At 34.5% G+C, this 71656-nt stretch overlaps 5 protein-coding genes across 14 annotated transcripts in view; 3 read left to right on the top strand and 2 right to left on the bottom strand.

The window, feature by feature from the left end:
* The first annotated feature begins 1988 nt into the window (after positions 1-1988).
* On the top strand, positions 1989-7201 carry LOC110097522 (tetratricopeptide repeat protein 33). The gene is made up of 5 exons (XM_020823935.2): positions 1989-2308; positions 2405-2543; positions 4709-4740; positions 6084-6170; positions 6708-7201. The coding sequence occupies exons 1-5, from the start codon at positions 2105-2107 to the stop codon at positions 6882-6884; spliced, it is 639 nt and encodes a 212-aa protein (XP_020679594.1). The 5' UTR covers positions 1989-2104; the 3' UTR covers positions 6885-7201.
* A 1273-nt stretch (positions 7202-8474) lies between these two features.
* LOC110097531 (tRNA uridine 5-carboxymethylaminomethyl modification enzyme MnmG) lies at positions 8475-27370 on the top strand. 3 transcript variants are annotated; one of them, XM_020823953.2, is made up of 13 exons: positions 8475-8728; positions 10882-11033; positions 12626-12717; positions 17601-17714; positions 20266-20596; positions 21625-21804; positions 22371-22451; positions 22892-23110; positions 23280-23422; positions 24902-25068; positions 25249-25466; positions 26382-26474; positions 26949-27370. In XM_020823953.2, exons 1-13 carry the CDS (start codon positions 8524-8526, stop codon positions 27147-27149), a joined length of 2196 nt encoding a protein of 731 aa, XP_020679612.1. In that variant the 5' UTR covers positions 8475-8523; the 3' UTR covers positions 27150-27370. The 3 variants fall into 3 exon arrangements, with proteins under 3 accessions (XP_020679612.1, XP_028549856.1, XP_020679613.1); XM_028694023.1 differs by lacking the exon at positions 17601-17714; XM_020823954.2 differs by lacking the exon at positions 8475-8728 and having other exon boundaries at positions 10892-11033; positions 12626-12721.
* Positions 27371-28470: 1100 nt separating this feature from the next.
* LOC110097517 (DNA topoisomerase 2-binding protein 1) lies at positions 28471-51479 on the bottom strand. Of its 7 annotated transcripts, XM_020823923.2 has the most exons (22): positions 51252-51308; positions 50836-50952; positions 50494-50748; positions 50356-50398; positions 47759-47880; positions 43512-43619; positions 40582-40726; positions 40187-40278; positions 37327-37420; positions 36665-37142; positions 36433-36575; positions 35957-36309; positions 34572-34742; positions 31037-31327; positions 30768-30942; positions 30496-30653; positions 30374-30418; positions 30212-30303; positions 29499-29592; positions 29333-29421; positions 29100-29178; positions 28471-28797 (listed from the first exon to the last, which is right to left on the bottom strand). In XM_020823923.2, the coding sequence occupies exons 3-21, from the start codon at positions 50674-50676 to the stop codon at positions 29175-29177; spliced, it is 2880 nt and encodes a 959-aa protein (XP_020679582.1). In that variant the 5' UTR covers positions 50677-50748; positions 50836-50952; positions 51252-51308; the 3' UTR covers positions 28471-28797; positions 29100-29174. The 7 variants fall into 7 exon arrangements, with proteins under 7 accessions (XP_020679582.1, XP_020679576.1, XP_028549857.1 ...); XM_020823917.2 differs by lacking the exons at positions 50836-50952; positions 51252-51308 and adding an exon at positions 51461-51479; XM_028694024.1 differs by lacking the exon at positions 50836-50952 and having other exon boundaries at positions 50494-50749; positions 51246-51366.
* Positions 51480-58085: 6606 nt separating this feature from the next.
* LOC110097597 lies at positions 58086-60407 on the bottom strand. Its single transcript, XM_020824078.2, has one exon. The coding sequence runs from the start codon at positions 60102-60104 to the stop codon at positions 58245-58247; it is 1860 nt and encodes a 619-aa protein (XP_020679737.1). The 5' UTR covers positions 60105-60407; the 3' UTR covers positions 58086-58244.
* Positions 60408-62787: 2380 nt separating this feature from the next.
* LOC110097580 (NAD-dependent protein deacylase SRT2) overlaps positions 62788-71656 on the top strand; it is a 10535-nt gene continuing 1666 nt past the window's right edge. Inside the window, exons 1-9 of one of the 2 annotated variants that reach the window (XM_020824050.2) lie at positions 62788-62829; positions 62936-62994; positions 63073-63158; positions 63411-63476; positions 63587-63632; positions 64250-64410; positions 64495-64624; positions 69948-70112; positions 70455-70582. In XM_020824050.2, coding sequence (XP_020679709.1) covers positions 62820-62829; positions 62936-62994; positions 63073-63158; positions 63411-63476; positions 63587-63632; positions 64250-64410; positions 64495-64624; positions 69948-70112; positions 70455-70582 — 851 coding nt within the window. In that variant the 5' untranslated portion in view covers positions 62788-62819. Of the gene's footprint in view, positions 62830-62935; positions 63159-63410; positions 63477-63586; positions 63633-64249; positions 64411-64494; positions 64625-69947; positions 70113-70454; positions 70583-71656 lie in introns of both variants that reach the window. The other variant, XM_020824049.2, reaches the window with a different exon arrangement.

The raw sequence follows: 71656 nt of genomic DNA on the forward strand, positions 1-71656 counted from the left end.
GAATAGAGCTGAGATGAGATTCTGGTCAATCAGTTTCCACAGCTTCTGATCACTCGAAGATGAAGGGTAGGCTAGTTCGCCTGTTATGTATCCTTCGAAGCCGTTAGCTGAGAAGGCTTGAAAGATCTGCAACCTCCATATTGGGTAGTTTTCTACCGTGAGTTGAGTGTGAACAAGTAGTTTGAGATTGGACATTAAAAACTTGAGTGGTGGAGGAACAGTAAAATCGGCCATCGAAGCAGACAGAGTTGTTGTGCTCATTGACTGAGATGCGGAGGTTTGAGAGGATGCTCCTTGTTCCATTTCTTAGGGACAATGATCAGAATCTCATCTCAGCTCTGATACCATGAAGAAAACTAGAGAAGAACATCAACATAATAGAAGAGAAAATGAGGAAGACGATGAACAGTGTTTCATGAGTCTAAAAGCCTGATTTCATTATACTCTCTCTAGGCTTTTATAAGCCAATGGAACATCATTAGAGTTCGTTAGATGTCAGATAAAGTGACATCCGTACGGTGTGAGAGAGAGGGAAGAAAAGGCAGAGTAGTGGAAATGGCCTTAGCCATGTGCAGTTTTGATATTATCTTTACAGTTCTAATTCAGTATCATTTGGTCGTCTACATGATGAATGCACAATCTTTTGATTGGCCTAAGTCAAATCTATCATATCTATTAGGCCATACCATACTATTGAACTCCCTAACTCCCATATTGTTCTATTTGTGCTTTTTCTATGCTAAGCTCCAAAAAGTAACCTCACCTCTTGAGATTCTCTTAATCAAGGGCGTAAGTAACATCATCAGGCATTTATGCTATATTTAAAGTTGTAAGTCTCATAGATTGGGTATTTTTAATATATAGACACAATCTTTTGGCCATCTATCAAAAAATAATAATAAAAAAAAATCTACCAATTTATTACATGTTTTGATCCTCTCTAAATCTATAGCTATAAGTCTCATCTCCTAGGATTCTTTCTTAAGTATAAGAACTACCCATTGTTGCTTAGCTTGGTTGGTGGGTGAGTATGATTGGGAAACCTCAACCCGTGCTCGATTCCCCTCGAGCGGCAATGCCTCTTAAGTGGGGCCCAATCAAGTGCGGGCCAGGAGATTTTTGGGGTATGTGCTTCTTCTATATCAGTCGATGATTAGTCACGGCGTCACGCTGCCAAGCGCCCTTTCGGGAATGGCAATGGGTGGATACTCCGTTCCAATATAAACTAATCTTGATCATTGGCATGTAAAATCTAGTCTCATAGGCTTACTTTGTCCCTCTTTAACGAGATCATAAGCCCCAAGCATTTGGATTTCTTAGTCATGTCCATAATTATAATTTTCATATAAATATATTAAGTTAGATGAGTCATGTCTATGTCCCAGATGCTGATGACTAAACTCATCGGGCGTTTAGGCTAATTTTTTTAAAAGGAACATGTTAATTATCATAATTAGCAAAAACAACATATTTATTTAAAATTTTAAAAAAGAGTTAATTAGCTAAAACAATTGGCGCATTCAGAATGCACTAAGCTTTTTGGCTCATTGTGAATGGGTCAATTGTTTTGGCATGTAAAAAAAATAGAGAGAAAAAGGTGAAGAGAGATAAGAGTGAGGGAAATGTGCCAGAAATTTTAGAAAGACACAGAGAAAAAGGTGGAGAGAGAATAGCATAAGAGAGATACGTCATTCTCTCTTGCCTGCTGCCATCTTCGCTGTCATCTCCCTCTCTCTCTCCTGCTGCCATCTCTCTCGCCTCTCTCTCTCTTTTATGTGAGTAATATGTCATTTTAAATGACATATCCCCCCTCTCTCTTATGTGTGAGTAATACTCTAAATTGAATAGCTTATTTTTAGTGCATATATAAAATATGTCATTTATTTTGAGGTATTTGCTCCAATCTAAATTTTAATTAATCAATACTCTTTTTATTAATTTTGATAATAATAATGCTCTTTAAAAAATTTGCCCTGGCGTTTATATGTAGAAGTCCGAACCGTCATCCTGCGCGGCGTGTGCCGTTGTATCATCTCAGGAGTCAGGGCATGAAATCAACCGGGAGCTGGTGGCGTCAGAAGGCTGAAGTGGAGAGGAGAGAGACATGAAGATCGTGTGGAAGAAGAAGGGCGATAATGAAAAGAAGAGGTCCCGAGCCAAATTGATCTCTTCAAAACAAGGCCTCCCGTTCGAATCCGCGGAGGAAGCCGAATCTCTGAATCATAGTCATGGCGATACCCTAGCTTCTGACCCCAATTCCAAGCAGCTTGCAGAGTCCTTCGAATCTCAGGGTATCCAGCTTGCCGAGGTTGGCCGGAAAGAAGGCAATTTTTTTGGTATTTTTTTGTTCAGTTGCTGTTTCCGTGGGAGCCAGTCATACATTACTCTTTTTATTTAACTGCAGAGTGGAAAATATAGTGAGGCTCTTGCAAAGTGGGAGACGGCAATTACTCTGACGCCTGGCAAAGCAAAGTTGCATGAACAAAAGGCACAAGTGTTGCTCGAGATTGGAGATACATGGAATGCTTTAAAGGCTGCAACTCGTATGCAAATTCTTACTTTGATTTATGTTGATAATTTTTCATTTTTTTTATGATGAGAGAATGCATGGACTTGAAGTTGGTTTTCATTATGTTGTTTAATTGAGGTTGAAGTGTGGTGCAAGTAAATTTTTTGTTGCTTAATTGGCATAATTTAGCATGAATTTCCTTAAACATCATAATCTTACCTAAAAAAATTTGAAGGAAAGATCACGAGTCCAAAATCATGTGAAACCTGTCAATATCATGAAAATAGTGAGTAAAATTTCTTCTAGCCTAGTTAGGAAACTCATGTAAACTTAAAACATTGCCGATGAGTGGATTGAACAAGAAACACAATTTAAGGCAAAACTCTTAAAAATACCTAACACCTAAAGAGAAAGTGCCAATGAAAAATTTGACCATTAGCACATGAAGAGTGAAATGAGAAGCAAATCTATGAAATTTGGGCTTGATCATAGCTCTCTTTTGCCCTTCCTTTAGTCGACAAAAACATTGCTGGTGAAACCTTCTATCCTTTTTATTATATTCTCTCTCCTTGCCCTCTCCGTTTTACTGCCAATTGAGCATTCCTAACTTACTTGAGACTTAAGCACCCTTTTTTAATATTACCTCAAATGACTATCTTCCTTTTTTATTTCATCATTTTAAGTTTTCTTAAGATGGCTAAGGACTACATGAGTTTGGACTTAAAAAATCTCCTCGTCGAGAATCGTAGGCGGGGGGTGCTATTTTTTGATCCATTCTTATATGCATCAATTTTCTTAAGATGTATCATTTTAACTTCCAAAACATTCCTTATAAAATCATGTCTAACAACAATCGGTTTCAAGCAACAGTAAAATGTAGAAATCTTATAGAGGTTATTCACACTTTGTTCATTGCAATAAATTATGTATTTCTTCTGCATCAATTTCAATTTCTATAAGAACCTTCTCATTCGCAACACTTATTTACAGACTTTTATGACAACTATGTATTCAACTTTTGCAATCGACTATCTTATACACTTTTGTAACAAATACCATCATGAAACAAACTTACCTATTTTATTATCTTGTCTTTCTAGACTCCCTCCCTATTTTGCTGCCAATTGAGCATTCGTATTTTGCTTGAGAGCAAGCACCCTTTTTTCATAGTACCTCAAATGACCGTATGCCTTTTATTTTCATTCTTCTAAGTTCTCTTAAGTTGGCAAAGACTCACATGAGTTTGGACTTCAAAAATCTCCCCCTCTAGAATCATACGAGGCATCTTCAAACTTGCAATCTATCTGCACATCCTAATCTATTCTCTTATGTCCTATCAATTTTATATACATGAATTTTCTCAAGAGACACCATTCTAACTTGCAAAACAGTCCTTATCAAATGATATCTTACATCAATACGTTTCTAGTGACAATAAAATATAGAATTTTTACAGCGATTAATCACATTTTATTTGTCACGATAAATTATGTTTTTCTCTTGCATCAATCTTAATTCCTATAAAAATCTTTTAATATGCAATACTTCTTTATAGGTTTTTGTGATAACTTTATATTCAAACTTTGTAGTTGACTATGTTATACACTTATGTATTATGCTATTATGAAACCAATTTAGTTGCCACAATCTTTGTCGTCGCAAACCTTGTAACAATTAGATATTTATGGTTGAAACCTTTGTCGTTGAGACAATCACAATAACGGAGATTTGTATGGTCAATGTATATAGTCTTAAAAAACATTCAAGGTTAAGGATGTTAACATTTTTTTCTTTTTTTTTTTCTTACAAAATTGATTAGGCTTTTTTAAAATAAAATTTCTGATTATTGCTGTTTATATTACTTATATTGCGTGAAAGTCTCCCTTTTTTCCGTTAGAAAGTTGCAATAATGAAACTTGATTACGATGGCATGGATACCCAAAGCTAATAATAATGAGAATCTATAAGGTTTGAACCATTACAAAGGAATACTGCGTTGCAAAGTACTCCTTTGGAAAAGGATGGTTTGTTTGTAGGGTGGTGTAGGGAAACAAAGAAAGATGAAATGGATTGAAAGGGAGGGAGAAAGCCCTTCGGAATTCGATATTATAGAGAGGTTGCTTCATTGAATTTGAAACTTACATTGGACTAATGAGTTGAAAACATTATGAATCCTTTTTTTTTAATTGTTTTTTGCAGGGGCTACAGAATTGGAGCCTGCTTGGTCTGAGGTTTGTTAATAAGCCACGTCTCTATGCAATTCAGTCATGCAATACATAAATCCTCTACTATGCCAATCATTTTACATTATTATAACAGAGCAAAATAATGAACTTTATCCTAGATTCTTGGAAATTCCATTTCATCCATTCTTAAATACCCTGAAGACATCGCTGGCCTATCAATGCATGTTATCACCATAATTGTTGTGTACAGATGACTTAATGCATCTGTTCTTTGCCAGCTTCATAAATGTGGGTTGATTTCCTATATTTTTTTTGGAGTACCCTTAATGAATCTTTCTCAAAATACCCGGCTTGCTTTAGATGCTCTTTGTATCTTCTAGCTGCTAGTCAATTCTAATTCGACTGCTTAAGGTTTTCTTTACTTGTGTGCTACATTCAACAGCCTGCTAAGATGAAGATTCTTCTTATTTTTAATATCTTTATTTAAATTCCCTTAGATCGCCTTTGCCTATGATTAGCATGATTGCCAGGCTAGCTCAGATTTAGGCTTCGTTTGTAACGGCTTTCTTTCTGCTTCTTAAAGCAGCGTTTTAGTACAAAATTATAAATCTTTGTATTTAAAAGCTGTTTTAAGAAGCAGAAAGAAAGCCATCCCAAGCAAAGCCTTAATCTAAGCTTTAATGGATTATTCATTTAAGTCCACTAAGGGCCTTTTTTAATGTGCTATACTTCTTCAATAAAAACTAGTGCAAAACTCACTCGATTTTTTAGTTGAAATAAAATCAACTCAAATCTTTTTGAGCTAAGGTTCAAGTGTCAATTGAGAATTCCAGCTTGGAAATCGCCACCTAAAAAATAGTTATATATATTTTTATTTAATTCATAATATAAAATTAAGTGGTTTCTTAGAAATTTTTTAATAATATTTATATGAAATTTTTATTAATATCATACTCAAATATTAATTCTATTTTAACTTTGTGTCGGTGGATGGCCAATGAGTTGCATTCCTTTTTTTTCTTTAATGATAAGTGAGCTCACACATTGGTCATTATCCTCAGCCAAGGGATTAATTACGCTGCCAAGCACCTCACATGCTGAGGTGGCAGTGGGTAGATACTCCCGTTCCAAAAAAAAAAAAGCTTTAGAGGGATTTATGGGTTGACCTGGCCCACTTGATTGCTCTAATCTTTGAGCTTCTTGTTTATTCTTAGTCACCACATTTCAGTTGGCATTTTGACTCTTCTAATTTGCCTTCAACCAGTAGTAACTAGTCTTTGAGAACCTCTTAATGCACCCATTTATCTCTCTTGCGAGAATCTGCTATTGATGGAAAATTATTTATTTATGATTTTATCCTCATTGGTTTACTTTTGCATTTTTCTCAGGCTTGGATCACGCTTGGTAGGGCACAGTTAAACTTTGGAGAACCTGCCATGGCAATTGAAAGCTTTGATAAAGCTCTGGTGATCCAGGTACACACATAAGTTCTTGCAAACATAAAAAGAATTATGTTTCTTGCAATCAGCAGTGCAGATTTCGAAACCCTATTATAACTTGGAATTTATTTGGGGCATCTTTGTTGTACTTCTACTTTTTAAAAAACTTCCGCACTTCTATTTGACTTAGGATTTATTTAAGGTAGCTACAATTTTCTATAAATATAGTTGTAGAACTGTTGGCATATGAACATATTTTTTGACTAAGGATTTATTTAAGGTAGCTTTCAAAAAGTATATTTTTGACACAAATTTTACAACTACTTACAAATGCAGCTACACCAAAATCTCTCAAAATGCGAAAATTATTGCGTGCGGTGTCTGGATTCGTCCGGAGGCGAATTTAGACGCTCCACGTCACCCGGGGCCCAATGCATCCGGGTGACGTGGCGTGTCCGGATTCGCCTCTGGACGGTCCGAACACCGCACGTAATAATCTCTCCACCAAATGAATCTTCAACCAAGCTTTTCATTTCAATAATCCAATGTCAAAATTTTCATGAATTTATGTAGCCTCATAACGAGGAAGCTCAGAGCGACCGCCGAACTGCATCTCGTCTGATAAAGAGGCAGAAACAGTTACATTCATCAGGCTTGTCGATTACAGATAGTCGGTACAGGGTTGGAGATAAGGATGAATCTACTATGCCTCATAAGCCCTTGGCTCCAGAACCATATGCAGAACAATAAGAGTATCAGAAAGTTGAGGATATCACATAAAATCCTAACTTATTTAAGTTTTCAGCCCTTTAATATCAATTTCTTAGCATTCAAACACAACCTTCTGATCAGAGAAGCAAATATGGCCAGTCAAGGAGAGGTGGTAGAAGATATGGGTTCTTTTTTAACATTTTTTTTTCTTTGCCTCCAATGTGCTAAAGATGGTTCTGAATTGCTTTAAGATTATTTGTTGGATGAATAGGCTGTTCTTCAAAGAATTGTAACAGAAAGATATATTTTGTACATGGTCTACTTTTTCTGTTAAGATCTATTTAGGCTTCGTTTGAGATAGCTTTCTTATTGCTTTTTAAAATAGCTTTATAGTACAAAAAATTTAATATTTGTACTAAAAATTTGCTTTAAGAAGAAGTAAAAAACCATCCCAAATGAAATCGTGCTAAACATGAGTTGAGACATGAATATGAAGCATAATAGAAGGATCTCTCTCCCTCTCTAATTTTTAAATAACTCATGAAAATACTGTTGAGGTGCTTTAAGTGTTTCAAAATATAATCGTCATCACCAACTACTGTCAATACAAAATTTATCATGCAAGTGTTGACCTCCTTGAAGGATTTGTTGGATTGGAATCCAAATTTTATCATGTCATATGGACCATGTTGATGGAATATTAGAAAGGAGACATGAAAGCCACCAGCATGCTCCAAAACCCAATCACATATTGGTCAACCCAACCTAATTGTGGTTCAGGTCGCCTGATCAGGTTGATTTGCTACTCCCATTCAAAATTATAAATATGAATCTTATGGAGCTTATGAAGCATATAAAATTATGGAGTTCCAAGTAGTTTTAAAGCCTCCAAATGTCCACTCAAATGCTCCTAGATCAAATAGATGTTCATACTAACAGTATCCGATCTCTATAGTCAAACAACATCCACGAACAACATATCTATTGCTTGCTAACCTTTGATATTTGATGGCTACTAATTATGCCACCCAATTTTCAGTCCTATAAAGAGTGTCTAAGTGGACAACTTTATAGTACCTTTTCGTAGTTCTAGACTTTTTCAAGTCCTTGATGTTATTTAAGGTTTCGTTTGGGACGACTTTCTTACTGCTTCTTAAAGTAGTTTTTTAGTACAAAAATTATTATTATTATTTATTAAAAAACTGTTTTAAGAAACAGAAAGAAAGTCGTCCCAAATGAAGTCTATGTTGACTTATTGTTTGGCTTACCTCACATATTAGAGAAATTATTATGTTTGGAGTTCAAACGTTGCATCCAAATATGTGAGTGTATGCACAAAAATAAAAATACACAGTCTGTATGCACACTTTGTACGCTCACAGTCCGAACACAACTCTACATCCAAATTCCACACAGAACAATTTATTCACATATTGGCCATATTGTATTTTCTCATTATCTACCACCATGGAGGATTTATTATCTGATTCACCCAATCTAATAAACTAAATAAAAAAAAAACCAGGCCTTAGTCACTTAACTGGCCCAGTTAGTCTCACGACCCGAGAGTGAGCCCAATAAGCCAGCTGAGCGGTCGTTTGTGTCGAGCTTTAAAACTCGTGCTTCTGCCCCTTTGCCGATATTCTTCACCGATTGGATTTCCTTAACGCTTGCTGTGATGCTCCTACGCCTTCGGCCAATGGGAGCGACTACAGTCGCCTTCCCCCGCTTCACTTCTCTTCTCGCTGGTTCCTACCCCTCTTATCGCAGAATCCTCGCCCCGTCTCCAAAAACAAAGCATTGGCCTACCCTTGTAAGCTTCGCATTGAGATGGATGCCTCGCCGGAAATTCGCCACAGCGATGGCATCTTCCGGTAGAATAGGTATATAATTTTTGTGTTTGCTTATAGGTTAGGGGCGTTGAGCTTTTAGCTAACAAAATAAGTGGTCGATTTATATGCTAAAGGTTAAAAGGAAACTGATGGCGGCTTGAAATGTAGCCAGGGGTAACTTGAACGTGGGGGCTTGTGTAGTCTATATCTTCAGGTTCATAAGAAGAAGCTTGTGAGCTATAGATACGAAAGGCATCAGATGCGTTGGTATTTTTAGCTGTGGTGCATCTCAATTTTTGGTTTATTTTTGTGTTTGAGGATCTTAATTTAGGGTTTAGGGGTGAAAAAACTATCAAAGCTTTGCAAGATAAAAATTGGAATGGTTGGATAACGTAGAAAATGATGCAAATTTATAAGCTTGACACCGATGATTCAGTAGTTAACTGATCTTAGAGAGTTTTGTGAGAAATAGATTTGATATCTCTGATGGTCTGCTACACATATTGGAAGATGTTTATGTTTCTTGTTTTCCAAATCCTTAATTTTTTATTTTTCTAAGTGAAAATGCCCCATGAAAATATCATTATTGGCAAAACAGGCCCGTGGATTTTATTCTTTGAGTTGTTTTTAATAAATGACTTTCTTAGTTGCTGAAATATGTATTTAATGTTTTGGAGTTCAGATCCTCATTTATACAACAACAACAAAACATGAAGCCTCTATCCCACTACATGGAATCGGCTACATGAATCATTTTTCTACATTGTGTTATGTTAAGAGTTAAATTCTCATTTAAATCTAATAAAAAAATGTCATTTCTAATATTTTCTAACTAAGTCTTTTTAGGTTTATCTCTACCTCTCTTAATATAGCCCAAATCTAAAACATCTACTCTCCTAACAGGGTCATCAAAAGGTCGACGTTTTATGTGACCAAACCATCTAAGGCGACTCTCTCTAATCTTATCTACCATTAGAGCTAAGCCAGCCTTTTCAAGTATATGCTTGTTTCGCATTCTATCTCTAAGAGTAAGGCCACTCATCTGCTGAGCATCCTCATCTCGACAACACTTAACTTAATTGTATGCTTTTCTTTTAATGGCCAACATTCTGCACCATAAAGCATTCCAAGTCTCACCACTGTCTTATAGAATTTTCCCTTAAGTTTGAGGGGTACTTTTCTATCACACAACAGGCCAGATGCATTCCTCAACTTCAACCATCATACTTGAATTCTACTAATAATATCACCATCTATTTCATCATCACTATGGACAATAGATCCAAGATATCTAAAACTAGTACTCTTATTAATGACTTGATCGCCCAAAGCCACAATCCCCTTCACTAGATCTATTACTACTAAAATTACACTTCATGTATTTGATTTTAGATCTACTCAAACGAGCACCTTTAGATTCTAAGTTTGACCTCCATAATTCAAGTTTACCTTTAATTTCCTCTCTAGTCTTATCAACAAGAAGAATACCATCAACACTAAGATTTAGCTTAATTTCATATGGACAGAATTTGGAGACTTCAAATCCCAAGATTTTGATAAAATATGTTTCAGTGTCATTATTTGTGAAATCTAGGGTTTATTAAATCCCACAATTCATATAATTTAATGGATTTAAGTATTTCCTCTTCTCACAAATTTTAGTCATAAGATCAATAGCCAAATAATTTATTAGGATTTAATAAGATTTAACGGTTGTTATGTGAAATAGTTTTCAGGTTTTAGTCCTGTCAAGCTTTACTAAATCTGGATTTATAAGATTTATCAAATCTTATATATAGCTAAATAGCACATTAATGCCTTTATTCTGTGAAGGTTTCAACATCTGGTACACTTTATTCTGCTAAGAGCAGTTCAAAGCTCAATAATTTTTATGGATTCTTTTATTTTTCCAATGAAATTGGGCAAAACTCAAAATTTCATTAATTAACTAACATATCTTTCTTTTTTTTTTTTCTCAGTTGTATCTGGAAATGCTGATTACAGTTGTATATATATTAATTTTATCCTATATCGCTATGTTTTGTCTTTATTTGTTTTTTAGTGTTTTGTGTTAAGATAGAAATTGCATTTATACTTATTAGAAAATAAGTAACATTGGCTTGCTTCCTTTCATTCCTCAGGAAAACTTGGTTCTTTTTTAAAATATTGGTTTCTGATTAAACTTAAATTTTTTATGAACGCAGACTCAAAAGTTCATGTTGAAGCTTCCGAAGAGAGATATGATGTTATTGTTGTTGGAGGGGGCCATGCAGGCTGTGAAGCTGCACTTGCATCTGCTCGTCTTGGTGCACGAACGCTTCTTTTGACACTTAACATTGATCGGATTGCATGGCAGGTCACTTTTTGTCTTTTCATCTTTTATTAGCCACTAGACAGAATGGTTCTTCTATTATGTAAGCCCCTCAGTGATTGTATGATTGAGGAATGGTTGATGTAAGCAAATTTACTCCTTCTAAGGGAATTTGTTTTAGGATTTTATATCTATTTCTCCTTGTCACAGTAGCCACATGCTAACCATTACATTCAAGACCGTGCTCCTTGGCTATTCGCGCCACTCGATTCATTATAAGCCTGATATATAGAAAATGCTTTCTTTTTGTTTTGTCTTCTGGCATTTTTTGACAGTTTCTTTGATGGATCTATGGTTAATTCGTAAGAAAAAAAATGCATAATAAAGAGCTGCAAAGTAAAGAAGAAATGACTCTCATAAGCTTTATGCTTTATACTTGTACAAAAATGAACCAATACATCATACTAGGGAATACTATAATGGTGGGAAAATTAAAAGTAATTTGAAACAAAGAAGATAAAAATTCATATTATTGAGGAAATGTGATTAAAAAAATAAAATACTCAATATAATAGTGAAACAAATAAACCATCAGATAAACTATGTTTTTATTCATAAAATGGAATAGCCAAAGTACTTCTACCAAAGATTGTTACATAAAGAAGAAGAAAGGAGGCGACAGTGGAGAAGAGGACAAGCTGAAGGATGAATATGTAGAGGATTAGTAAAAGTAAGTATAATGAGGATACTAAGAATTAAACTTTATTCCTTATTAAATTTTTTTTTCTTTGAATATCCCTACTTCATAAAAAATGATTATAATTGGGTTCATTTGATAAAAAAAAACAGATATGGGATTTTAATTATGCCTTTTGAAGTGAGCTGATTCTAATTTCATAGAGAACCAAAAAAAAAAAAAAAAATCTGTGCTATGTTATCTCAATCTGAAGGAAGGAAGAGGGAAACTATGTTGTGACACAATCACACAACTCTGCCAATGACTGCCCATTTTGGATAGAAAAAATGTTTTACTTATTTTCATGTTGAAGTACATTGTTTTTTATTTTTTTCATTTTTTTTTATTTTGATACTTTGATTCTAGGGGGACTATAATTTTGCTTTAAGGCTAGATGGAAGCTAGCAATTAAATTTTTTTGATAGATGGTTATTAAAAAGAAGCTAAAAATTGCTCTTACTAAAATAGTAGTTATATAGAGCTGCATCGCACCATCATGCTATAAGAGCAGCGACATGGAAACTATATTTTTTTAGCACCCGTAGATGTTTTCCATCATAAACCGTATTGTTCGTTTAAGGTAAATAACATTTTTTTCTTTAGTTTTCTCATTATTTACTCCTCTTTCAACTTTGAAATGCACTTCTGCCACCGGACAATTCGGATTGGTCTTCATTGACCCTATTTCTTTTGCACCTTTGATCACCAATTTTTAGCTTATCATTTACTGCTATTTTTTATTTGAATTGTCTCTTTAGACTGTAAACATCAGTTCAGAAATTAGAAGCTTTTTTTTTCACGACTATAGTGCATATATTTGATTTTCATAATTATGTTGTCTGATTTCAAGAATAATTATGTGGAAAAATGATAGCATTTTTAGTGTTTTCGTTGTAAACAGCCTTGCAATCCAGCAGTTGGGGGCCCTGCCAAATCTCAGCTGGTACATGAAGTTGACGCCCTTGGTGGGGAGATTGGGAAAATTGCTGATAAGTAGGTGAAAAACTTGAAATAACTCGTACTGATATTATCCATGTGCTTCTAACGTCTGGTTAAAGCATTTATAAAATGTTACGTTGATAACATTTTATGTGCGTTGTGATGCTTCAGGTTCTGATTTTGTTTGCCTCTCATTCTTCTTGTTTTTGAGGTTGTTGGTGTTGCTTAAATTTGTTAAATATTCCTTTTTTTGTGAATTATTGTTTGCATACTTGATTATCTGAACACATTATTAGTAGTTGATTTATTTGCATGTATTCGAAAGCATTTTTCGAAAATTGGGCTGCCTTCTTTCCCCAAGAAATTGTGTGGAGAGGAATTACCTTCACTCTCAATTTTTTAAAATTTTCTTTCTATTCTTTTTTCTGCAACGTAACATAGCTTGTTATGAGAATTTGTTATTGGTAATCACATTGTGGTTTAAAATTCTGAGATCCACAGTTCCACACTATATGTATATCAAAATGAAAGCCACTAAATGAAAAAAAAAAAAACATTTTTTACTAAAACCATAATAAGCGGTTTGGGGGAGGACGTCAAAGCGGGAAGACTCATCTTGATGCAAAGGTTTTGTGATGACTTGAGGATATTGATAGATCCTTGTATGAATGTTGCTTGAGTGATAAGAGAAGATATGATTGCATTAGAGGACCTATAAGATGGGTAGGAGAAGAGGAATCATTCAAACTTCAAAGGAAGAGATAGAGAGAGCAATTATCCTCTATGTATGAAGATGATTTCTACACCAAAGAAAATATTAATAAGTAAATCGAAAGCAAATAAAATGAATCATGATGGATCTTTCAAAAAAGATTTTTTTTTGAAGAATCTTAAAGTATTATGTTGATTCCATCAATACGACTATTATTAATTCAAAGGAGATAGATGAAGACATCATTAAATAAGATAGGTGATGATGCGTCCAAATATGCTAATTGATGGGATGTCGGCTCTAAAAATTAGTCATATAATTTGGTATTGCATCAACTCCTTTGTGGTGCGAAAAACTTATCCTCAATGAGTTGGATGATTTGGTACCACAAAGACAAATATGGTGGAGCAATCTCATTTAACTCTTTCAATGAACCAAAAAGCAAACAAGCACTATAATTTATGAATGTTCTTAGGTCAATAACTATCATAAAGGACCTATATAATTAGAGAGAACCTGCAACGAATGGATGATATTGCAACTTTGGAGCAAGATGTCTCCATTCATCGTGCCATTGTGTATGATCACCCAACTGATCAAAAAATATATGATTGTCTTGTGGTGACTGCAGTGATATGGTGAAGCCAACTTGTGTAAATAGTGATGATGTAGGCAATTATATATAAAATTGTGAAATAACTCATATCTAGTGGCATTATTGAGATTGCATAAATGCTATTGCATTATGAATGTGTTTTGATTAATGGAAAGAACTGAATTTTTATTTCTTGGAAAATAGTTTGAAATTCTTGCACCACTGACCGACATTTGAGCATGCATACCCAAGTGGCCCTAGAATAATCATCATCGAATATGACATGCCAGAATCCTAGGTGAGCAAGAATAAGGCTAGGATCAAATATTCGAGTGGACAAGCTCAAAAAGAATATTTTGATGACTACTAGAATAAGGAAATGATATGTGACGGTGTTTACCTAAGTCACAAGTAAGTTATAGTCAAACCGGAGAGAGGAGAGTAGAGAAAAATTTAAACTTGAAGTTTGCTTGGAAGAGGATGGCCCAATTGCCACTATCATTACTACGACGTAGCGCTTGAAGAGAAAGTTGAAGGATCATCAAGAAGTAGACTTTACTTGCTTTAACACCTCCACCAATTGCCTTCTTTGAGTCTGTATACCGAAATATGATGAGAAGGATAAAAAAATTTGCTGAACAAGTATGAGTCTTCATAAAGCAGTGAATAGATAATAGGTTGGTAAGAAATTGTTGGAAATAGAAAATATTTTAAAGATATAATATTTCAAGGTAATATAGTGCCATTTTTAGAAAAGGGGGAGTAGTAACCATCAATGATAATGAAAGGTAGAGAGAGAGAGAGAGAGAGAGAGAGAGATTACACATTCTTCAAGGAAAGATGCATACCAGTGATATGTTTGACACTCATTTTTCTTAAAACAAACAATTTGGTTAGTAGTGAATGGGTGGTACTAAAATAACTCGTCTCATTTATATCTTAAAGTGTTGTAATATTTTAGATCTATGTACGAGAAAAAATCTCAAAGTAAAGAGTGTACAAAGTACAAACGATAAATATCACTTTTCTATAAGTATGTGAAGTGAAGGAAGTTCAACATCTTCTTGTCTAAACCTTTAAACATTGAAGTTAAGGCAATTGAAGATTTAAGACTATTGAGCAACTAGATAAGAACAATGTAGTTAGACACTTGCCATTTGAAAACTTATTAGTGTCACTACTATGTGAGAGAGACAGTAAGATGATGGAATCTGTTGTGAGAACCAAAAAGGATGTGAAAGACACTTAATCATATGAGATGATTAGACAATAGAATTTGATTGTTCTACTGATAGTGGAGGAGGTTTCTGAGTCATTGATAAGAGATTAAGAAGTGATAAGATTGTGTAAAAGAGACTCATAGAATTTTGAGGGTTAAATTAAATATTTTAATAGAGGAGATACATGAAGTGGTCACTTTCTAAGCAGGGGTTGAGCGTCAGTGAGGGTAGTAGATGCTTGTATCAAAGGGCATCATGCACATGGTAGATGCTGGGGATTGATTTTACGTTGGTGAGCATGAATACAAGCATGAGGGGATTCACATTATAGATCTAGAGAGTGAGAGTACAATAGTGAGCGTGAATGAATGCATGGGGTGGGTTGCAAGTATAGAGTAGGTTGTAGGCGTGGGACGAGTCTCCAAAGTGGGGTGGGTCATGGGTGAGCGGGAACATGGGGTGGACAGTGGGCGTGCCACGAGTAACAAGTGTGGGTTGCAAGTTTGAGGGGAAGCCTAAGTGTGAGTGAGATCATGTGGGTTAAGATCGAGGCAGATGGGGGGTGGGTAGGTGGAATCCAGAAGGGATTTTGGGATTTAGGAGGAGGTTTTGATGTAGGCAAGGGGGGTCAAAATATTTTGTGTTTTAATTTTGGTGAGTTTGTTTTCCCTCTACTAAAAATCAGCTCATAAATGCTTAGCCTCTACCTTTTAAGCTCATAAATTGAGTATTTATGTTGATTCATTTCCTCTCTCTAAAGACTCTTTGGTTTCCCCACCTATTCCCCTCTCCAAGGCTGCCTTTCCCTTTCCCCTTCTGTGTCTCTTTGGTTTTCCCCTTATGTTGTTCCCGTGACTTATTGCTGGATGCTGGTTCCAGTCTTCTATATTGGCTTTTCAGGTTCCTCCCTGACTGCTTTCCCGTGGCTTCTCTTGCCCGATTTCCGTGTTGGCTTTTCGGGTTCCTCCCTGGCTGTGTTCCCGTGGCTTCTCCTACCCGGTTTCTGTGCTATCTTTTGGGAATTGTTTTGTATTGTCTGCTCCTTTCCGGTGGCTGTTGTGCTGCCTTTTCAGCTGATGTTCTGGACTGATTTTGGTTGTTGTTTCGAGACAAATTTCTGACTGTTTCAGGACAGAAATCTGGACTGAATTTTTGGCCTTTCAATTGCTCCTTTTAATTGATTTAATAAGAGATTATGGTGACTGTTTGGCTGCATTTTTTCCTATAAATAGATGTTTTGTAATGAAAAAGATGTTGATATAATGTGATTTTTGGAGCCAAAAACCTGAGAGGTTTTTCTTCTTTCTTGGAAAGGCTTGCGAGCTTGTTCCACCTCTTCGTCTCCCTCTAGGAAAGCTTGCGAGCTTGTCCTTTCTTCGTCTTGGTCTTCTGGCCCCTTTCTTCTCTCCGCAAGATCGACGTCGCTTGTATCCTTCTTCTCAATTCAAGAAAGCAACTTTAGGTGTATTTTTATGTTTGTGTCAAAGTTTGTAAGTCTTTTATCTTATAAAAAATTGTAGTTTGTCATATTTTTGAGAATTTATGTAAATTTTTTTATCCTAGGAAGTTTCTCTCTTGCTTGCAAAAAAATAGATTTTTTTCTAATTTTTGCTTGCATCAACCATTAGGTTTCCTCTCTTTTATATCTTGTTGAGGAGGGTTTTGTGTGTCATATTCATTAGAGATCCCATCTATTGATAATGGAGGAACAAATATAGCATCCTTGTTGGCGCCCAAATAAACTTTCGTCAGTCTCTAAATATAAAGAATTTTTTTATTTTTAATATTTTCTTATATTGATAACCCGTAGAGTGGGCTTTGGATTTTAATGCATGCATTTTTTACAGATTGAACTCAATTATGCATGTATGATTGCTTAATTTTAATTCACCTTAAATGTGAAAGCTTTCATATTTGTTGTCATTCAAACAAAAGGTTTGGAGTTTTTGGTTAATCCTCCTTTTCTTGGAACTGTATTTTATTTGGTTATACGTTCCAAGCTTTTCATATTATAAAGTGCACAATTTCTTAAATTATTACTATTTTTTTGGTGTATGATACAGTTTAACTGTGAGGTGATTTTTTTTTTTTCATTTAGAAATTCTTTGTGATTTAAATGAGAATTTGACTTTTAATAGGACACAATGGAGAAAAAGGATTCATGTAGCCGACCCCCACGTAGTCGGATAAAGGCTTGATGTTGTTGTTGTTGTTGTTGTAAATTCTTTGTGATAAGGTTTCTATGCCTTATGGAATCCCATATACATAGTTTCTTAACTGTTCTTTGAACCGAAGTTTAAGCAAGTAATTCACAGCATGCGCATAAAGCATAACTTTAAGATCGCAAAATGGTTATTTAGATTTTAAACTTTTTTGGCACTTGTAATGTTGGCTATGCTCTTCTTTGCAGGTGCTACATACAAAAGAGGGTTTTGAACCGTTCAAAAGGCCCTGCTGTGAGGGCACTACGCGCTCAGACAGATAAGAGAGAGTATGCCATGGAAATGAAAAGAGTCGTTGAGAGGTTGGTGCATTTTAGAAATGTTATATGCATACTTTTTTCATATATACACACACACACACGTATGGAATGTTTTTCGGGTTGTAGTCTACTTAAACATTCGATTCTTTTAAGAATTTTTTTTTGGGTGGGGTGGGCTGGGGTGGGGGGGCGCGGTGGTGTTGTTCTTCATAGCATATATAAATTTTAATTTCAGGTGATTCTATGAAAAAACATTTTTTATTTCAGATTTTTATCTTGGGCCATTTGTGAAGCTTCCCATATAGAATTTACCAAGCTTCTAGCTCTTGGTTGATCATTAATCATATGATAAGCTCACCACTTTGTCACCAATATTTTCCCTGTATGTTTGTCAAAGAATATAATTTACAAAGCCTCTAGCGCTTGGTTGATCATTAATTATATGATAAGCTCGCCACTTTGTCACCAATATTTTCCCTGTATGTTTGTCAAAGAATCTGCTTAATGCGGATTCTTAACACCTTGCTAATAATGACTCACCTCTTGTACAAGTGCTGACGTTGTCACAGTTAGCTGGCTTTTGATCAATCTTATTTTCAATCAGGATAAAACCTTATTGAAAGGCCTTTCCAATTTTTGCTAGTTTAATGAAGAAGTAATGTACTGTACTGTTGTGTTGGTTGGATTGAGGATCTTTGAATCATTTTTCAAGGTTTCCTATTGTAAAGACCCACCCTCTATAAACCCTAAAGTTCAAAACAATTTAGGTGGTTCCGTTTCCAAAGCTATTCGAGGCTTTAATAAACTTGAAATAGCTATGACTAGCCTAAACATTTATGCGTGTATTAATCTGATGTGGAATCTAAAAACATAGCTAGAAAAACCCATTGTTTTTTAATACTAGAAAAGTTTTTTATATGAATAAGGTAAAGAAGACAAATAAAATTCCATATTTCATTTCATTCCATGAGTTTAATTTATTTCGTTAATATGGCACCGCATTTTTTTCTTCTTAAATTTTATTTTATTCCTTGCTTGACAGTCAGAGATGCATATTCACATGTAAATGAGTACGACTTCAATGTTTTGGGAGGCTTTTTAGGTTGTTATATTGGTCAGTTTTTTTACCAATCCATGGTGATTCACATTCCATCCTTTTTGTAACTGTATGTAATACCTTCGGCACTTTTTCCTTGTAGTGTTATAGTCAACCTACAAGTTTCAATGCCAGATATTTAGAGATGTTGATTGCGCGCATAAGTTTATCCGAATATTTTCTAGTGCTGAAAATTCTCTTTGTTCTTGTATGGTTGCCATGATATTTTAGCATGGTGATATATATATATATATATATATATTTTGGTGTGGTATAAGTTGTTATATAGATACACGAAGATTTTTTCCTTTAGTTATATATATAAACTAACAAGATTTCAGTCCAGAGTTATATTAATTGTTGTTTGAGAACAGAAAGCTATTCAAATGTTTTTTTTTTTTTTTTTGCAAACAACTTTCTTTGATGTTTGCATGTTGCTTTGGATTTGAACATATTCTTATTAGAATAAAAATTATATCAGTATATCCTAATATAGATTGTATCAGGATGAGCTTAAAAACTATTAAATTTGCTTTGTGCTTGATAGACTAAAGAGAGAATTGAAGAAAAACTTGAATTATGGACGTCAATCGTCTAAAGGTTTTTGCCAAGTAGATCTAAAAATGAATACATGTAGTGTAATTTTAGTTGTAATAGTTCTAATGTGGGTTTGTGATTTTGGGTAATCAAGTTAAAAAGAGCATGCCTTCTAGATATCTTGGGAAATAGATGGTAATATTATTAGTAGAATTTAAGTTGGATGGTTGAAGTGGAAGAATCTTTCGGGCCTGTCATCTAATAGAAAAGTATTGCTCAAACTTAATGGAAAATTTTATAAGATAGTGGTGAGACCTGCAATATGCTTTATGGCACAAAATATTGGTCGTTAAAAGAGAAGCATAAAATTAAGTGATGCATAGATAAGGATGCTTAGGTGGATGAATGACTTTATACTTAGAGATTGAATCTGAAACAAGTATATACGTGATAAGGCTGGAGTAGCTCCAGTGGTATATAAGATTAGAAGGAATCGCCTTAGATGGTTTGATCACCTTAAGTGTCAGCCTTCCGTTGACTCTGTTAGGAGTACATGTATTAGATACGGCCTATGTTAAGAAAGGTAAAGGTAGACCTAAAAATATTTGGTTAGAAAGTATTAAAAATAATTTTTTTAAATTAGATTTCAATGAGAATTTGACTTTTAATAGGAAACAGTGGAGAAAAAAAAAACTAATGTAACCGACCCCTTGTAGTGGGATAAAAGGCTTGATGTTGTTGTTGTTTAGACCCCATGTAGTGGGATAAAAGGCTTGATGTTGTTGTTGTTATTGTTGTTGAGATTAGTACAATACAAATTCTTCATATGCAACATTGATCTCAAAGCAAATATAACGACTTTCAACCTTATATTAGTATAATTTGTACGAGAATATCTTGACACAAAAATTTCCTTCATATTATTTCTTTTGCATGATCAATTTTGTGAACCTCCTGCAGCACCCCGAATCTTTTCATCAGAGAGGCTATGGTAACAGAGGTCTTGGTTGGCAAGAACGACCATGTGGAAGGTGTTCATACCTTTTTTGGAATGAACTTTTATGCTCCCTCTGTTGTACTCACCACTGGCACCTTTATGAGTGGAAAGATATGGGTCGGAAGGACGGCAATGCTTGCTGGGCGAGCCGGAGAATCAGCCTCTATTGGGCTTACTGAAAACCTGCAGAATTTGGGTTTTGAAACTGACAGGCTTAAAACTGGAACTCCAGCACGTGTTGATTACCGTACTGTTGAATTTTCTCAATTAGAGCCGCAACATGGTGATGAAGAGGTACTACCATAAGTCATGAACTGGAATTGTTTATGGGCATAAAGTATGATGCATTTTTTTTTTCTTCCTGAAATTGTGGCGTTAGGATTCCACTTTGTTATATTTTTCTTTATTATTTTTTATGTTTTATTTCTTTTTCTTTTTTTAATTTATAACTCTATTCTTCCTCCCTTCTGGAAACTCACCCCTCTCCAATACAAACACCAGTACACAACAAATAATCACTTCATAAAAAGACAAAAATACTGTGTATAAAGTGCCACCGAAAGTGCTTTTTGTTATTAATTTTGGAATGCTGATGATTTGATCTGGTTACATTAATAAAAAGAGAATGCAAGCTAGATCAAAATCATAAAGCAACAAATTTTCAAATTAAAAAACCAATTGTCTCTTACAGATAGGGTGCAAGACAAATTGTTGGCAAGCCCATCATAATGTCTTTTTAGTTTAACTTTTAATTGTCTTATTTACGTACTAGTTAGGAATTTGGAGCACTTTGGATGTAAGGATCAAGAAGTTTATGTCTACATGTGTTTTGCCCAGATGTTTCAAGGTGCCATTTTTCGGAGGTTAAGATCAAAATCATTGGTCTTACTTCTACTAGTTAGGTTCAATTTTGGAGTCTTTCTTTAACTTTTATTTAGTGTTTCATGCATTTTTAACTTTAATTTATACAATTGTTTATTCACGATTTCATGACAATCTACCTTTTGATGGAGATTTGAGGAAAACTTCAAAAAATAAATCTTGTATGCTACGATGAGCAAATTAGCAAATTGCTACGATGAGCAAATTGATTATCAAGGATTGTTTATTTTATTTGTTAACCTTGTTTGGGCATGTACCTCTGTCCCGTTCTTTTAATCGTGAGAAGTTTACTTTCTATCCTGTTAAGGGATGAATAATAAAATAATTAAAACTTTTAACAGATTATGGTTTAATGGATCCCATTTTAAGAAATTCTTTGTGAGACAGAAGATAGCCATCACAATTTTTTTCATGTCTGACCAGTGGTTTTGTTAGAGCAGGTGAGCTGGTTTAGTTTTGATTCTGAATACCACATAGAAAAGCCGCAAATGTGCTGCTATTTGACAAGAACAACAAAAGATACCCATCAGCTTATTAGAGATAACTTGCATGAAACGCCAACTTATGGTGGTTGGGTGGAAGCAAAGGGACCGAGATATTGTCCATCAATTGAAGATAAGGTACATCATATGGTTTGTTTGGTATCTTAATCATATTTATCTTGTGATTCATCATTATCCATCATTTAGCTAATAAATAGCATAAAAATTGGCAAGCTACTATCAATTTAATGCTAGTCACTTGTCATCAATCACCTCCAAGCAAACTATGCCCCTCAGTACACAAACCAAACCGCCAAATCACCCACACCACTGCTGTATCCCGCAAGGAAAGATGGGAAAAAAGTGATTGTAAAATATATGCACGTTTTCCTTGTAGAATGTTGTTTGCTTCAATGCTTTGAAGCATCATGTTTATAAGGTTGAATTAATGTTTTTCTTATATTCCCATATATAGATGCTTCCAACAATTTCAATTAGGTTTGACATGAACAATACCTCCAATTGGTTCATGCACACATCATATAACAATATATATCATCAGCTATATGCAGGCTGCAAAATATTTTTGAGAAAAAATTCTGTCATGGCAGTCATGTAGATAGGGACTCTCCGGGCAATATATAGGTTTGTAATATGTTCTTGAATATTTTTTTGGACTTTCCTAAGATTTAGCTTTCTTGCAGATTGTAAGGTTCCAGGACAAAGAGTCCCATCAGATTTTTCTTGAGCCTGAGGGCAGAAATGTTCCCGAGCTCTATGTGCAGGTAACCAGTTTCTTTTAGAGATATATTATTTTTTAATTTTTAGCCTATGATTCATCTTCTTTTTTTCTCCAAAGAAATGCCAGGTTTTACATAAAACGATTAGCCTTATAGAAGCATTAGTTCTTCTTCCCTTCATATAACCAAATTTCAGTCAAAGATTATTTGTCTAGTGCTCACTTTTTTATTTCTTTTACTTGCAAGGATAAGTTCATGCATCTGTATGTTGAAGCTTTTGACTGTTTTTCTTTGTTTTCATTTATTTTGGTTTGTTTTGAATAATCCTTCTTGCATAGTGTGTAAGTTCTACAAATGTTTTCATTCAGAAGCTCCAGTTAGCGTGTTTGTATTTTCATGATTACCGCAAAAAACATCCATCCGGTTGTGATTATGATGGAAGATTTTTATGTTTTTAAACTAAAGATAAAATTGTTTTTAACTAGGGGTTTTCAACAGGTCTACCTGAGAGATTGCAATTAGCACTTCTGAGAACATTACCTGGACTAGAAAATTGTTTGATGCTCAGGCCTGCATATGCTGTAGAATATGACTATTTGCCTGCTCACCAGTGCTCCAGATCCCTTATGACCAAGAAGTTTGAAGGACTCTTCTTTTCAGGTCAGATAAATGGTACAACAGGCTACGAGGAAGCTGCGGCTCAGGTCCTTTTATCTCCACATTGCATGCACTAAAAAACTGTTTGGTTTGCAAAACCCCTGAAAAACCAACTTTCATTTATAGATATTACCTCCTTCATGAAATTGAATATTGCTATTTTCTATGTCATTTCTTCTTGTTGTTTTTATAAATTCTAAATATCTGTAAATGCAGGGTCTTATCTCTGGAATCAATGCTGCAAGGCATTCATCTAGCAAATCTCTCATGAATCTTGAGAGAGAAAGCAGTTTTATTGGCACTCTCATTGATGATCTTGTCACTAAAGATCTGAGGGAGCCATATCGCATGTTAACAAGGTATCATCATCTTTCCATATTTATGGGCATGGTTTAAGTTCAACCTTGAACATTCTTGTAATCAACTTAATTTAGCAGAAACTTCTTATCCATGGTAAACCTGAGACTTATTCAGTACATGTCTGGTAATAAACTGTAAGATTTTTATTTTTTTTTATCTTGCTTCGATTTTGTTACAAGGTGCATGTGGAAAGCGACAAAAAATGGGTTCATGAACTAAGGAGGCATAGTAGATCAGTTCTACATCCCAGCTATTGTGTTACCTGACAAGTATCTGGACAAACATATAGTAAAGTTCTTAGAAGTTTTTGGACCTGAGTAGAGATTCCATGGAATTTTTCATACATTATTTAGCAGGCTGTAGAAGATGTCTTGGAAGTTATCATTATAGTAGTTAAAAGTGTGTTGCATTTCTAACATTGTATCATTTAAATATTTTCCGTAGGTCTCCAAGCATTTTTAAACTTTTATTCATGATATATGGGGTTCACCATCCTCTTTCATTCCAATTTGGCATTATAACTCTTGGTTGTTCCTGTGGAACATATGCCTCAAACTTGTCTGCTGCTTTTTGATGATTGCGTCATACACTAAACTAGTTTTTGTAGTAAGAAGAACTGCTGCAGGTGATAAATCGTATCCTTACTGGATTATGATGATTACTAAACAGACCGCTGCCCCTTCCAGGAGTAAACCAAGCTCGGCCCACTAGGGGGCCGGTTGTAATGGGACTGGTCCCTAGTGGACTGGTCTAATAAAATGTTGGTGCAAATCAACGCCCAGCGAACAGGAACATTCAGCCTTTTCTAGAATGCTGTCTTACAGCACAAGCCAACCTGCAGCAGTTCTTCTTGCACTAAGAGTTAAATCCAAATCCCTTGGAGGGATAGGAGGGGGTGGCAAGGGCTGTTTAATAATTTGGGTTTGATTAATTAGTGATATGCTTTAAGTGGGAGGAAATTAGGGTTAGGGTTATGCATGATTTGAGTTGTTCTCTTGGAGTCTTTCTTAGTGCCTTGGGCTCTAGATCTATAATCTAGAGATTGGGAGAGACGATACTCCTCTCGAATTGAGGATCAATTGTATCTTGCTTGGAGTTTGTTTTGCTTTGATTCTACTATTGCAATCTATCGTTTTTAGATTGATTTCATCCAGATTTTCTTGTTTTTCTTGCTGTTTTGACCCATTATTGCTAGGGTTGTTTGTGAACTCAAGTATTTCCTCACACATTTTATATCATATTAACTTGTAATATTATTTTTGTTTGCTTGATTTTTATAATATACGTCCTTCTTGAACCGATGGGTTAGGAGTTTCGAAAATATCCTAGGCAGTTTTATCTATACAAATTGTTGCAGACTAGCCTCTCCTTTTTTGAGGTCATATGTTACATGTCATATCTGGTTCTAGCATGCTTCTCAGTGTCTATTCTGGTATTTAACATATTCTTTATATGTCATTTCTCTTTCTTTTTTTAAGCCGCTCAGAGCACAGGTTACTTCTTCGTGCTGACAATGCAGATAGCCGTTTAACACCTCTAGGCCGAGAAATTGGTTTGATAGATGACAGACGTTGGAATCTGTACAAGTCCAAGCAATCTTTGATATCCGAAGAAAAACAACGGCTAAAGACAGTCCATATCTCAGGTTAACATTTTCATTTGCATTCTTTATATGCAACATGGTATTACTTGGAAATATGTTTCCTATTAAGTGGGTCTTCACGTGGCTTCCAACTTTGTGTATGTATGATAGCTGCTTATATCTGGTTAATACATGCTTTAGTGTATATATTCATGTTCCTGAGATTATAAAATTGTTTTACAGCGAAAGATGATTTGGCTTCTGAAGTTAGTCGGTTGTCAGGACAACCTGTGAAAGATTCCACACTAGAAAACTTTCTGAAAAAGCCACATGTGCACTACGAGGTTTTTGATAGATATGGCTATGGGAACATGCTTCTTTCCAGGATTGAGAAAGAGTGTGTTGAAATTGACATTAAATATGAAGGCTTTGTTCTGCGCCAGCAGAGCCAGCTTCACCAGGTGAGCAGGTTAACTTCATTTTCTTTACCCCAGAGGGGCCACGATATAGCATTCAATCTTTGCTCGACCAAGTTTCTCCTTAATTCAGGACATGTTGTATCTAAACCCACTCCATGTTTTTTCACCACTCTTACCCTGACAGATAGAGATTGACAAAGCACAGTGATCTAAACTCAAGTCTGGGGAGGCTTACTTATTGATGTAGAACTAAATGCGTATGTTGATGTTTTGCATTTGAAATTATATGTCGTTGAAAGAGCAAGAGTAATTAGTTAACCTTTCTTCATTTAAATGGTGATTGAAAATAATAAAATAATGATTCAGATCAAGCAATAGACTTGAACAGTTGAACATGGTTAGCCACAGCCAGATTGTTCTCAGTTAACCCAAGTGTCCAATTTAGTTAGTAGTGAAATGCTGATATTAAATTGGGTAATGCGGTACAAAAAATAGAATACAAATCTTACCTTTGAAAACCCAAGTTCTTTTGATATCTAGATCCTTCGTTTTATGAAAAATATTTCAATCCACTTTAGGGTTCACAGCATCTTTGTCCTGTTTTGTAGAGACACTGTTATTCCTTCCTATTTCAATATCTTTATCAAATTGCTTTGAATATCACTTGTTTGATGTTTCGTATCATTCATAGACTTAGGCTTCATTTTGGACAGTTTTGTTCATGCTTCTTAAAGCGACTTTTTAGTACAAAAATTTTAATTTTTTATTAAAAAGTTGCTTTAAGAAGCAATAAGAAAGTCATCCCAAATGAAGCCTTAGTCATAATCATAACTGTAGCAATGATTTGTTTACCATAGATTTTGTAGATTTACTTGTGATATTGCTTCTTTGGCTGTAAATCACTTGCTATTTGGTCTTAAAATTAGTTGCCCATTCATTTTTATTGTTGTTTTTCAGATGGTCAATCAGCAACACAGAAAACTTCCTGATGATTTGGATTACCATTCGATGACAACTTTATCCCTTGAAGCACGTGAGAAACTTTCGAAGGTATTAACAGCCTGTGAATGTTAGCTTGGAAAAAAGAGTTTTAGAGAATAATTATTTCGTAAGACTATATTACTTTTTACCTTTGTTTATGCCAACCCTGTGATTTTCTTGTGATGATTAGGGTTAATTCCTTACTATAATAACATGATTGCATGAGAGAGTACTCTTCTCATGTGGCGATCACCATCATCTTAAATGTCAATTAAAATTGAATTTTCTTGAAGCACAACCTCATTTTGTTTTGTTTTAGGCATAAAATTTTTAGAAACAGAATATATATTTATTGATATATGCGCTTCCGGTTATTTTTGGGCGTTTCTATGAGTAGAGTCTTTCAAACACTTGTTTAAACAAAAATCATGATATTATAGTTAAGGAATTAACCCTAAACAAGGATTGAAAATCTATTTGTTTTGCTGAATTGTATTTTTGCCTGAAGATCATAATCAAAGACTGGGCTTGAATTGCATGCAGTTCAAACCACAAACAATTGGTCAAGCAAGCCGAGTTGGTGGGGTGAACCCTGCAGACATATTTGCCCTTCTCATTTTCCTTGAGGCTAATCGCAGGAAAGTGAATTCCATGAAAAGACAGGAACTGCTAAGATCTATTGCTGTTGATGATGATGAGTCCAGTTCTACCTTAGCTACTGCTTCAGAGGTGGTTAATTCCTAGTTGTTGGTTTTGCTTTGGTTTCCTCTGTGAGTGCTTCAATCTCAAGCTGGATAGACCTGAAACCCACTGTTTGGGCCAAATTTCATTGGTTAGTCTGCTTGAGATGTATTTTGGTTTCTTTCTTTTTCCTTTAAATAGTTTTACCTGTAATTTATGCATATTTTCTTTGTTAATGTAAATACTTTGTACTTGCTGCTTAGTTTATTTTTTTGTTACTAATTTATGAATTCTCCATTTTGAATCAATTATATATATATATATATTTTGGTGTTAGATCCAAAATTCTTTTTAGGTGACATTCTGACCCTGCTAACAATATTTGTTAGAGTAACTAAGAGAGTAAAGAAAAGAGAGATGGATAAGGAAAAGAATTCTGGAATTTCATTACTTTTTGTTAGCATAGTGTTCAAAAAAATGTTTATCAATCCTATATTTATAAGAATTGAAAGTTACATAATATTTTGAAATAATTAATGATTATTCTCATGCTGAGAGGAGATGTACGCAAATTAATGAAAAAAATGATTAAAATTTCATGATTTTATTATATTTATATACTCGAATTTAAATAGCTGGAGAAAAATGATTTGTTTATATTTTAAATCAGAACTTTAATAACATGGGTAATCATATCTGATGCCGGTAATTATTTTTTTTATGATGACACATGTAAGTATGGTATATGAAATTATATATACATTTATGTAACATTTTATTAAATTCAAGCTTTTTAAAGAATTCTGTCAAAAAAAATTTCATGGTTGAATTTACCTTAAATAAATTTGAAATTTCATTATCATATTCTTCTTTATTCCCATGTTACTTTGCTTTTTGATTTACGTTTTTATCTTACGAGATTCACTTGTTTTTTAGTTGCTTGACTTCATTTTTAAAATTAAGATAACTAATAACAAAATATAAATTTCAAAAATATTTTCTACTTCCAAAAAACTTGGTACTAAGCAGAAATGATGACTTTTGCTTGTTTTTTTTTTCTTTCAATAGCTTGTGAAGCCAATGAGTATAAGCACATTTGGGGTGAACAAATTTCGAATGCCGAGGCGGTAATGGACACTGCACACCATAACTACAAAATTAGAAAAAAATTATTACGCACGGAGTGTAGACATTGTCCGTACTTCAATCAGGTGAAGACAACTGGAGTTTTCTTTTTTTTTTTCTCTATTGTTATACAAAAGAGAGTCTAAATGTCTTCACCTGATTGAAATCTGGACGAAAAACAACATCCAAACTCTGCACGTAATAATTTCTTCAAAATTAGATAGGATTGGGTGGATCACATAATTACACAGCTAACAAGTTTTACGCTTTTCAAAATCATGAATATTAAGTCAAAAAAGTTTTATAAACAATTTTGGAATAGTTATTGAACAAGCAGCAAATTACATATTAAATAGGATATGGGCTGCAAGGTGATTGATGTGATGATATATTCATTAATTCAAAAAGAATAAAAATAGATGCATCTCTGAATCCATTGCTTCAGCCATCAGTGGGATGAGAAAGAGCCCAAGTTGAACGTTTATGAAGCTTTAAAGGAGGGATGCTTCTATTCTTCTACAGCCCTCAGGTCTCAAAAAACAATCATACAGAGCAAGCAAAACTTCCATCTTAACAGCAGCAAGTCCTGAAATGCAGCTCAATCAGATTTTCAGTATGAGAATGATGGAGAAAATATGGATTTGAATACTCTGATCAAAGTTAATTTGGAATAAATTTTAAAATCTTTAGATTTACTTTGAGATGAGTGCAATACAAGATAATAAGTCAACATTTTCATCAATAACTAAATTTTGCTAAGAATATTCGCATCCTTTTTTTTCAAATAAAGGCTGGCACATACCCAGATGAGCATCATATTACATACCATGCATTTTCTTACACAAATGGGCGAGTAAATTTGGATTAAAAATTGGTGAGTGTAGAAACCTTTTCATTGCAAATCTCAGAGCCTACGTGAAAGGCATGTTCTCCCCGAAATTAGTGGACAAGGTGGCAATGATTTCATCTGCAAATGCTCTCCAAATTTTCAAGTATTCAAAGAATAAGATCATTACAGCAGAACTCTAAAGACTGCAAATGATTCATTTTCTGTTATCCAGACCGTCCGAGAAATCAGTTCACTGAAATAACAAAAACCTTTTCAAGCAGTTACTACTGACCTCACATCTGGCGTCAATGTCAAGCTCTGTGATCGAACTCTCTCAATTATTTTCTGCCTGCCTGACAAGTCTTCCTCATACCCAACTACCTGAACAGATAGAATCACCACTGCCATTAACACGTTCAAATATGTACAAATAAATCCAATTTATGCAATTTACAAACCTGTGATTCTGTTTGTGTTTCAGTAAAAGCATCATATGCGCCAGACTTTCTTGCTTGGTTTGTTGGATGGGAAATGCTTCCTTGTTTCTGCTCCCTGTGATTATACCAGAACTGAACTGGATCATTTCAGGAAACAGCAGAAACAAAGTTCATAATTATAAAAGGCTTCATTTGGAATGGCTTTCTTACTGCTTCTTAAAGCAGTTTTCTAGTTAAAAATTTTTAATTGTTATACTTAAAAGCTAATTTAAGAAGCAATAAGAAAGCCGTACCAAACACAACCTAAGTCTTCGAGACAGATTATTTGCTTTAGTAAAAGCAACTCGTTTGGAAAATCATATTTTAAGGCGGAAATTGGACATGTAAAAATGAAATGGAGCACGGGAGAAAATGTTGTAGAATATATTATAGAAAACATGCATGATATAAGTGCTACATGTGGATAAAAGAAAAGTCGCAACTCACCGGACTATCCAATTGTTTGATATTCCAGAAGCAGTATTTGAATTTCCATGATTTTGATCAATAATAGGAGGATCAGGCGCAAATATCTGTAACTAGGTGATGAGGGAAAAGCAAGTACGACCCAAAGGAAAGCTAAGCATGAAAGGATAAATTAGAGGATACATTACTTCCATAAAACATGCATGATGTAAGTGCTACATGTATAGGCGACTGAGTAGTCCTTGAATAAGAGAAAAGGAGCAACTCACCGGATTATCCAATTGTTTGATATTCCAGAAGCAGTATTTGAATTTCCATGATTTTGATCAATAATAGGAGGATCAGGCGCAAATATCTGTAACTAGGTGATGAGGGAAAAGCAAGTACGACCCAAAGGAAAGCTAAGCATGAAAGGATAAATTAGAGGATACATTACTTCCATTACCAGACGTCCCAGGCGATTTTAGGTCTTGAATCTTAGACAGAAACCAGATGCAAGATAAGCAACTGCTAACAAAATGATAATTTTTTGCATAATAATGCAATTATGTACCTTGTCTGACTGCGCTAACAGATCCTCTATGGCTTCGGCCACATCAGGACCAGTTTTGCGATTTTCCCCAAGAATTTCTTTTACTTTTTTTCTTTTAGATGCACGAGTATTTCTATCCAATTCCGATAAGTTCAACCTTTTTCCATCAGAACTTGAACCTTATAGTTTTATGGAGTTAATAGCTATTGCTGCATATTCCACATGCTTTATAAAAGGAAAAATAGAAAAAAAAAATGTAAAGAAAAGACATTCATCGCTAGAAAATTAACTACCAACGTTCATTCTTGAGTTTTGCATCAGTCCTTGGGGTTGACTAGGTGATTGTGATGGGAAGGAAATCATGCGAACTGCCTGTGTTGGATGCTGACTCACAGTACATAAACCTGCCTCTTTATCCTGTGAAGTTACTGGCCTTGGCTGAAATAAATCAGGTGGAACCAATTTATCCTGGAAAATATAAAAGTGTCTCATTACTGTCAAAAAGAAATTGCAAATCCCAAGATTACAGGAAGTATAAATTGAAAAATGATAGGATCTATACCTGCGAGACGCATTCAGTGATCCACTCAGCAGTAACTGTTTGAATGCCCTTTCTACAAGCAGCTGTGTATTTTGGACCATTAGTGAACTTGCATAATAAATGAGTAACTTTCTTGGTTAGCTTCTCGGTGAATTTTGCTCCCAAGACAAAGCATAAATTCCTTAATAATATTCTCTCTTTCCCTTCATATTGGGAAACACAGAATCGGAGGTCTTCAAATCCAGGTAACGGAATATGGCAGTTCAATGGAGAGTAAAGTATGTGGCTTGCAACATCTTGCATGCAGCACTCCTTGAACAAATGAATATAGTAGGCATTATTTTGAAAAAGTGCTTCACAACAATCGACAGAGCATTTCAAAGTAGAGCAAGGAATGATATAGATGCTATCAATGCTACTTTGAAATAAGGATATTTTATGCCGAAAGTAAAAGCTTATTGTAAAAGCTTCTTCAATGCATCTAAGATAAGCTGTTTTTGGTATAAATATTTAGTTAATAATCATCATGATACCCATATTTTTACAAATGCAGACAATAACAATATCATTTGCGCTGCACTTAACCATAGCATAATGAGCATTGACTTTACAACAGCAGGTGCTCCAAAGTCGAAGGTATTATCTACAGAATAGTGATGAATTCAACCTGACATGCATTCCCTTAAAGCTTGTTGGTAGGGAGAAGCTGGCAGGAGGCAGCAGGCTTGATTATAAAAGCAGCTACAAATATCTAGCTAGTGCATACGAGAAGAGTTAAAACAGTAACGGAGACATTCATCACTTTATGAACTTTATCCTATCTACTCAAATATTATAAATCTTCATCTTCAATTCATTTTGACATTTTAAGTTTTAACCCAATTTCCCTTCAATCTCTTTACCCAACTAAACTTGATATATGTTTAATGATTTCACAACATAAATTTTATCTAATTGTATTATTAATACATCTTCTACCTCGTTTTATGTGTGCAAAAAACACCAAAGTTTATTTTTCATTGCTTTATCTTTGATAGATGTCATTCCCACCATATCTCTATTATTATTTTTCAACAAATTCTTTTTAGTTTTTGCAAACATAAATCTTAACACACTAATTTCTATCATATTAAACTACTATCAATAGCTTCATAATTACTCAAAACTCAATCATATAGCATAGGTAATCTAATTATAATTTAAAAAATTTTCCTTCAAGCCATTATAATATTCTCTCCTCACAGTACTCTTGAGGCACTTCTTTGTTCTACGAACGTAGGTTTAATCATAGAAGTTATATCTCTTTTCTTCTTCATTTTACCAACATCACTTGATCTTTTTAGCAAGATTAACTAACAATTATCAATTTCACAGCTACTAATTGATATTATCAATTTCACACCCATTAAATCTTCTAGCAATAAAGACATTAAAGCCATGGAATTAGATGGTTTATGACAGAAAAATGATTGATGCAAACTCCTGTTGAAAGTTGTCAGCATTCATACTTACCCATTAAAGAGACGTATAGTTCCATAATTTGATTTCTTTACTTGATTCTACTTGATTGAACAAAAAAGGAAGAAAAGCTTATATGGTACAACAAACTGAAAGTGTGAGATAAGGCATTGTAAACTATAAGGAAATGTCTTAAAAATATATATATAAAAAAATACAAAGAAATGTCTTGAACCATCTCTAGAAATAGCTAGAGGGTCAAGCATGGGTGTTAGCCTTAGTTAAGTGCACGTGACTTAGATTAGGCATGGTTAACTCAGCCTAGCATAAAAAACAACTTGAACTAAAAAGGTCCAAATATCAAGTGGCATTTGATATGCTTCAAATTTTGATGCCAATGGTCATCGTCTTGGCTAGCTATGAATTTGATAAAAAAGACATGCTAAATAATTTTTTTGTTGAATAATTTAAAATGAAGTATTTGGAATACCTCAGATTTGTTTCTTGCAAAAAGGAAGATCAAAGAATGATATTATGAAGTCTCAAAAGAAGTATATTTTGAATCTTCTTAATGAAATTGGAATGGATGGACATAGACATGTTAACACACCTATTGATCCACGCATAAACCTAGAGAAATAATGATGGAGAACTTATTGATGTTTGACAAAAAAAGTGGGGGAAAAACTAATTTATTTATTCCATAAAAGATCTGATATAGCCTTCATTATAAACCTAGTCAGTTAATTTATGCACTAATCACAAAAAGAACATCCAAAGGCTGCATACAAAATCATGAAGTATTTAAAAAATTGCCCTTAAAATGATGAACTTTTCAAGAAAAGCATTAAGCACAATATTGAAGTTTACCAAACGTAGATTGGTAGTTTCTACTATTGACAGAATATCCATAAGTTATTTTATTTCTTTATATGAGGCAACTTTATCACATCGAAGAGTAAGAAACTTAATATAGTAGCTCGGAGTATTATTGAAGTTGAACATATGGCCATGTCCAATGAGGGTTGAACTATAAAAAATTATAGATTTTGCAATGAAACTATATTATGGCAACAAAGCATCATAAAGTAAAGCCCACAATCCTATGCAATACAATAGAACCAAGCGTGGGTATTGGGGAGGCAATCGCCATTTATAAAGAAAAAGTTGAAGTGGGAATTATTTGCATGCATTTTATTCCTATATCCTAGTAAACCATAGAGATCCTTACAAAGGATTGTTCAAATTCAATTTTGATTTTCTCATTAGTAAGTTGGGATTGATTGATATCTATTCACCAACTTGAGCGGGAGTAAAAATAGGAAATGGAAAAATAAGATCCAAGGGGAAGCCAATTGGATTATGAGAAAAAGAAAAGTGTTCATTGCATTTGGAAGTTTCACTACAAGAAAACAAATGAATGAAATGTTGGCTAAATTAATCGAAAGACATTTTTTTATTTGAATTTCAAATTTGTATGGTGTTTTCTTTTTAAAGTTATTATTTAAGATTAAATATGTAAGGATGCCAAATATCCTATAAATGTTGTACTGTTGTTCTTCATTAATAAGTCTAGATTTTTATCAAAACGTACACATAAACTTTGCATCGTTTTATGGAATCTGTCTAATTCTTCCATCAACCAAATATCTACAAACTTAATATCTCAATAAAGAAACAAAAATAATCAGTGGACTTGACAAAAGATCATAAAATTACCCATGAGTGGACATCTTTGCCAAAAGGTTAAGGTCTGTTTGCCATGAATCTCATTTTCTTATCCAGGAAAATGAAGCATGCTTGACAACACTTCCACCATAATCAAGTTTTAGATTTAAATATAAAATAAAGAACAAAAACTTTGTGAAGCTGGACAACAAGAACCTGCAGAAATCCCTTGCACAAATAGTATATTTGACATTTCAATGTTGGATTTTTTTTAATTGAAAAATGAAAATGGCATTGACCAAAAGTGCAGGTGCAGTATGTCCGTAGCATGTAATATATAGCATCAGTATGAAACTAGTCACACCACACGATAGAATATAACTATTTTTTAGCCAACAAACCACTAAACAAATTAGCACTATATATATACCTCAATAGAGGCGCGTATCCAATGCGTGGAAACAGAAGTAGATTGAAAAATACTAGCACACAAACTCTGTGAAAGACCATGAGACTCGATGATGAAATCAGCATTTGTTGCTTGGTCATCCAACAAAGTCCCTCCTCCTCCTCCTTTAACCCATTCAATAACTTCAGCCCGCTGATCAAACAAAATGAGCTAAAAGTTAGATGCAATAATATCAAGCTGTGTGGTCGCCAACATGAATCTTTTTCTCCATTATGTCCTACTAGAGTCAAATTATTATTTAACTAATAAAAAAATGACATTTCTAATACTTTCTAACTAGGTCTTTTTAGGTCTACCTCTACCTTTCTTAAAATAGGTCAAATCTTATACATCTACTCTCCTAACTAGATCATGAGAAGGTTGACATCTTATGTGACCAAATAATTTAAAGCGACTCTCTCTAATCTTATTTGCCACTGGAGCTACAAGCTAGATGATTAAAAAAAAAATTCTTGTAATACCACTAAATGAACGAAGAATTACAGAACTGAAGAAATATAAACTCAAACTATGGTTTAAAAAAAACAGCCAATCCAATTGGTTTTGCAATTTTTGTATTCATTTCCGCTGGGTTGTAAGACGAAATTGCACGTGCTTTATTTTTTTCAATTTCTGGTACGGACTTAAAAAAATTTAAATTTTCTCTTCCACACCTCCTTTATAGGTTTCAAACCAATCCCTCGCAGCAATTTATCCAACCCAATACCACCAAGCCACAGAGATAACCCCTGACAATAGGCTAACTATTTAATCTGAATAATAAATAAATAAAAACAGAATGTCACAACAACACGTCTTGACTAGGTCTTCCGTTAAATTGTTTTAACCTAAAGAGTCTTAACATATTTTAGTGATTCTATGGAACCTTATGATAATTTAAATATAAAACTATGATAAATTTATCTTGAACATTACTTTTTATTTTGAAGTTAAAATGCATAATTATAGAAAAAATTATAATTTTATTAAAAGTGCAGCCAATAGAAATCAAATCTAAGCACTGGAACTGTCAAAACCACCTAACTACTGAAACTGAAACTGAAACTGAAACAAATTGGTTCGACAGAAACAGATTGTGGTTTTCAAGACATTCACTTCAACAACTAACACAATTTTAAGCAATGGTATGACTCCAGATAAATCCATAAGAAAGCTGATAGCTGCCGAGTATTTTTAGAACCTATAAGGCGTATTCACAATAAATTAAAGCTCTCGTCAATTTAGACAGCAAACAGGACCCATAGAAACTTCATGGAATTGTCAACATTTAGTAAGACGTGATAGTTTATTCAAGCAATAGATAACAACACCGCAGCATGATAACTAGAGCGCATGAAAATACTTACAGGTTCTACCGGAAATGAGCTTGAAAAACAAAATGACTTCCCCTTGAAAACTGCTTTACTATTCGAAGAATCCCCCCTGGCAGAAACCATATGCAATTTGCTTTCATGTGTCTGATTAACTTTCATAATGGAATGCTGGCGTGATGCTTCACACTTAGTGACTACTTCTGTGAAGCCATTAACGATTGGGCAGCTCTCATTGGTTCCTTGCTTTTCATTAGATAACGGCTTGGATACAAGAACTTTATCCTCTGTAACAGGACTAGTTGTTGCAAAAGAAAAAACACGAATATTTTCAACCTTCTTGACACCTTGATCAACAACAGATGGCTCCATACAAGAATATGTTGAATCTATATATCAGGATAACGAACGTAATAAAAAAAAAAATCAGGCTGATTCTTTAGATAATAAAGTATCCTACAAAATTCAAGATGTTTGAATGGATGAAATGTTCTCAAAGGAAGACAACAAACCCTTTGAAATCATTAAGGCGGAAAAAATGTGCCTGGATGATACAGGAAGCTCTCTCTTTGCCTGATCAGATTCCTCAAGCCAGGTGGCATTAACCACATTAATGACGCCCGAAACAGCCAAGCGTCTTATTTCTTTCTTTTCTCTGGGAAAAAAATATCAATAGTTTCCGAATCAAGATTCATTAAACAATGTTATGACAACCCCTAAATGGCAGTTCAAATAAAAACTTACGACTCTGAAGGTGTGCCTAAAATTATGTGTGACAGCTTTTCACTCAATAACATATGCCGAGTGCCTCCACCTCTTCGTATCATATTAACTAACTTTCTCAATTCCTTCTCCTCAAAGCCAGCCAGAAAGATTCTGCAACTTGATAAATAAAGATCATCATCTTCTTCTGAATCTTGAGCCACTCGGCAATCAAATTTAACTTTGTCTTCCACATGTTCAGAATTTGTTTCAACATTTTTGTCTTCCATCTTCCCAGGATATGCTTCTGCAACTGCAACCTCACTTTTAATGGTAGAGGTTTCTGAAATAGAGATGTTCTGTGATGAAGCTGCTTCTAGGTCCTCAATATTGGTTGGTGGCAGAAGCTGTGAGGTTACATTACTGGGTTCTTGGAAATATTGCTCCTTATGCAAAACTTTTGCATCATTACCAGAAAGAGAAATTTCAAGAACAGGATACAGCCGCTCATCCAGACAGGCTACATATTAGATAAGCATAAATAATGAATTCAGTAGTCAGTATTACATGCAAAAGGTGGCAGGCAAACTACTAAAAACCAAGTATGCAATCATTGCTACTAGGTGAAAACGATGTACATCTTAGTGCAAACTTGTCTAGATATCTGAAAGAGAGAAAAAAGGAAGGAGATCAGCAACCATTACCTCGTCTTGAAATGGATTGATCAATCCATTTGCGGCTAACAATATGTATATGACCCCATCTTTGTGCAACAACATACTTGTCTCCAGCTGGAGCTTTTGGAACGTCAAGGTCAGAATTTGTAATATCTGATGAGGACCCCTAAAATATGGGAACTAAAAAACAAAAAGTGCTATATTGCAACTACAAATTAAACTAAAGAATGAATGAATTCTAGAAATGAATGACCGTAAAAACAAATGAAAGAAACACCAGCAATAAGTATCTAATAATTCTAACGAGATAGACTATTGAAAAATGCAAGAATAATGCAATGGGAAAGGTCTTTAGTACTATAGATGAAAACCATTCCAACTATAACAGAATAGGAAATTTTCAGACATCGAATAAGCTTAGGTTAATAATCAGCGAACATCATCTTACGTTGATGATTATCAACATTTGCTCATCACTGTCCTTTGGGAGAATTTCACATTTTTCAAGTATGAATCAATGGCATCCATTGGAGGAGTTAAACTTGAGTTCTTGCGACTCGTACTGATGCTGCTTACTGGTTTGCACCTCACAATATCTGAACATTAGGCCTTAACTAGATCGGAAGCTTTGGACAGTTATATGAGTTCAATTATGTACAATACAGCAAAAACATGATGCCTTGAGCATAAACCATCTGGAAAAACGTCCTCTGCAGTATTCTTTTTTCTGAGTGAGCTTAAAAATGAATCTATTGCACTGCCAATCATGTTGCTTTTTATTTTTAACTTGCTCTATAGTTTAAACTTCAACATTAGGTTCATATGAGATATCATGGACCATGGTCAAAGTTTAAAATGTATATTTTTCTTCTTTAAAATAATGCCATGATTTCTCTATTTTCTAAAAGATTGTTTGGTTAGATATTTTCAAAATGCAAAACACCTGGAATGCATACATTTAAAAAATGTAAGGTTGTTTAGTTGGATGCAAGTTAAAAACATAAAAAAAGAATTATGTCTATTTAAATATATTTCAAACACTCTCTCACTCTTTCTCTCTCTTATTTGTAAACTCATAAGGAAAGCAAGTGGCAAGGCGTAAGGAGATGGCAGACTCGGGAGGCAATGAGTAAAGTGGTAAGGGGTATGGTGAGGAATGAAGCGGCACAAACTACCTAGAGGTTGATGCAGCTTCGGATTTGAAAATCACCTGATTCAAGTAATTTTCAAATGCATGAAAAATAGGGGTTTGAGGTTATTCAAATCTCTCAAATTTTTATCTTATTTTTCTTCAGTTTCATACCAAACACTAAAAAACATGAAATGCAAAAAAAAAAAAAAATACAATCAATACTAATACTTCTGATCAAACCACCCCTAAGTTGAATATCCATTATTACGCTTTGGCATCAATCATCTTAAAGAAGGTGAAGATCCTTGTAGTTGTAGCTGCTTTGGGTTTTGTTTCCATGTATTGTGCAGGCTCAGATGACCGAACAACCCACAAAAACCTCATGGTCATGGCCAACATTTCTGTTCATGAACAGCTATGCATCCTTTATAGTTGACACTTGACCATAATACAATACGGAGATAATAAATTAGGCATGAAAGATCCAACCATCATGAAGTAGTGAAAAGGAAAACTAGAACCAAAGATCAACGAAGGCCTTACTCAAACTTTTGTTACTTATGTTAAGTTCTGAAGTTTAATTTTTTTCCCTACATAGAAAATGTGATACATGACATAGTCACATGTAGCTTTCCTGTGTTTGTATCCGAGAATTAGCATTGTAATTCTCCACAATCAAGTCATAGTGTCATAGTGATATATATAGCAACAAAAATATAATGTAGACATCAATTGGATGGGTGAACATAATTAAATTCTTTGTATGTTTTTGTGCACCAATAATATTGCTTGCATTCTGTTAGGCGGACCCCTCCGATCCTTACTTACTCTAGGCGGGCCCCACATGGAGTTAATTCAAGGGTTGGAGGATAAATTTGAATGGAAAGGGGGGCAAATTTGAATAGAAGGGCTGTTTAGGGATTTTGTATGGGGATGAGAGTTAAAGAGGGGGAAAGGGGGGAATTAGGTCCTCATCTTGAATTTGAATGAAAAGTTTGAGATCTCATTATGTGCTTGGGCTCTAGGGTTTGCTAGAGACTTGTGGAGAGTTGTTCTTCCTCTTAAATCGAAGGACGTTGTATCTTTCTTTGTTTTCTTGCATCTACTAGTGGAAACCTTGTTTCTTTTCCTTATTTTTCTCTGTTTGGGTGCATTTCCTGCTGCGGAGCTGCTGTAAAACTTGCTCACTGTTTTAGGCTGATTTTGACTAGGGTTGCTTGCGAACTCAAGTATTACCTTAGGGTTACTTGCGAACTCAAGTATTTCCTATCACATTCCTTTTTGCTCTTGTGTTTGAATGAGGTTTTGCCTATTTCCCAATAATTTCATTTTAACTGAAGTTGTATATAAGAAAGGATTGAAGCCACTAATATAAATGAGCTATATCGATTAGATAAATTACATTAATTATGTCAAGCATCTAAAGGATAGTACAGATACAAGATCCATGCAAACAAGTTCAACGCAATTGGAAAAGTAGTTATGAGGAATTACGAGATATAGTTTCAAATTGAAGGACATTGAGACAGCATGCTTGAGGTAAAACTTTGCGTAGTGCAATTCATCAAAATAATAGCTAGAAGTTCAAACTTGTCTCCTCATGTTGAAATAGTTAATTGAATGGGCACTATATGAATCCAAACCAATAGCGCATTGGCAATAACAATAACAGAACTAAGAAACTCTGGAAAGTTCGCATCTGTAAGGAAACTAAAAAAAAAAAAAGAATACTAAGGGCATCAATGAAAAGGATATATCTGAAACTAAATGGGAGCATTTTTTGGTCAGATCAGCAGAATACTGGCCACCATTCTGTATGATCAGCCTTTCAATCTCCTTCCGTTCATCTGGAAACATAAAATCGCTCACTAAAAATAGTCCAAATTAAAACATAGAAGCAAAAATTAGATTCAATAGTTGAGTTTGCAACAAATTTTGTGAAAACCGAATCATAGTATCATTGTTAAATGCAAATACGCTTACACCTTTATAATTCAAGGATAGATTACCAACAAAAGGACATCTTTGAGAAAAATACTGTCACTAGTTTAAACTCTGTGGTGTACATAGGCGTTGTAAAGAAAATATCAATGAAAATAGAGATGATCAATGTTTATTTGTTGGTTATTAGTCAATCCTGCGATACAGACCTGCAGGAATTCTGGTAACACAGATTGTCAACCCCATAAAAGGAAGAATCCTGTAAGGCTCTTGGGGCACTACTCGATGCTCAATCCAACATTGGCATAACCAGCTCATGTTAACGATGGGTTTCTTAAGAACATGTAAAGCCCACTGCAAACAGAAAGAAGTTACAATTAACCAATGAAAGACACATAACAGATGCATATTTGACTGGTATGTCAGGATGATTTGTGAAAAGGTCAACGCTGTCATATTAAATGTCTTTTACAATAGCTCAATAAAAATTATACTAGAGATGCATAACATTTATGTTAAGTAGTACATGAGCATGTTGCCAGCTTATCCGGAGATTAGCATCTAACAAAGTGCAGTAAGATGCCCACAATTCCATCAATTTACAACCAAACTAATAAAGTTCAAGTAGGCTTATAAAAGCTTGTTTTTATGATGGTATGCTTTAACTAGATAAATAACTAAGCAATATTAGAAATTTAAAATAAGGGTACAACCAAGTTGAGTTTATGAGCTATATGCTAGTTCAGCGCAGTTTTTTATCAACCAACAAAACACAATCTCATTCCAGGCTTGACCTCAATAAAGTAAAAAACAAATGGTTCAAGAGCAGCCTTTTTGCTATCAAATGTAATAAAACAATGATGAGAGACAAAACACTGGTTATGAGATAGATAGAGAGCATATGAGAAAAGAAAATTTAAGAGGAAAAGAATGGGGCATGTGGAGCGTTACAGTTAAGCCATTTGAGTTTTCTGTAATATGATCTTTGATTTAATTGGTTGTTCTTTTTTCTGCAGATTTTTACTGATATTTCGTCCTTTATCTTTTGTTAATTATTATTCATTAATATTTCCATTTATTATTATTATTGGGAGTTAAAAAATATTAAGAGCACTAAAACGCCAAAATGAGACACTAATCACAGTCTATCTTCCACTCCAAGGGTCCACTATTATCCATGAAAGTATTAGAGACCTAGCAAAATGTTTTTTATTGCCTCTATCATGACGTTTTGAGTAAAGTTCATTAAAATAGCTTGCACCACAAGATGATTTATGGTTGCCAATGCAACTTCTCTCTTTAGTGTTACTCCTTCATATTTAGTTATGCTTGCAATGAGGCTATGCCCTTTATTCTAGACCATTAACAACTCCCAACAACTTGCAATCGTTTTGATCTACTTCTTTTAATTGTTTCAATACATATTTTTTATATTTATGCAATTAATATATTAGATAACCTCAAAGAAGTACATGACTTAGATCCACCAAAACCTCCACTATAGTCTACGTTTGCCAATCCTTCAAAAAAGAGTATACTCAACCCAAGGAGAATTGAAATAAGAAATTAATTAGATTATTTTTACTTCATTGTTTTAATATTTAAGTGAAAAAGGGAAGTTGTAACATTTATTCACTCGTAGACCTCATTTCAAACTCTAACCACTGCTTCCTACTTCCACTTCTTACTATCAAATCCAGCTACCTCCATCACACCTCCCACTACAAACTTGGGAGAAGGTCATGAAGGGCTCCCACCTCACATTTTGAACACCAGTCACCACTAAAACACTAACTGGAGATCAATAAATCCCAATCACCTCTTAGAGGACCCTAAGGTTACTAACATGGGCAGCCACCCTTCTTTCGTGAACCCATTATAAAAACATACCCATGTTTTTTTGCCTCTAGTTATATAGTGGGATTTCTTGAAGATAAAAAATGCATATTTAACAAATTTTAACTGTTGAAATCTCTAAAAAATGAAAATGATCAAAGAGAAAAGGTTTTACCTTTCAAATCTCAAAAAAAAACAGTGAAAATATGGTAGAAATCAACTTGAACAGCAAGGAGGGTCAGAGAGGCCGAGAACTTCGTTCAATACAGAAAAAAACATGAAATGGGAGAGGGGAATGATTTGGCACGAAATAGGGCTTTTTCTGGCGATATTTCTGATATATTTTTCTGTCAAAATTTAAGAAATGCTTTTGAAGAAATAATCTGCCAGAAAATCCATCAGGGTCATAATTACCGATGGAATTTGTGGTGGAATTTTTCCATAAGAAATTCCATCGATATTGAGCATTTTCCCTATTGTGACTCCAAAATCACAAGTGTCTCTCTCTCCTCTAAATAAGTATATATCTCTCTTCAACTTATTATCCCTCACCTCTCTCTCTCTCTCTCTCTCTCTCTCTCTCTCTCTCTTCATGGTAGGCGCAATTCCCAAGATTTTGGCACAAAAATTCTCTACTAGCGAGAATCTCCTAGGAATCAATAAGAAAAAGGTAATCAACGAAAAATTCAAAAGCAAGAAAAAAGGACCAAAGTTTTAGAGAACACCGATAGAGGTCCACCATAAAATTAGCATGAAACAATTTTTCTTCCAGGTCAACGGCAGCTCTAAATTCCAATATTTGAGATCAATTATTCAATTTAACAACTCGGATAATGTGTATCTACACCTTTAATTGTTAACCCAAATATCATTACAAATACAAACCAACTAAATATTTGTAGAACTCCAACACAATGGACATTAATTTGCCCAAGTTATAGTTGCACTGTAGAGCAATTCCTAACAGAATAATTGACTCATATTTATGATCATGCATTCAAGATGATACACTTAGCTTGCACCATGCATAAAATTTATACTAATGATGGAAATGTAAGCATTAAAAATACAAAGCACTACATGACAAACTTACATTAGACATAACAAAAAAAATTTAGAATCATGGATAATTGATAATTCAGTGCCATCTTCAAATCAGTGAATGGAAGGAGCTTTTTCGGTAAATAATCAGAGACAACAAGATAAATTACCTATGTTCAATAATTCATTAAATAATATTATGGTAAAAACGTATAAGTGCATCTACAAATATATACGTATTATTATAAATTAACCAACTTACCTTATACTTAGCAGCCAAAACATTCTTCACAATGACAAAGTTCACATCCATTGCTGCCTTGGCCTGCAAAACTCCACCCATAGCAGTGACTAGCTTTTCAATCATGGCCTGCAAACAAAGTTGGCAAGACAACATAGTCACGTAACAGAAAAATAATGCTCAAAATGAGCTTCTAATGAAGATGATGATGAAGCATGTACCATTTGAAACCGAACTTCAGAAAGAAAGAAAAACCGTTGCTGAAATAAATGTTTTTATCATTTGCTATATTTAGACCAGTTCCAAACAATGAATTTATGGTCGCATGTGCATTGGACGGCAAGCTGACCTCCCTAGATGGCAATTCTTGCAATGTTGGCTTAGATGGCATTCTTGAAGGATTCAACCGGGATGGCAAGCGAGCAACCCTTTATGGCATTTCCTGCAGTTTGTTCCCAATTGCCACCTTGCAGTTTGAGCTTATATTGTGCGGGTCAGAATTGGAGAAATCTTGTGGCTGATTTCTAGGGATCCTATCTATTGTATTTAGTAATTTTTATGTCAAAAACTATTGCATTATTTAGATTTTCTTTATAACTAGGATATGTTTATTTATTCCATGTTTTTGAGTTTTTCAACCTAACAAATCTCTACATATTAGGCTAGATTTTGAGTTTTAACCAATATATGCATGGAGAATTATACCACTATTTCTCCCTATCGCTGAGACAAGGATCATTAGAATTAACCAATGTTGCACCGATACAACTATTTATGAAGGTGTGTTGTATCCGATACACTGATACACGGATACGCCTCCGATACGACACCAATAAGTGTCGGATACGGCAAAGCCGTATCCAATTAAAATACTATTTAATTTCAAAAGGGCACGTGTATCAGATATGCGTGTATGTTCAAAAACAAAAAAAAATTCAAAAAAAAACACGCGTATCCGATAGTTAAAACTTCATGTGCTAGACAATTTATGTTTATGTTTTTGTTGTTGTACTAGACATTTAATGCTTACTTTTATTTTGATATTATAAGCTACTAGGCTACAAATGATGTTGATTTTATTTTATTTTATTTTATTTTATTTTATTTTATTTGTAATTTCAAATACTTTGTTTTGATTGTTTTCATAATTTTTATGTATGATTTATAAATTATAATGACGTGTCCGCGCCGTATCCATATCCCGTATTTTTAAGAATTGACATGTCCCTTATCCGTAACATGTCGTATCTATGTCACCGTATTTGTATCCGTGCAATATAGGAATTAACTCTAAGCTTTGCTAAATTTTGTTTTAAATATACCAAAGCTTTCTTGTAAGCTCTTATATGTAAGCAAGATAGCAACTACAAAATCGCATTCATATCAAAATATTGTGAATTTTAGGACCAAAGAGTAGAGAAGATTGACAATGCTAAAGATGTTAGAGGTCTGTACTACTTTGATGAGAATTCAAAAAAGTGTAACCATGTCATTGCTATCAACAAAATAATTTTCCTCTTGCTAAAAAAATGAACATGTAACGTTATGGTACAATAGGTTAGGCCATTATAATTTTTCAAGTCATAAAAACTTATTTCCTCCTTTGTTTGAAATAAAGATATTTTCAATGTGAAATATATCAATTTACCAAACACCAACAAGCTGCTTTTATGCCTAAGCCTTAGAAAACTATGAAACATTTTTCTCTTATGCATGGTGATATTTTGGGCCCATCCAAATCCAAAATCTTTATTCTAAATGGTGATTCATTACTTTTATTGAAGATCATACTCGTGTATGTTAGTTATACTTGTTGAATGATAAATCTCAAAGGGAACAAACTTTCAAAAATTTCCACAAATGTGGTTGAAATGTATTAAACATAATAAAAATAACCAAAGTAATGCCTTTTAATGGATCGCCATTCTTACATAACCAAAAAACTAATAAAAATAAACTTGATCTTAGAGCCTTAAAATATATCTTTCTTGAATATGGGGTAAATCAAAAAGGGTATAAATGTTATTTCCCTAAAAAAAGAAAATATTTATATCTATAGAAGTTAACTTCTTGGAAAATAAACCCTTCTTCCAAAAACATTCACTTTAGGGGAGATTAAGACTTAAGAGAATATTTTTAATATTATTTGCATCTAAAATCCTCTAACCTATAAATGCCAGGAATATTAAATCTTATTAGACCTGATGAAATTGAGAATATTGAAACTCCTATTTCAAATAATGATATTATCACGCAACAGTCCCTGTAAAATCATGTTTATTTCTACAAATATGGGATATTACTCAAGAATTGCTTATTACTCTAATAAAAGAATCTCATACATGTACTCAACATCTTATGGCAAATATGATGAAATATTAACAGTTGCTCTACTCAATGAGAAAGTTGTCTCCAACTTGGTAGAAAAAAAACATTGGAAGACATTCAACAACCTAAGAATGTCATTACTGCATAATGAAAATGGGTCTCAACTATTAAATATCAATCTGATGGATTCATTGAGAGATACACAGCTTCACTAGTTGCAAAAGGATTCACCAAACATACATGATCAACTTTTATGAAACATCTGCTCTGGTTGCTAAATTTAACACTATTCAAGTTATTCTCTCAATGACAATCAAACTAAACCAGAAAATTCACCAACTAGATGTTAAGAATACACTATTGAATGATAACTTAAACAAAGTCAACATAGATCTTCCTCTAGGGATCACTAAATTGGAAAGATATGCTTAATATGGAAATCAAAAATATCTATTTATGAGTTCAAACGATCACTTAAAGCTTAGTTAGAAAAGTTCAACAAAACAAAATCACATCAACAATGATTTAAACAGGCTTACTCTTATCACAATCTAATCTACAGATACCTAAAGGGAACCTTGAAAGGGGGTTTTTCTTCAAGAAAGAGGAATCCAAAATTATAAAATCCTATATCAATGCTAATTAGGCAGTTCCATAGTTGATTGAATATTTACATTAAGGTATTGCGCCTATATGTAAGGTAACCTTGTAACATGAAAAAAAAGTAAAACTTTGTGCAAAGGAGTGGGCTAAAGCTGAACTCAGAAACTTGTCCAGTGAGATTAGTGCACTAATCTGACTAAAGTTGCTCCCAAAAAACTTCAAATAATTATCAAAACTCCCTAAGATTACTATCATTAAAGCACACAACCCTATCTATCTATGATCAGACCAAATATGTGGAAGTAAATACACATCAAAAGAAAATTTCAAAATAAAGATCCCCGTGTTTCAAATATTTCATTTTCTAAGCTGACTATTGAGATCTTCACTTAAGGACTGATGATATCGTTATTTGAAAATAAGATTGACAAACTTAATTAACATGATGTTTACAACCTAGTTTGGCAGAGTTTTGAAATGTGTTGTAGCTCCTATCAAAAGAAAGTGAATATATTTTTTATCATATGCTATATTTATAGCAACCAAGAACAAGGAATTTCTGCTCACAATGGAATTGGACAGCATGTAGACCTCCTTAAAAGGCCATTCCTACAATTTGGAGTTGTAGGTTTCTCTCCCCAAATGAAATGCTTGCTGAATTGAGTAAGGACAGTCGATGTGTGTCCCTGTCAGCTATTTCCTATAGTCCTTTCCTCCTTGCCACATTGTGATTTGGGCTTGAATGATTGGCGACTTTAAAGCAATCTTGAGGCTAAATTTAGGAATTCTACCTATTATATTTAATACTTTTCATATAAAAATCTGTTGTATTGTTTAGCTTTCATTTATTGCTAGGATATTTATATATCTTCCATGTTTTACACTTTATAAATCTGTATATATTGAACCAAATTTTGATCAATACCAGTACGAAGTATTCTACCATTCTTTCAAACTTATTCTCCTCTGCCTCCTTTCTTTGAAACAACGAAGCCTTTCTCCATTATTTCATGGTGCCAATGGGATAATCAACATGTCAACGTAAAAGAACACCAGGTATTCTTTAGTAGACCATAACTAGCATATTTCTGTGTAATTTTATTTTTTATTTTTTTTTTTGAAATTGTTAAATGCTAAAACAAAACAAAATTGGAAGTTATATATTCGTGAAATCATGCCATGCCACTGCAAAAAGGCAAGAAATGGAAATAAGATAAGACAAATGGACTTTTGGGTTGGGCGGGAGGGAATGGGGGTGGTTTAGAAGTAGAATAGTTCCAAAAACGAAAATGAATACAAAGAAGTCATCAAGTAGTGGCGTTTACATATCAAATTACCTTTTCATCCCTCTCAAATCCAGAAGCAAGAACTTTTACTCCATCCATTGCAAGGCAGCAGGTATAGCCATGCTTGGGCAACATCCTGTACTCTTTCGCACATGAGAAAATACATTGTGGACCTAGAAGCAAGCATTCAAATAGAAACAAGATTATCAAAAATAATGCCTAAAAATGTTTTAAACAACTTCATAGGGAAATTGTATGCCATCTGGTATCAGGAATCAATAATTATTTTATAGTATAAACAATTATAAGCTATCTTATTTTTTCCTTGCGAGAAAATTCTATAAGATGGTGGTGAAAACTACAATGCTTTATGCTGCAGAATGTTGGTCATTAAAAGAGAAATATAATATTAAGTTAAGTGTTGCAGATATGAGGATGATCAAGTAGATGAGTGCTTTAAACTTAGAGTTAGGATATGAAATGACCATATACGTGAAAAGGTTGGAGTGGCTCCAGTGAAAGATAAGATTAGATATAGTCTAATTAGATGGTTTGGTCACATAAAATGGCGGGCCTTTCGATGACCTAGTTAGGAAAGTAGATGTATTAGATTTGGCTAATGTTAAGAAAGGTAGAGGTAGACCTAAAAAGACTTGATTAGAAAATATTAGAAATAACATTTCTTTATTAGATTTAAATGAGAATTTGACTCTTAACAAGGCACAATGGAGAAAAAGGATTCATCATTCAAGTAGCAAACCCCAAATAGCAGGATAAAAGCTTGATATTGTTGTTGTTGTATACAAATTTTGAATGTTAACAACCTTCTCTATTGAGAACATATGACTTCACTGAAAAAAGTGGGCTTTCAAGGTCCATTGTAAGCATTACAATATAAAGGTATTCGCATTCAATTTATATAAACAATAGTGATGAGGTTTAAACAATCAATTTCAATACCATTCAAAACAAATGGGATAAGTCATGACTTTGATAGGAATTACTTAGTTCACAAGTAATTCTAATCCAAACCAATAAATTTACAGCAGCAAACTGCTGTCCACAGCAGGAAAACAGGGAAATCTGAGAGAAAACGTAAGAAACGACTTGTATTTCACTAGCAATGAAAGCAAAACAAAGAAAGATATAACGTTCTTCGATTCGAGAGGAAGAATAACTCTCCACAAGTCTCTAGCAAACCCTAGAGCCCAAGAACACCAAGAGATCTCAAACTTCTCCTTCAAATTCAAGATGATCCTAATTTCCCCCCCAATCTCCTAATTAAACACAAAATAATCATAAAGGACAATAATGGATTTCCTAAAACAGCCCCCTCATTCAAATTTCTCCCTCCCAAATCAAAATTAATCCCACGTGGGGTCCACAGGAAGCTCCGCCTCTTGCTGCCGTTTCCGCCCAGCCCGTCTCGCGTAGCAGTGGACCGGTCTCTGTTGGACCGGTCCAACCGGCCCATCTTGGGCCGGTCTAACAGACTTCTTATAATGTTACTTAAGTCATCACTATGTGAAAAGCCTAGTCTTGCAGGGAAAATATTCCATTTTAAAAGATGCAACCTCGTGAACTTCAACCATGGCCCATTAGAATATTTAAATTTAAGAAGTCAATATTTCTTTTGTGAATTATGAGGCCTGAAAATTCATGATTTATCTGAACATAGCGAGACTTTAAAAATAAGAATGTAAGTGATTCCTTATTTCCCCGCCATTCATCCAAGTTCTTCCTCTAAAAACCAAGTAAACCAAGTGATAAATAAATAAATATTTTAGAGCAATTCTTCATCGATAGTTTACCTGGCAGTTCAGACACTGCCTAAATTTTCAAGTGTCACCATCATCATCACCATTAACCTTATCCTAAACTTTTGAGGGTAAGATTTATGAACCTTGTTCTCAATTTGTTTTATTAAGTGCTCCACAAAGCAATAAACTAATTTTGCACAAATCATTTTACACAACTATAATGTTACATATGTTGAGTCCTTTTGCAATTTTATAAAAACTACAATTAAATATCCATAATATTCCCTTAGTACAATACTCCTCATGCACTTCACCTTAACTAAGCAGCCTTAATTTTTGAATTAGTATCTATTGATCTATATAATGAATAAATGAACACATCACACGTCACTTCATATTCTAGTAATATTGGGTTAAAATTATTGATATCACATTCATTAAAAATTGTATATCATATATTCAATCTTTGTTCTATCAATTCTAAATTCTTTATATTTTTTTAATATCTGTTCTATTTTCAACTAGCTTCAATAGAGATTCACCAATTGAAACAATCTTATGATGTTATTATTCAATCACCAAACTTCCAGCTTCAAAATCATGCACACTACTGTCAAAGGCCAAATACCTTCAAACCTCAAGTACCAACAAGTAGCTATAATACAAACTAGACAAGCATGCACACATTCTTTACACCGGCACATTAATGCTGAATTTTCATCTGAAATATTAAACAAAACGGTCGCTTGTGCACCTAGAACCTTCAACAGATCAAAAGGCAATATTCAAGTTACTCTTTCCCAGCACCAGTAAACATAAAACATAACCATTATAAAAACTCAAAATCAGACCAGCAAAACAAGATGGAATGGTACATAAGGAACCTACCTACAAGATTGCAGCCCTTTGCCTTAAGATCCTCAAACTTTTCCTGCAATTCAAGAAAAAAAGGGGGAAAACAAATGACATATTGGCCATTAGATTAGATCATTAGAACGAAAGGAAAACTAGCGAGATAGATCTCACGTGATCCGGAGAAGAAATGACGTGGTAATCGTTGGGGGCCGTCCGGGAGGCATCGCAGCATAGGAAGACCTGAGCGCCGTTCAGTCGGAGGGCATCGTGGATGGCGTCAAAAACCTCGGGCGGGACCAGGTTTCTGGAGAGGAAGACATTCGTACCGCTAAATGTGCCACTCCTCGCAGACATTGGGGGCGTCTTTTTACTCCCTCGCCGACTCTGGCTTGCTCTATAGCAGGAGAGGGAGCCCTCGCTTGCAATCTATTCAAGGAAATGCTTGAGTGCGAAAAAAATAAAATAGGCGGGAAGACAAAATGGTCAATAGGGCAAACAAAATCTCGTCACTACGTCCAAACTGCAGTTCACGCGAAGCACCGAAGCGGAAGCGGAAGCAGCAGCGAAGAAGTGCCGACGAGTTTTTGGTCCATTGGCTTCCTCGGTTAAAGCGGGTATCTCACCCTTCGGGTGTGACGCCCCAGGCATCCATAGTGAAAGGATTCGTCTGACATTCTGATCGAACTCCATTCCAGTTGCCTTGCTCGGATCTGAAATTGTTAACCACATATAATGAGCTTTACAAAGCCCAGCAGATCACCAAAGCCTACAACTGAAATCAAAGCACGGTACTGCTATCAATATGCATGTCAGTCAATCAAATCCATAACAGTCAATGGTCAAATTTCTTCAGTTCGTCCAGTACTAAACCCAGTTCGTACAGACGAACTGCACTAAAAAAATCAGCTTTTTGAAGGGTTTTACATCGGGGCTGTTTGGTATGCGGATTTAGCCGGATTTAAGGCCGGATTTGGCGAAATCCATCCAAACGCCTAAAATGCAAATCCAAATCTCACGGTAAATGGAATCCGCGGTTGACGGAAAAAGAGCACTTCTCGCGGTAAATCCCGCATTTCGCAAATCCACCGGCGGATTTACGGGATTTGGCAGAAGAAGCGCGCGAAAGGGAGAAAGTTACCTTCACCGAGCTCCAGTTATTACTTCAGATCAAAAAAATGTCGTAACTTCCGATCCAAAAGGTAATGTCGTCGAAGGAGCAAAGTCGAACGGCTACGATGAAGAACTCGTAACTGTGATTCGGCCGTGTCGATACATGCTCTTCCACACTTGATCCGGAGGGGAACCTGGGAATGCTATGTTCGAATTTTTTTTGATATTGCTCAGTATTGTTTTGCAAAAATCGAGAAATACCGCTCTGTGAATATCAAAACTATACAAATACCGAGTTGTACCGAGTTTTTCTACAACTCGGTACAGAAAAACTCGATACAACTCGGTATTTGCTCAGGATTTGCTCGGTATTGCTAGGGATTTGTTCGGTATTGCTAGGTATTTGCTCGGTATCGTTAGAAAAAACTAGGTACAACTCAGTATTTGCTCAGGATTTTCTCGGTATTGCTAAGGATATGCTCGGTATTGCTAGGTATTTGCTCGGTATTGCTAGAAAAAACTAGGTACAACTCGATACAACTCAGTATTGCTCGGTATTTGCTCGGGTATGTGCAAGGATTTTCTCCTGGTATTGCTTAGTATTTGCTCGTATTGCAGAAAGAACTCGGTACAACTCGGTACAGACTCAGTATTTGCCAGGGATTTGCTTCGGTATTGCTAGGGATTTGCTCGGTATTGGCTTAGGTATTGCTAGAAAAAACTAGGTACAAACTGGTATTTGCTTATGTGTTTTGAAATATATCGAAAGGTGATGGGATGTTGTTCGGCGTCGTCAAGGATTTAAAAAAATGCAGCGACTAGAACCCAAAAAACAGCGGGTCGGGTCGGGACTTTTTCTTCATGGCTCCGTGCTCGCTAAATATTGGTGGCCGAACGTAGAAGGAGTCGTACGTTCACTACGGACCAACAAAAAGTTCTAACCCTGCGAGCGACTTTATTAAGTAATTATTAGTTATTAAAATTAATCAAAATATAATAGACTTAATAAATAATTAGTATTAAAATTAATATAATTTTCTCATTAAATATAATTGATATAAGAAATGTATTAAATCATAATAATTAAGTGTACAATAATAATTAATAATTAGTAGACTAATTAGAGTGATTATAAGATAATTAATAATGTAAATTTAATAATACCTTTAAATAACTAATAACATTATTTAGTATGAGTATTAGTTAAATAATAAGTTATTTCAAAAAAAATAACCTAATTAAATAGATTCAAATACTTATTAAATTAATAAATAAATAAGTAATTTGATAATTATAATTATAAATTTGATATAATTATTATAAATTAATATAAATAATAATAATAATAAGTTAGTATTAATAAAGTTTTGTTATATTGTATTTAACTTTCCTGTCATGGACTTTAAATATTATCCTAATATGTATGTCAACTTTTTTAACCGCCACTTAATCTGAATTGAACCAGTCAAAACAGTCACACAGGATTTAACTGGATTTATCATGAATGTTACCAAACAGTTTTCAGGATTTAACCTCCCAGGATTTTGTAAATCCGGATTTGGAAGATTTACGAAATCCTACTTAAATGAAATCCTAGATTCTATATGCTGGAAGTTTCGGATAGTTCGATTGGGCGAGTATCTTCTCGTCGAGCTTCCTCAAAAGTTTCCGGCTCCTTCCAACATTTTCAGAAGACGATCTCCATAAGGTCTCTCGCTTGAGAAATTATTGTGTACTCAGGCTTCGTTTGGGACGGCTTTTTTATTGCTTTTTAAAACGGAGTTTTAGTACAAAAATAAAAAAAATTGTACTAAAACTCCGTTTTAGAAAGCAATAAAAAAGCTGTCCCAAACGAAGCCTAAATCTGAACTTACAATAAGGACGGATGCTCCGAATTTACTGTTTATTTTACTGTGTATTTTTATATATATAATTTTTATACGTATTTTTTTGTGTATTTGTTATGTATTTAAGTATTATTTATTTGATACTTATTTGCCAAAAAAAATTATGTATAAAAAATACGGAGTAAAATAAGTAATAAATACGCAACAATCCGAACCTTATTCTGCGTTCGGACTGCGTACACAATAATTTCTCCTCTCGCTTTAACTGTGGCAGGCTATTCTTTAGATAAAGGACTTTTTGGGAGTAATTTTGTGTCCGGACATGGAAAGCTTCCAGAGACCAATAACAAAGCGTCGCGTCACTTGGGCGCTCGATAATGTGCTTGGTACAGCACTCGGTATCGCTATTCGTCCTAATTTTTTATTTTTGTCCGGACGTAGTAATTTTTCCTTTCTTAGAGGCTCTTTGCTCTATTATGACTAAAGTCTTGAAGCTAAAAGAGTAAAAGGTTTGTTAACAATTTTATTTTAAATGATAGTTTCTTTTCCATGGAATTCTCTTGTCTTGAAGATTATCATGTTATCTGGATTGGAGGACCTTGATTTTTCTTTGGCTTACCATTTATTGTTCAAAAATGGTCTCCTCTGTTTAGACCTAAACGAGGGAATTTACCTCAATTCCTCTTTGGATTAAAATGGTATATATTCCTTTAGTTTGTTGGACCGATAAAGGAATTTCTAAAATTAATGGGTTAATCAAGGTTCTGATTGCTGATTCGCTTACCGCAAAACTGCGGCAGCTGACTTTTGCCAAGGTCTATGTTTTGGTGAACAAAGATTCTGGTCTTCCTGATGAGTTTAATGTTTCAATTGTTGGTATTATTATTTGCTTAAAATTAGTTTATGACTGGAAATTGACTCTGTGTTTGAATTGTGGCTCGATTGTTCACCCTTCTTTTCTGTGTCCTTCTTAGTCTAAGGTTTAACTTGAGAATATTGACAAAATTATTTTAGATAAGGGAAAACAGTTTGATCAACCTAGAGGTAGAAGTAGAAGTATGGTTTCTTGGAAATCTTCTTCTAATTTCTGGGTAGAAAATAAAATAAAAAGGAATAGAAGTATAAGTTGGGTGGCTAAGCAAGATATTTTCAGTCTTCTTGATGATTCTGATTCTAATTTTTGAAATAAACTTATTATGCCAATTCTGATGGATCAGCTTCTTTTGATGTTCCAGCTTTAGCGAGTGAAATGGTTAATACTGTTATTCTGAATTTGAATTCTCATACTAATTCTTCACTTGATGAGATTTTACCTTCAAATTTTTCTGTTGTTGGTAATGTTTCTAGCAATAATAATTTTGATTTGGATGCTAACATTAAGTTTATTGTTTTGCAATCTGAAGAATTAAAAAACTTTTTAAATCTTGTTAATGATCCGCAATTTTCTTCTTTAAAAGATAGCTTGCATAAAGCTTTAAAAGAATCGGATTCTAATAATAAGACATCTTCAAAACAATCCATATATTTGGGTAAAATCTATAGAATTAAAAATTTCAGGAAGGCGTCTCATTCTTCTGCTAAATAATTATGATTTTTCAAAATATTGTGTCCTGAAATATATGAGGCTTCAATAGCCTCGATAAAACTATTTCGTGCAAAGATCTTGTGAATTCTTTTAATATTGATCTGATCATTATCCTTGAATCTAAAATTAATTTTGCTCTTATTGAGGATCATTTGTTTTCTGTGAAACATTGGATTTTATATAATGAAGATAGCTGCAATAATTTTAATTTTTCTGATTCATGTAGAATATTGATTAAGTGGAATGTTTATTGCGTTTCTTTTTATCTTATTTTTTTCTTCTGATCAGCTTATTCATGTTAGTTTAAATGTGGGCTCTAGTTTCTATTTTTATCTTACTGCGATTTATGCTTCTAATAATCCAATAGATCGGTAGTCTTTGTGGAAAGATCTGATTAATTTGTCTTCTAATATTTCTTCTCACTATTTTCTGATGATTTTAATTGTTGTAGATTTGTCAATGAAAAGAATGTATATAATTTGCTTTCTAATAATAAGTTATGTGATTTTAATAATCTCATTTTTAATATTGGGGTGCAAGATCTTTCTTATGTTGGGTATTTTTATACTTGGTCTAATCAAAAAAATTATTATCCTATTTATATTAAGCTTAACCGTATTTCAGGTTAATAAATTTTGGTTGGATAATTTTTTTTGCTTCTTACTATATTGTTGATAAGCTAAGGTGCTCGGATCATAGCCCTTTGATTATTCTTAATAATAAATTGGTGAATCAGAATATCGTTTTATTTTAAAAAATTATTGGTGTTCTAATTCCAATTTTATGGGATTTACTGATTGAAGCTTTTGCTTTGTCACTTATTGTAGTCTGATTTATGATCTTTAGAATCATCTTAATAAGCTCAAAGGTTTTATCAAAAGTCAGCATTGGGTTTCGGCTAATCTTATTTCTAGCAAAGTTATTGATTTACATTTAGAAAAGAATCGACTTTTGCAAGACATTCAGAATAATGTATTGGATTATAAGTTAAATTCTGAATTAAATGAGGTTAATACTCTTCAGATTCATTACCAATCTTTATAGACTTCTTGGCTTATTTAGATATCTAAAGCTAGATGGATGGTTAATGGTGAAGTTGATTTGAATTTTTTTTATAGAAAGATTCGTAACATACATAATAGAAATGCTGTTAAAGCTATTTCTACTTATGAGGGTTTGATTTTTATTATATGGACATTTCAGATGCTTTTGTTTTGCATTTTAAAAAGTTTTTTTAACTCTCCTAAATCTTCTTTACCCTATATTTTTGTTATTCAGTTTAGAAACTATATTCTTTCTTTGGCTATTTCTAGTCTTATATCTCCTATTTCTATGGAAAAGGAGGTTTTCTCATATACCTTTGAATTTTTTTAAAAACATTGGGACATTGTTAGTCCTATTTTCACTAAAGCAATATTGCATTAATTTTCTTCTGGAAGTATGACTAGAGCTGCCAAAGCTAATGCTGATGTTTTAATTCCAAAATGCTCTCATGCTTCTCAAATTTCAGATTTTAGGCCTATTTCTTTATTTAATTTTTTTATAAAATTGTGACTAAAATTCTAGCAAATGGAATGCAATTTGTTATGCCTTATATTATTCAATCTAGTCATTCAGGGTTAATTAAGAAAAGAATATTTATGTATAATATTTTATTAGCTTCAAAATTTCAGAGGGATTTTAATTTTGACAAAGTTAAATATTTTAATGCTAAATGGGATATTCAAAAACCTTTTAATATAGTTTCTAAAGATTTTCTTTTGAACAAAATGACTCAAAAAGGTTTCCTAATAAATTTATTAGTTGGATCAAATGTTGTATTGAAGATACTTTCTTCTCTATCGTTCTTAATGGTTCTTTGGTAGGAATTTTTAATTCTTCCTCTGGTCTTCGGTAGGGATGTCCTTTATCTCTTTATTTATTATGTATTGTGATGGATGATTTATCAAATATGTTGGATAACAATTTTTTTGGATATTAGTTTGAAGGCCTCAAAGTGGGTAATATTCAAACATCTCATTTACTTTATGCAGATAATGTTATTGTTTTTGGTAAAGCAAAGGTTATTAATGCCATGCAGTTACAAGAGATTTTGGATTATTTCTCTGTGTTCGAGGCTTCATGTTAATTACTATAAAAGTCTGGCTATGTTCTCTAAAGATGCTTATGCGAAGGAAAGGATTTATCAAGTTTTAAATGTTTCTTTAACTAAAAAATATTTGAAAATTTTAGGCCTTCCTATTTCTATTAAAAGGTTTTGTGGTGCGTATTTGCAACCTTTATTTAACATGGTCACTGATCTACTTTCGGGTTGGAAGGCAAAATTCTTTCTTTTGCTAGTAGAGTACAATATATTAAATTTTATATCCCTAACTATATTGCTTATTAGATTAAAGGGATGATTATTCCAAAATTATTTCTTAAATTCATTAGAAAAGCTTGTTCCAATTTTCTTTTTCATGCAATATGAATTCTAAGAAAATGCACGTTATTGTTTGGAAAGATGTTTGTAAGCCCAAGTGATTTGGAGATCTTGGTATTCCGATCTTAATGCTATTTATTATGCTTTTAATTATTCTCTTATTTGGAGAATTTTAAATGGGAAATGTTTTCCAGCCGATTTGGTGAAGAAAAAATATACCTCTTTATAGAAAGCCACCCTCTTCTAAGACTTCTATTTTCTGGAAAAGTCACCATTAGTTGGCTGAAAGTATTATGGAGAAAATTAAATTTAGTATCACTTTTGATAGTTTACTTTCATTTTATTGGGATCCTTGGATTGATGGCCGGTCTCTTTATGAATTAGTTCCTAATATTAATCCTTAGTGGCACTCTATTTTGGTGAAGGATATTATTTTGAGTAGTAATTGGTCTTTATCTTTTTTCATTAAGCAATTATCTTATGCTAATATTTCAAGTATTCTTCAACTTCTTGCATTAGGTGGAATGAGGTGCTGCTTCCTAGGTTTAAATTTTTTTTGTTAGTCTTATTCAGGAAATGCTATGGTTTATTTTTATTATTTTATTTGACATAAACTTTGAGATATTCTTATTATGTTTGAATGGTCTAAAATATTAAATTATGATCAGACTATCCTAAAATTATGTCGAAAAAGAATCAAAATCCATCTTTTTGTAAGATAACTGACTCAAATAAAATAAACTTTGAAAAATGTAAACCATCCCCTGCGGCTTGATCTCAACAAATCTGATTTTCTACGAGAGGAAAAATTATTAAGTGTCAATAAAAAAGAATAGAAATATACACCCAGCCAATTAAGAGTCTTTAAATAACTATATTCTAATGCTAATGTATATAAATCTATCACAAATCAACTCCTCCTGATTGATTTTCCTCACTACTGGAATCAATCAATCAATCAATGGAAGCCTGCAGATCCTCTAGACTGATAAAGCTCCAACCTTCCCTTGGCCTCTGGTAAAAGAAACTCCAATTCAGGATCTTGAATTACAAAACCCTGCTTCGAAGCCCATTCGAGCACTGAGAGAACCTCAGCTATTGCCAACTCCTCGCTCTCGGGAACATGGAGGGCTATGTAGCTCAGAAGGATTAAAGCTGCAATCTGCACCATCTGTTCACCAAAATAGACGAGTTGGACGAGGTGTTTGGCTCCTCCGGCGTTGATAATGGCTTTGGAATGGTCGAGGTGGAGGTAATTATCAGTACAGGCGAACTTAGTGAGAGCAATGGCTGCTTCACGCATGACAACCCCTTCTTTGTCGTCCAGCAGCCGAACTAATGGCCCAATGATCCGTTTCTCGGTGGCTCTGAATGTTCTGGACAAGCAGCCGATGGCGGTGATGCAGGGTACCAGAAGGTCATTAAAGTCTGCCTTCTCGATGATGCGGAGGAGTTGGTCGACGATGGAACGAGCGGTGGGGGATGTTGGTTTGAAGGCGGAATGGCGGAGAACGGCGTCGTCCTCGGCGACGCGGGCGATTTCCATAAGAGCCATGGCGGAATTGTACTGGACATCGTTTTCCCCCTTTTCTAGAAGGACGACGAAGCAGAGGAGGGCTTTTGATTCCGTGATGCCCTTACATATGGTGGAATTTCCCCGGGCGAGCTGCCATAACGCGCGGGCGGCCATTGCTTTCATGTAGGATTTGGTCGCCGGATCTTCGAATTCTCTTCCCTTGACAATAAGCGGCTGCCGGACGTTGACGGAATGGTGATCGGATGGGTTTTTTTTGCCGGTCACGGTGTACTGGACGACGTCGTGCATCTGGTTCTTCCGAGCTTGGCTGTGGATGGGCTGGCGAAGCAGGGGTTGCTCCGACGAGTCCATGGACGGATCGGCGGTAATATTCGCCATGACGACGGTATGAATTGAGGTGACCTTAGGAGGAATCGTGTACTTTGAATGCTCTTCTACGGTCTCGAAGGCGAGATGGCCGACGAGGAGGCGGACGACGTTGTTCTGAGCGAAGATGTCCTGACATTCAGGGTGATTAGCAGCAAGCTCGGAGACGGCCCAGGCTACCATGGCCTGAACTTTCATGGGACTTTCCTTAAGGACCTTTGAAAACACAGAACAGACGCCTGCGATAACCATCCGTTCAACACTCTCCGGATCTCGGCCGAGGAGACCTAGGGCACGAGCGGCGTTCTCCTGTCCCTCAACCCGCCCCTCCTTGACAAGCCGGAGAAGATGGCCGACACCGTCTTCTTCAATAATGAGCGTGCCGTACCTTTTGTCTCGGGCGAGGGAAACGAGGCTAGCAGCGGCATCGGCGCGAGCGTCGAGGTTACCGGTATGCAGTGTTGCGATCTGCTCCCAGATTAGAAACAGGATGGGTTCGTTCTGGGCGATAGGGGGAAGACCTAGGTGCATATCGCCGTCCTCGTCGCCAGCGGCGGATACCCTAAGAAGCCAAGATACGTTGCCGATGGAGTTGTCAAGGCCGATCAACATCTTGCGGAAGGCGCCAGCGGGGATGATGGTGAACATGCGTTTCATGATTCCGTTGGCGCGGCATTTGGCGATTAGAGAGAGGGCTTTGTCGAGGAGTTGTTCAGTGTCGTCCATGATCCGACGAGCCGGGCGCTCGTAGAGCTCCGCCCTCGCAGCTTGTCGGAGAAGAGCGGCGAGGCGGTCTGTCTTCGACTTGAGTTCCTGGCACTCAGCCCTGAAGGAGTGGACGTCGTCGGCCAGCTTAGTCACCTGGTCGGCGAGCTGGATTGGCTTTGCTAGTATTTGCATAACACCATCGCCCATCTTCTTCCCTGTTGTCTTGCGCTCTTGCTTCCTGGTGTCTGAGTTGCCAATCAAAGAAAGGACTTTGGGGAAGAAGATTGCTGGCTTGGATCGGGGTGAAAATGGTTATTGATCGAAGAAAGGATTATTTTTTTCTTATATTCTTTTTCAGGTAGAGACGCTGTTTGAATTGTATCAATCTCATTTGCAGAATGAGAATTTTTGTGGTGTTGGCGTAGAAATTTCGCGCAATTTCGTTCACCGTTTTTAAATGAATCTGAGGTTTGAAGTTTGAAGAAGCAGATTCTCAGTCAATGAAAGCTGTGAATATTTTTTTTTTTTGGGAAAATTAAAGCTTTGAATATTAATAAACGAAGGTATTGTCCGACGACTTTTAATGATGTAATAATAGCAAAAACTTTTTTTTTTGGGACATTTAGATCATTTAAGTCAAATTCATACACACAACGCATACACATAGACTCGAACCCTGGACCTCTTAGTTGGAAGCCTAAGCTCTCAACCAATAGGTCAAAGAGAGTTGTGTATAATAGCAAAAACTTGACCAGTGATTTTAAGGTGGAAATTTCTCTATAGTTCAATATTTAGCTCACAAATACTCCACTAATTTAATTCTAATTTAAAACATAATAATATTTAAATTAAATTTAATTTTTTTAATTAATTTGAAATAAAAATTATTGTTAAATTAAGTATATTACAAATTTTTTTATAAATTGACAAACTTATTTATAAATATAGTTTATCTTATATTAATAATTATAAAATGTAAAATTTATTTAGCTATAAATTAACCCAAAAAAATCACGATTACTATTGATCCAAGAAAGGATTTTTTTTTCACATATAATATATTTTAATTATTACACTTATATATAATAATAATAATATAATTCCGTTTTATACGGCTGTACGCTGTTTTGCATAGTACAGCCGAGCCCTTGAACAAGCTGGCGGCGGCGAGAACGGCAACGTGGTTCAGTAGATGGCGAGGTCGACACAGCCGAGCACCGCTATTAAGCATTTTATTTTGGCATCAAACTGATTTTCAACAAGAGTTTTGAAATTATAGAAAATAATTAGAACATCAGATTTTGCTTTAAGTGGATACAACCAACAAAAACGGTAGAAATCATCAATGATAACATAATATTTAAAGCCTTGCAAAGATACTTTGGGAGAAGGTCCCCAGACATCATTGTGTATTAACTGAAGAGGAGAAGTAGAACGAGAAAGAGACTGAGAAAAGGGAAGCTTGTGGCTTTTTGAAATAGCACAAGCTTTACATTCTAGAGAAGACAAGACAGTAGACTTAGAAGATAGAATAAACTTTTGTAGCTTGAGTAAAACTTTGGAGGAGGGATGTCCCAAGCGACGATGCCAAAGCGTAGTGGATGACGAACTTGCAACAAGAGCCAGCTGAGCAGACGGAACGCTGGAGTCAGTAGGAATTGGGTACAGACCGTGACGAGAGGGGCCGCGAAGGAGGATATGATTGTTCTTCGGATCCTTTATAGTAAAGCCATGAGCATCAAATAGAACAGAACAGGAGTTATCAGTAGTGAGTTTATTGATAGAGAGAAGATTATGACGAAGCTTTGGAACAAGATGCAATGAATTAAGGTGGAGCTTACGCGTAGGAGTAGGTAACAAGCCTTTACCAGTATGAGTAATTGGTAGAAGTTCTCCATTGCCGATTAGAAGTTTACCAGTATGAGTAATTGGTTGAAGTTCAAAAACTGTAAACAGTTTTTGAATCTGAGATTTCCATAGAGGAAAGTTATCTATAGTGAGTTGAAGATTGAGAATAGACTTGACGTTTGTCATGAGGAACTTCAGTTGGGACGGAATGGTGATGTCCGCCATTTTGACCACAGAAGATGGATTTGGATTTGAGGTAGAAGATGATGCCGCCGACGCCATACACGAAGCAGATTAGCACCGATCAAGCCGTAAGGCAGAAAAAATGCTCTGATATCATGTTGAAGCTCTGTCTCTGATACCTGTAAACATAGACAAGAAGAACAAAGCAGAGCAACGAGGAAGAAGACATTGCAGAAGCTAAGGAAAATAGAAAATCCTCTGTTGTGTACTTTGCATTTACTGTAGCAACATACATATACTCAGTAAAGATGAGGAGAGAAAATGACATGAGCGGATATGATGAAACCGTTAGCCATCAACGGTTTAGATAAGACGTCAGACTGCAGCACATGCCAATACAGAGGATAGTGGAATAGAGGATTACATCCAGTAATCATATTTAGTAATTATGAATTACTTAGTCTCAATATTTTTAATCTCCATGAATTTGAATTTGAGTAGGATAAATGCATGAAATTAATGCGGGTAAGTGGAGATGGTGGTTTTATTCATAAATTTGAGTAGCTTGCTTGACAAAACCCAACTATTTTCAAGAAAATATTGATTAATTATAACAAGGATAAGTATGAAGAATTTCGTTGAAGTATACGAGGAATGTAGATTCAGGTATGAATAAAAATGTTTTTTTTTATCGGTTGATGTGATCAACTTGTTCCCTTGCCAGAAAATTTTGAAGATATTTCCCCTTTCCTTAATAATAGTTCGTAGAAACTTTTTTGTTAGTGTTGAGTGTATGGTGTTAGTAAATTTCTATTCGTAACTTACTTTGTACTAACTTTTCTATATATTTTGAAGATCTGGCAATTGTCGGGATTAAAAAATATTGGAAGAATGTCTAGAGGCAAGTTTGTTTCTAAATTCGTTTTTTTCTAAATAAAATTTCTTCAGCTTTATTATTATAGTTTTCAGGATTTTATTTCATTCTGTAAGTGTTGTTATATAATCAGGTGGGAATTGTAGTCTGCTTTCTATTAAAAGGAGCAGGAGCTCTCATCTTCAATTCAGTGTAAGACAATTGCTAGCATCCTGCTGCCATTCTACTTCTGAAGTCAAACAGAAAAATGAAAGTAAATCTTTGGTCCAGTTTTTAAGAGATAAGAAGATTGTTCCTGATTCAAAACCTCCGAACATGATAGACTTGAACCGTCTATATCAATTTTTTGATAGGAGGTATGGTTAAAGATGCCACATGCGGTCAATAACCCATTGATCAAGAAGCAGATGAAACATAGGCTTCATTTGGGACAGTGCTTCTTAAAGCAGCTTTCTAGTACAAAATATTAAATTTTTATACTAGAAAGTTATTTTAAGAAGCAGTAAGAAAGCCATCCCAAACGAAGCCATAAACTTAGGTTACTTCTTCCATTGTTGTTTGCTATAGTATTTAAGCAATATGGATTTATCAATAACCAATTCCTTCAGCCGCAAGCTTATGGTATTGACTGGAGCAGGACTAAGCACTGAATCTGGAATTCCTGATTACAGGAGGTATGCAAATGTTTCTTATGTAATGTGTAGATATAACCATTTTAGAATGCCAAGATTGACTTCAGTTTTGTTCTTTTATGTGCTAACTTGAATAAAAAGTTCTTTTGCAGCCCAAATGGAGCGTATAGCTCTGGTTTTAAACCAATTACTCATCAGGTAAGTGTCTTTCTTTTATGAACATGTTTTGCCAAAATATGTGATAGTGAGAAATATAGGTTTAAGAAATGGAAAGTGAATGTTAGTCTTATGACATACATCATTTTCTTTTGTTATGAATTATTGGGAGGAAGCTTGAGCTTCTTGGAAGAGAGAGAGAGAGAGAGGGAGGGGAGGTGAGGGAAGGAACTATAGGAATCCCAAAATTCCAAATTCCTTTAATTCAATGGGCTCTTCAGGCATCCTGATACATTGACATCTATTTATAGAGATTTACATTGATGTGATAACTTGAGAATCAACATAACTTAAAACATGACCTATTTCTAACAATTTTAAAAAAATGATTAGATCCTCTTGAAAAGTTGCAAAAATTACAAAATAGGTGGTCTTGGCTTGGCATGAGGACTCTTTAGTGTATTTCGCTGAAATTTTCTCTATGCTTAGGCATTTGAGGGCATGCTCTCTGGAAATAAACATAAATACAAATTTTCAATGACTAGCATTTTGTGAGAATATGTAGATGGGTGCTGATCAACAACTGGCTGCTGTAATTGACCTGGTATTTCAAAAGTTCTTGCTATTAAAAATGATGTGGTTCTGTTTCTGCTAAACAGGAGTTTGTCCGCTCCAGTCGTGCCCGCAGGAGATATTGGGCTAGGAGTTATGCTGGATGGAGAAGGTTTATTGCTGCACAGCCAAGTCAAGGCCATATTTCACTCGCAACCTTGGAAAAAGCTGGTAGAGTTAATTTCATGATTACCCAAAATGTTGACAGGTTGAACTATTACTTTTATAGCCTAATCAATCATCAATAGAAAATAGACCTTGATTGTTATTATCTCGTTCTATTATATGTCAGGCTGCATCATCGTGCTGGCAGCGAACCTCTTGAGCTTCATGGTACTGTTTATACTGTAGTGTGTTTAAATTGTGCTATTTCTGTTGACCGAAATTCATTTCAAGATCAAGTAAAGGCCCTCAACCCAAAGGTATGACCTTTGATATATAGCAGGATTGCCCAAAATGCTGAATTTTCATGCTATGCAATATTAACTGCTTAATCTTATGATCATGCAATGCTAGTTGGAATATTAATCACTCTGTTGCTGATGCAGCAAATTTTGTTTGCAACTTTTCAAATTTCCATGTTTTAATGATAAAAAAATTATAGGGAAATTATATTGTCATTGGATTAATTAATATTTTCCATAAAAGTACCCAAAACCAAGTTCAAGCAGGATATGGTGATGTGGTGTTGTCTATGACATGAGTTTCCGAATGTGTTTAGAGAATGTTTGAGAGAAACATTGATGCAGGGAATATAAAGAGAGTTTAGTATATTTTTTGGATACAAATTTTTTCGTGGATGACACTCGACCCTGTTAGCATGTTGGGGTAGAAAACTAAGTGAAGGAATTTACTATTTAGTGAATATGGATGGTCAATAGAAAGTTCTATTATCTCAGAGAATGTCCTAACAACACCAAAATTTTTTAAATATTACTCTTCACTCTTAATTTATAGGGATACAAGAAAGGCTACATATAGAATAAAATATTAAAAATAATACATTATGTGACTGTTATAAACTGATACTGACATGCGAACTAACTGAATGATGTACATGTGGAACCTTATTTTTGACGCGGCCTCCTCTCTAGGCAAGTTTGTTGGGCCAATGAATTGAACAAGCCTTTGAAAGTTGTGTCATAGTGCAAGTCTGCACTTGTGGGTAATGGTAGCGATGGAGTAACTTAAATAATTGTGAAAATAATTTAGGGCTCCATCAATACCTAAAAAATGTTTAAATTTTATTTGATATAAAAATTATAAAAACCAGACTTAATATATGCAAGTATACGTGCTGAATCAAATAATATAGTGCTAGAGTAGAATATCGATCCCATGAGTAAGAATGTTTACATTCAAATACTAATAATGTCTACTATAATTACAATAATTATCCTACTCAATAAAAATAAATTTTGGTGGAGATTCAATCACTTAAATAAATAAATAAATAAATGAAACACTATTTGGATAAAATGTTTTGGGCTGATGGAATGTAAATACAATATGTTTTCTAATGATTCTTTTTTATATCGATGCTATTAAGAGCATATGCATCACGGACTGCTTAGTTGAACGTGAAGAGATAAATGATACGGGCCACTTAGCTTACAGTGCTAGATTGTAAGACCCGCCATTAGGCAACTTCTAAGGAAGCCATAAGACCTACTCAACCAAAATTTTTCGGGCTACCTCTAATAGAGGCCGTAATACCCACTATTAGGGCTACTTTCAAATGAAAGACATAAGTCCCTTCCCAAATCTAATCACACGGGCAACTCTTAATTGGAGTCGTAAGCCCCAAACTAAACAAATTAACGGGCAACTCCTAATTGGAGCTGTAAGCCCCAAACTAAACAAATTAATGGGCAGCTTCTAAGGAAGCCATAAGCCCTAACCCAAACTGAACTAAATAAAAAATTCACACATCTCCACTTCAGTCTACTCGGGATCCCTGAGAGGAGGCAACCCATGACTGCTAATCAGATTCCCTATACACTACAATCAATGATTGTTAGTGTTTGTAGACTGAACCCACGGTAATGCTCGGGATGACGGAACCATGGGATCTTGATCGGGTGTACCTTCATTCCCCCATAACTAAATTTAAATCTCTATTGCACATTCGCACACTCATTGCATGAAGCTAAGTGTATTTCATCCTTAATCGAGAGTGTTCTTCTAATACGTTAGGAGGGGTAATTAACTATGAGGGCTTGCGCTCATAGGAAGTAGAACTCAGATCTAAATAAACCCTGATATCACTTTCAGGGGAAATCTGGTTAAATATCAAACTCAATCTACCTTCGAAAAAAAATAAAGAGAACCATAAAATCGTGAGAGCGAGGTCCACATATCTTTATTGCAAATAATTTTTATTTTTTCGGAGCGAACAATATCGAATTAAAGATATCACCGGATGGGTTCATAGATCTCCTCTGCACTCCTTGAACTTATATAATTGCTTCCACAAATATTGACCAAACACTCTTATGAAATGGATCTAGTGCTCCATGAATTCCCTTAGTTGTCACTCATAAGGAATTTATAGAGAAGTAGTATGAAGATTGAAATTAGCTAAATGACTGAACTCCTTTACTTGTATTACAAACAGACTATTTATAGAAACCCACAAAAAATGGACTCTTGTGCCGTGATGCTCTTGTCACTTGCGTCGCGGCGCCCTTAAAATGAACTAATGCCGCATCACTGAAGAATTTCCTCCTCCGCGGCGCTTGCTGATGTGGACCTTCTGTTTAGTGAATATACGCATCACTTCACTGACATATCGTGTCTTGGTCGGTTATAACTGTAGCTCTGTGGCCCTGCTGATAGTTGAGTACTGTTTCATCCACGTGGCACTCCCATCGGCTTGGCGGCCTTTAAAATTGGTGTTGCGTCATATAGAGACTAGACTTTGCAGCACTGAGTCCTCGGACACCGTGACGCTATCAAACAGAGACTGGGTGCCGCCATATCCATGTTGGGTGCCCAAACGATGTCAATGATGGCGTCGCGGTGGTATAGTGTCCGACGCTGCGACGCTGTATAATACTTGGAATTTCATGCCTTTCATATATTTTTCTTGCACAACACAATTAAAACAATACAGTTTCACTGGTAATTTAATATATAACATATAACATTATTTATTCTTGTCATTGAGTTCCAAGGAATGAGGGGAGAGTTCGTAGGGACGAATGTTAGATCCCTTGGAGTTCCTTGGGCCATAATAGCTGTGGGCCTGTGATGATTTCGGCCAGCTAACTTGTAGTTACAAGCTTTATGTCACACCTCAGGATCTAATTGAATAATTTAAACCTAATCCTAGTCATCTCATCCTCAACATATGAGCTGCTAAACATATAAAGTGAAAATAAATAAAATCAATATCATATTAAGTATACTTATATGATCATTACTAAAAAATTTCATTTCATATAAATAAGGATGTTGCATGTGTCTCTTGATTAGTTGGTTAGCTCAATAATGAAAATCCCATCATATTATGCCTATGAGGCGTGAACATAAAACAGAATTAGGGTATGAAGCGCTATGTTAGCTAAGATTGGCTAAAATTGCCCCCTTGGCATACTCTCACTCCCAATCTACAAGATCTTCTTTGATGGCACAATATGTAGTTGCTAACAAGAATTTTTCAATTCGGGTTGTGTCAAATATGTACCCTAATTGTGTAGACTATGGTCCTTGATAACTTAGGATAACATAATTTACAGGATCTTAATTGAGATCATTATCTTTGATGCCACAATTTGCTCTAAGTTCATAGCGATATCTTATTTTTCCAATCGAAATTGTTGCTGCTAAAAGCAAAACATCACAGAGCTTATAGAAAAACCTTGATCAAAAGTGACAGATTATGATTGAGAGAATAATTAACTATTGTGGCTTGCTCCTATGAGACACTTTGAACGAAATCATATAGTCCTAGTTAGAGGGTGAAATCTATAGGCAGCGTCTTATCTAATATTCAATGTCTTTTGAAAAGTTTATGTAAAACTTTTTGAATGAGTAGAATCTGTGGGCTCCGAAAATTCGTGCCCCGGCCTCCCCTGCGTAGGAGAGTTTTAACGGTGTTCCGGGTCAAATTTTCAGAACGCAGATGAACTTTGGGATAAAACACTACCCAAAGATTTCGCCCTCATTTTGTGAGGACTTTAAAATCTGGTTCCATATAGTCCTAGTTAGAGGGTGAAATCTATAGGCAGCGTCTTATCTAATATTCAATGTCTTTTGAAAAGTCTATGTAAAACTTTTTGAATGTGTAGAATCATATGGAAAATTTTCATCACGCTATCATCTTTATCTTTTGGTCTACAAATTCCTTCTAAATCCATAATTTTTTTCAATAACTCAAGAAGGAATCCAAAACTGTGAGAAGAAATTAAGACGAACGGAAGTGAGCACGAAATTGATAAGTGCTATTCCTGAATTCCATGCCCTTTAAATGGAAGTTTACTCTTTCAGGAAAATAATTTGGCTTGGATGTTTTGAATGAGAGGATTTCAAAAAGCCTTCTGAAGGCTTTTTGAAACCTAAAGGAATGCCCAAGTATTTGAGGGAAAGGAAACAAGAGCTTTGCTTTAGCGTTTTGGGGCATGTCAAATGTCGATTTTAGAGCGCTCAACTAACTTACATTGATTTATAGCCCGTCTATTTCGTTGCTATTTTAGGAGGTGCATGCATTGCTCTTGGAACATTATTTTTAATTCTTCTTATAAATGGTAACTGCATTGGAAACAAATTTTATTTCTCCCATCTCTACTAACTGTCCCAGACCATATGCTTGTGTGTGATGATCAATATCAAACAAACCAATTCCATCATTTTGTCCGACCAATCTGATCTATGTGCCAATGTTAAATTGGTTGAATATTGAAACAAATTACTGTTACTCGAAAATTTTGAGGTGCTGGTCCTGCTGTGATGCATCTTCAGTTCATGGGCTTTGCTTTTGTGCTACCATTTGGCACCTGATTTGATTTGAAACATCATAGCTTAAGTTTTCCTTAGGACTAGCTTACTATAGTTTGTTACAATACTTCTAGAATCTTCTTAGTAGCTTATATAAACAAGATATTGTAAGGAGAGGATCATTGATGATTATTATCTCTTTTTAAAACTTTTGAAGCTTAATGTTTATCTTTGTTCCCTGGATTGAGATTTACTTTTTGTTAGTCCGATTCTTCCAACGATCCAACCATAGTCGTCCACCTCATGATTTCTGTTGGCATACAGGGCATTTAGTTTCTGTCAAGGAATTGTGGAGTGTGGACGGCAGTTGGCTGCTGTATATTTACTGGTTTGGGTTAGAAATACTTGAGAACTCAAGTATTTCCTATCACAATACTTCTAGAATCTTCTTAGTAGCTTATATAAACAAGATATTGTAAGGAGAGGATTATTGATGAATATTATCTCTTTTTAAAACTTTTGAAGCTTAGTGTTTATCTTTGTTCCATGGATTGAGATTTACTTTTTGTTAGTCCGATTCTTCCAACGATCCAACGATAGTCGCCCACCTCATGATTTCTGTTGGCATACAGGGCATTTAGTTTCTGTCAAGGAATTGTGGAGTGTGGACGGCTCATGTTTTCCTTGACATAGATATTTATCTTCTACCTCTAATCGTAATGAAGCATAGTTGCGAATCAATATTATGATTTTGTTTGTAATATTGCTGCTCCATATACACATGATGATGATTAATATCTGTTGTAGTGGGCTTCAGCTATTGAAAGACTGGAGCATGGAGCTCCGGGTTCAGATAAGAACTTTGGTATGCAGCAAAGACCTGACGGAGACATTGAAATCGATGAGAAGTTTTGGGAGCAGGATTTTATTATTCCTGACTGCCATCAATGTGGTGGCATGCTAAAACCTGATGTAAGCATCATATTCTAGACCGAGAGGAAGGGTTAACATTTAGTCTTTTGTTATGATTATTTGGTATATCTTAATTCAAGTATAATTGACTAGCATGCACGATAAATCAATTATATCCTTTGCAAGGACGAAGCAGTATATCTAAATACTAATACAAAATGATTTCGCAAAGAGATGTTTGCTTTCTATCTTTAATTGAGAAAGAAAATAATGAATTACCTGGTTGATATTTGCTTTAAGCTTTGTAGCTTCTAGTTGATAATGATTAGCCATTGCACGTTGTCTGTGCTATAATTGCTAATTTTGAATTCAATAATTTTCTTTCTTTTTGAGCTCTACAAGGTGGTGTTTTTTGGCGATAATGTCCCTAAAGACACAGCTGACAAAGCAATGGAAGCTGCAAAATCATCAGATGCTTTTCTTGTTCTGGGTTCATCGCTAATGACAATGTCAGCATTTAGACTCGTAAGGTAGATTTATTAAACTTTTGCTATTAGTTATGAAAATCATCATCATCACACATTCGAGCTTTTTCTTTTGTACACATATTCCTCTCTTTCATTCATTTTACTTTTCAGAAGATTTACTCTAAAATTTAATTCAATAGTTTGAGTTTACATATTAGACTTAGTGGATAATCACACTTGCAGCATATCAATTGTACATACATAAAATAATTATATTCCTTTAACTTTCTTTTGCAGTTAACATAGATATACATATCTATATATCATTTCCATTTCATATGACATAATCCTTTTTATATATTTATCAAATAACATATTCCTCTTCAAATAATATTTATTCATTTTTCCTTTTTCATTTAGTATAGAAGCAATGTCTAAAATTTTCCACCAATAAATGTATAATCTTTTTCTTTTTTATTTTTATTTCCTTTTTCATTTAACGTGCACGAGTACGTTGCGTTCCTAGTTAGTATCATAAGGGGGTGAACTCCTGTAAACTGCATGCATGTATCTTTTCCTTTTCATTTATGCTTTCATTTACATAAGATAAGTTAATTCATTCATTTCATTGTTCTTTAAATATACCTTTACAAATATTTTAAATAATATATACACTTTTGCATGTATTGATATGTACCTTTCACATATACATAAACATTCATACTACATAATAATTTTAATGTCTATTTTTCATCATCACATATACATTTTAAATTGACATCATCTTGCACGTAATAAATAAATAACAAAATATACAAAGTATTACATTTAGAATTTAAATGAAAATAAAATAATACAATTGCCATAAACAACTGTAATTTACCCTCTTTAATTTTCTTTCGTGTGTTTAAATCCTTCCAAGTCTTCAATTATCTGCAATTCACTTCTAATACTCATCTCCATTCAGGTTTTTATTACCCCCTTTGTTTCAAAATAATATTAATTGACATTAAATATTATTAGCCAAATTTTAAAGGAATCCTCAAAACAATAATAAATGTCAAATTCCACTAATCTAACAACTTATTTTTCTACCATTTATAAGCTACATGTATGATATTTTCACTATAATTGGAC

This window comes from Dendrobium catenatum, unplaced genomic scaffold (genome assembly GCF_001605985.2).
Source record: "Dendrobium catenatum unplaced genomic scaffold, ASM160598v2 fragScaff_scaffold_390, whole genome shotgun sequence".
NCBI lineage: Eukaryota > Viridiplantae > Streptophyta > Magnoliopsida > Asparagales > Orchidaceae > Dendrobium > Dendrobium catenatum.

Coding starts and splice junctions, on each gene's coding strand:
- LOC110097522 (XM_020823935.2), top strand. CDS start 2,105: ATGAAGATCGTGTGGAAGAAGAAGGGCGATAATGAAAAGAAGAGGTCC. Junction 2,309..2,404: donor AGGGTATCCAGCTTGCCGAG/GTTGGCCGGAAA, acceptor ATTTAACTGCAG/AGTGGAAAATATAGTGAGGC. Junction 6,171..6,707: donor ATAAAGCTCTGGTGATCCAG/GTACACACATAA, acceptor GAATTTATGTAG/CCTCATAACGAGGAAGCTCA.
- LOC110097531 (XM_020823953.2), top strand. CDS start 8,524: ATGCTCCTACGCCTTCGGCCAATGGGAGCGACTACAGTCGCCTTCCCC. Junction 11,034..12,625: donor TTGATCGGATTGCATGGCAG/GTCACTTTTTGT, acceptor CGTTGTAAACAG/CCTTGCAATCCAGCAGTTGG. Junction 23,423..24,901: donor CCATATCGCATGTTAACAAG/GTATCATCATCT, acceptor TCTTTTTTTAAG/CCGCTCAGAGCACAGGTTAC.
- LOC110097517 (XM_020823917.2), bottom strand. CDS start 50,676: ATGTCTGCGAGGAGTGGCACATTTAGCGGTACGAATGTCTTCCTCTCC. Junction 47,881..50,355: donor AAAGGGCTGCAATCTTGTAG/GTAGGTTCCTTA, acceptor GCTTGCTTCTAG/GTCCACAATGTATTTTCTCA. Junction 43,620..47,758: donor GATTTGAGAGGGATGAAAAG/GTAATTTGATAT, acceptor CTTTGTTTGCAG/GCCATGATTGAAAAGCTAGT.
- LOC110097597 (XM_020824078.2), bottom strand. CDS start 60,104: ATGGGCGATGGTGTTATGCAAATACTAGCAAAGCCAATCCAGCTCGCC.